The following is a 72,089-nucleotide window of genomic DNA, read 5'->3' as shown; positions in this document are numbered from 1 at the left end:
GTCAGTCTGAGCTTATACTTCAAAGTGTAAAATAAAGTGTCCCAATTCATGGACATGGTCATCAGCCCTTTAGGAAGGGCCTGGGTTAGGAGGGTAGGGCTGAAAATGCTTAACCAGTGGCCAATAGTGACCTCTAGGCACAAGTAGGCATGTCTTTGCCTCAGTCTACCTTACAAATGGAATTATCATTTTCTACTGGATATGGAACAACAGACTGGTTTCAAATAGGAAAAGGAGTACGTCAAGGCTGTATATTGTTACCCTGCTTATTTAACTTCTATGCAGAGTACATCATGAGAAATGCTGGACTGGAAGAAGCACCAGGTGGAATTAAGATTGCCGGGAGAAATATCAATAACCTCAGATATGCAGATAACACCACCCTTATGATAGAAATTGAAGAGGAACTAAAAAGCCTCTTGATGAAAGTGAAAGAGGAGAGTGAAAAAGTTGGCTTAAAGCTCAACATTCAGAAAACGAAGATCATGGCATCCAGTCCCATCACTCCATGGGAAATAGATGGAGAAACAGTGGAAACAGTCTCAGACTTTATTTTTTGGGGCTCCAAAATCACTGCAGATGGTGATTGCAGCCATGAAATTAAAAAACGCTTACTCCTTGGAAGAAAAGTTATGACCAACCTAGATAGCATATTGAAAAGCAGAGACATTCCTTTGCCGACTAAGGTCCGTCTAGTCAAGGCTATGGTTTCCCCAGTGGTCATGTATGGATGTGAGAGTTGGACTGTGAAGAAGGCTGAGCGCCGAAGAATTGATGCTTTTGAACTGTGGTGTTGGAGAAGACTCTTGAGAGTCCCTTGGACTGCAAGGAGAACCAACCAGTCCATTCTGAAGGAGATCAGCCCTGGGATTTCTTTGGAAGGAATGATGCTAAAGCTGAAGCTCCAGTACTTTGGCCACCTCATGTGAAGAGTTGACTCATTGGAAAAGACTCTGAAGCTGGGAGGGATTGGGGGCAGGAGGAGAAGGGGACGACAGAGGATGGGATGGCTGGATGGCATCACCGACTTGATGGACGTGAGTCCGAGTGAACTCTGGGAGTTGGTGATGGACAGGGAGGCCTGGCGTGCTGCGATTCATGGGGTCACAAAGAGTCAGACACGACTGAGCAACTGAACTGAACTGATTGTCCCATGCCATGAAATCAGTGGAAGAACTATCTTAACAGGTTTTTGTAATATCTAGAAAGTCTCAATAAAGTCTAAGCATGAAAAAGGTTAATTTTTCTCCCCAGCCACTGCCTTCTCCCTTCTCTGCCAAATCACCCCATGATGACAGTTGAGATTGAGCCAAAAACTTTCTAGGCACCTTTATTTACAAAAGAACTAGTGCTATTCTAGAATTGACTCCTCTTTTAAATTAAAAAAAAGTAAGTACAGTTCAGTATAAATTCAAACTTGAATCCCACATGCAATTTAAAGCTTCCAACCTGCTCTTTGCTCAGTTCCAAGCCTTGGGTAAAGATCAGACTTTTTCTCTTCCTCCATCTCTTCTCTCCTTTTCTGACTCTTACTGGGCATGGTGACTAGAAGAAAAGTAATAAGGACTTTATATATAACCATGCCATTGTTCTGATCTATGGGCAGACTACCAATGCCCCCAAGGGGCTCTGCTGGCTCTGCTATGGATTGAAAGAGTGATTTCTTTGGGGACCTTTTCCTAGTTCCCTCACAAGATGACACACTCTCTGGCTGACCTCTTTAACATTTTCCTCCACTCCTATCCCAGATGGTACACCTGTAGTATCTTATCCTGCTCCCATAGTCTGGCAGGAACTGTGTGAAGGTCTAATCCAGTACTTTCTGCAATAAGCAGAGAAAACTCACTCATCCTTAGAGTCAAATGTGGCATGCAGGCCACCCCAATATTGCCCCCTCTCATCCTCTTGCCATTATGACTGCTCCAGACAACATCTGGACTTCAGGACTCTCCAGGCAGTAGGGAGAAATGGTTCAGCTCTCACATGCCCTCTAGGATACATGCCAAGTGGCAGAGACCTTTATCACTCTACCACACTCTTCCCCGAAGGCAGCCAAGAGTAGACCCATGGATTCTCCACGTGAACCCAACTAGATGGGGATGGGAGTGCTAGTCTCCTCTTCTTGTGGGCACTCCATAATCTCAACAAACAGCACTCTCATTTGACTTGGGAGAAAAGCTCCTTCAAAGAGTAGAGAGTATATAACCCACAACCTACAACCCCAAAGTCTATAACCCACAACTCATATCTTTCCCACTGTCCAGGCTGCTTCCTACACAGGATAAGGAAGCACCATGGTTTCTGTCAACTTTCTGTGTTGTCTTTTAGGGTCAGGGGGCCATGTCCATTGCTCTCTTTGGAATACAGTGTTATTTATTGCCTGTTATTCTAAATGTTGAAGTTTTATATAAAATTTATATAAAATTGTGACATAAACATAATGCCAATGAGCAGAAATTTCACACAGAATTTACAAATACATAAAAGGGGACTTGCCCTCTAAAAGTTACCATTAAAGTAAAACAAAAATATATAAAGAGAAATGATAAGAATCAGATAAAACAGATAATATTCTTGGTCAAACGCAGCTATCCAGAAAAAGGTTTACCAGTGGTTCATGGACCCAAACAGAAGCATGGACCTGCTTGGTCTGATCTTCACCCTGACCATGTCCCTTCACCTTTCTTGCTCCAGTTGCCAGGCATCTGTAAGCACCACGTCCACCAGTATTTGATTCAAGTGCTGCAGACTTTAATTTTCACCTTGAACATGCTTCTGCAGCTCAAACTTGGCAACTTTCCACCATTATCTGTCCTCTGCTTCTGGGCACTAATCCCTGCCCCAGCCCCAGTCCCATGGTCAGCTCAGACTTCACTCCCACATCTCACCACAAGACCCTCCTGGTCTCTACAAGACAGTTGATTCTTGCTTTTCTCTATAGATCAGCTCCAGAATTAGAGTTCAGGAAAAAAAGGGACAGACAGACCAGAGTTACAATAGCCAACAAAGCAGCTTCTGTCTGAAACACTCTGGGTGAAAAAAGAAGAAATTTCCTGACTGATATCAACCCACAAAATCTAATGGCTCCAAATATTCACCATATTCACACGACTATAGAACACAGTTAAGCACTTGCCACTGATCTTGTGAATCAATTTTAAAAGCTGGTTGTCTGAGTCAATTTGACTTCTTGGTTGCTTATCTATTCTCAGTCATCATGTGCTCTGGCCTCTAACACATGGAAATAAAGGTGAAGCAGCTGCTTTGTGATCTTATTTTGTGCCCGGGCCTGGAGCCGGCACTGTGCATGTCCTTTCAAAGGGACTGGAGGATGAGTCCTCTTTTTCATCCCCCTCAACTTAAAGCCATTTTCACCTTTCAAGTATCTTAGATGTTTTATACTAATGTTCAGGCCTCATCAGAAACACAATGCCAACTTTAATTTTGGGGCTGTTGAGCCCAGCACCAGGAGTTAAGACAAGAGGGTAGCTTTGAATCATGTTTTATTTATGCAGAGAAATAAAAATACACTCATGCGAGTGAAAGGTGAGATGCAGCGTGAGGCAGTGCATTTTTACAAGGCAACTGGAAGCCTTGATTTACTCCCCATTCACTAAAACTTTATAGCTTCCTCATCAAATGAGACAGGTTGCTCTCTGTCTCTTAGATGGTAAATATGGTTAATGTGCTGAGCCATGGTGCACCCACTCTTAGGCTGTTTATTAGAAATGGGAGTTATTTAGTGACTCTTTCTTTGTCGCAGAGATGAGTCCCTGAGAGATCACTGAGGCCCTGGAAATGCTCAGCCTGATACACAGTTGCTGGGAATCCTACTGGATAACAATGGATGTAAGAGGAAGTACAGAAGAAATTTCTCACTTCTGGAATCCTTCCCTATTCTGGACACAGAATATCCTTGAGCTTTCCGTGGCAAAGAACTAATTGTTTATTTTAGTTTCCTAATGTCTTTTGAGTCCACACAGGTGGGGCACAAGAGCAGTAGTGAGGAGAAAGAGGGAAGTGATTTTAGCTATTACCCACAGTGTGGCTTTGGGCAACTGGTTGTATTATTAGAAATGCCTGTGTCAACTTGAAGTTTAGAAAAAGGCCCACGGGACATACAGAACTATCAGAGTTTTAGGGATTCCATGATTCAGGGTGGTGCTGTCCAGTATAATGTGTGCCACAACAGAAGTTTTCAATTTTCTGGAGGCTATGTTAAAAAAAAAAACAAAGTAAAATAGATGGCCAGTGCAAGTTTGATGCATGAAGCAGGGTACTCAGTGCTTGTGCTCTGGGACAACCCACAGGGATGGAGCAGGGAGGGAGATGGAAGCGGGGTTCAAGATGGGGGCAAACGTGGACACATGCACACCCATGGCTGATTCCGTCGATGGATGGTAAAAACCACCGCCACACTGTAAAGTAATTAGCCTCCAATTAAAATAAATAACTTAATTTAAAAAAACAGTAAAAATAAAGTTGGAATTAACTTTAATAATTTATTTTCTTTAACCCAATATATTTTCATATTGACATGTAGTCAGTGTAAAAAGTTATTTAGGAAACATTTTACATTTTTTTCCATGCTGTTATGGACTGCCTGATTGTCTCCTCCCAAATTTACATCTTAAATGCTAACTTCCAGTGGGATGGTATTAAGGGTCAGGGCTTTTGAGAGGTGATTAAGCTTACATGGAGTCATGAGGGTGGAGCCTCCAAAATGGGATTGGTGTCTTTAAAAGAAGAGAAAAAGAGATCAGAGTTTCTTCTACCAGTCATGTGAAGATACAGCAAGAAGGAGGCTGTCCACAGGCAGGAAGCATGTTTTTATCAAACACCAGATCTGCCAGCACCCCAATCCTGGGCTTCACAACCTCCAGAACTGTGAAATATAAGTGCTTGTTGTTTAAGCCACTAAGTCTATGGTAATTGGTTATAGCAGCCTAAACAGAGTAAGACATTACTAAGTGTTCAAAATTGGGAGTGTACTGTACAACCTCCAGACCATCTCAATTTGGACTAGCCACACTTCAAGTAACCAGATGTGGCTAGTAGCTACCACAATGGGCAGGGTGGCTCCAGGGCAAGGCTGCTCAAACTTTAATGTCCAAAGAAGAACCGAAGTACCTTGTTAAAATGCTATTTCTAATTTCATAAGTCAGGCTAGATTCTGAGATTCTGACTTCTTGAAGCTTTCAGTTCAGTTCACTTCAGTCGCTCAGTCATGTCTGACTCTTTCCAACTCCATGAATCACAAAATGCCAGGCCTCCCTGTCCATCACCAACTCCCAGAGTTCACTCAAACTCATGTCCATCGAGTTGGTGATGTCATTCAGCCATTTCATCCTCTGTCGTCCCCTTCTCCTCCTGCCCCCTATCCCTCCCATCATCAGGGTCTTTTCCAATGAGTCAGCTCTTCACATGAGGTGGCCAAAGTATTGGAGTTTCAGCTTTAGCATCAGTGCTTCCAATGAACACCAAGGACTAATCTTTAGGATGGACTCCTTGCACTTTAGGTTGGATCTCCTTGCAGTCCAAGGGACTCTCAAGAGTCTTCTCCAACACCACAGTTCAAATGCATCAATTCTTCGGCTCTCAGCCTTCTTCACAGTCCAACTCTCACATCCATACATGATCACAGGAAAAACCATAGCCTTGAATAGATGGACCTTAGTCGGCAAAGTAATGTCTCTGCTTTTCAATATGCTATCTAGGTTGCTCATAACTTTTCACCATCTGCAGTGATTTTGGAGCCCAAAAAAATAAAGTCTGACACTGTTTCCACTGTGTCCTCATCTATTTCCCATGAAGTGATGGGACCAGATGCCATGATCTTAGTTTTCTGAATGTTGAGCTTTAAGCCAACTTTTTTGCTCTCCTCTTTCACTTTCATCAAGAGGCTTTTTAGTTCTTCTTCACTTTCTGCCATAAGAGTGGTGTCATCGGCATATCTGAGGTGATTGATATTTCTCCCGGTAATCTTGATTCCAGCTTGTGTTTCTTCCAGTCCAGCGTTTCTCATGATGTACTCTGCATAGAAGTTAAATAAGCAGGGTGACAATATACAGCCTTGACATACTCCTTTTCCTATTTGGAACTAGTCTGTTGTTCCATGTCTAGTTCTAACTGTTGCTTTCTGACCTGCATATAGGTTTCTCAAGAGGCAGGTCAGGTGGTCTGGTATTCCCATCTCTTTCAGAATTTTCCATAGTTTATTGTGATCCACACAGTCAAAGGCTTTGGCATAGTCAATAAAGGAGAAGTAGATGTGTTTCTGGAACTCTCTTGCTTTTTCCATGATCCAGCAGATGTTGGCAATTTGATCTCTGGTTCCTCTGCCTTTTCTAAAACCAGCTTGAACATCTGGAAGTTCATGGTTCACGTACTGCTGAAGCCTGGCATGGAGAATTTTGAGCATTACTTTACTAGCATGTGAAATGAGTGCAATTGTGCGGTAGTTTGAGCATTCTTTGGCATTGCCTTTCTTTGGAATTGGAGTGAAAACTGATCTTTTCCGGTCCTGTGGTCACTGCTGAGATTTCCAAATTTGCTGGCATATTTAGTGCAGCACTTTCACAGCATCATCTTCCAGGATTTGAAATAGCTCAGCTGGAATTCCATCACCTCCACTAGCTTTGTTCATAGTGATGCTTCCTAAGGCCCACTTGACTTCACATTCCAGGATGTCTGGCTCTAGGTGAGTGATCACACCATCGTGATTATCCGGGTCATGAAGATCTTTTTTGTACAGTTATTCTTCCAAATAGGAAAAGGTGTACATCAAGGCTGTATATTGTCACCCTACTTATTCAACTTATATGCAGAGTACATCATGAGAAATGCTGGACTGGAAGAAACACAAGCTGGAATCAAGATTACCGGGAGAAATATCAATCACCTCAGATATGCCGATGACACCACTCTTATGGCAGAAAGTGAAGAAGAACTAAAAAGCCTCTTGATGAAAGTGAAAGAGGAGAGTGAAAAAGTTGGCTTAAAGCTCAATATTCAGAAAACTAAGATCATGGCATCCTGTCCCATCACTTCATGGGAAATGGACGGGGAAACAGTGGAAACAGTGTCAGACTTTATTTTGGGGGACTCCAAAATCACTGCAGATGGTGACTGCAGCCATGAAATTAAAAGACGCTTACTGCTTGGAAGAAAAGTTATGACCAACCTAGATAGCATATTCAAAAGCAGGGACATTACTTTGCCGACTAAGGTCCATCTAGTCAAGTCTATGGTTTTCCCAGTGGTCATGTATGGATGTGAGAGTTGGACTGTGAAGAAGGCTGAGTGCCGAAGAATTGATGCTTTTGAGCTGTGGTGTTGGAGAAGACTCTTGAGAGTCCCTTGGACTGCAAGGAGATCCAACCAGTCCATTCTGAAGGAGATCAACCCTGGGATTTCTTTGGAGGGAATGATGCTGAAGCTGAAACTCCAGTACTTTGGCCACCTTATGCGAAGAGTTGACTCATTGGAAAAGACTCTGATGCTGGGAGGGATTGGGGGTGGTAGGAGAAGGGGACGACCGAGGATGGGATGGCTGGATGGCATCACGGACTCGATGGACATGAGTCTGGGTGAACTCCGGGAGATGGTGATGGACAGGGAGGCCTGGCGTGCTGCAATTCGTGGGGTCGCAAAGAGTTGGACACGACTGAGCGACTGAACTGAACTGAACTGAATTCTGTGTATTCTTGCCTCCTCTTCTTAATATCTTTTGCTTCTGTTAGGTCCCTATGATTTCTGTACTTTATCGAGCACATCTTTGCATGAAATGTTCCCTTGGTATCTCTAAGTTTCTTGAAGAGATCCTTAGTCTTTCCCATTCTGTTGTTTTCCTCTATTTGCATTGATCGCTTAGGAAGGCTTTCTTATCTCTCCTTGCTATTCTTTGGAACTCTGCATTCAGATGCTTATATCTTTCCTTTTCTCCTTTGCTTTTTGCTTCCCTTCTTTTCAGAGCTATTTATAAGGCCTTCTCAGACAGCCATTGTGCATTTTTGCATTTCTTTTTCTCGAGGATGGTCTTGATTCCTGTCTCCTGTATAATGTCATGAACGCCCGTCCATAGTTCATCAGGTACTCTGTCTATCAGGTCTAGTCCCTAAAATCTATTTCTCACTTCCACTGTATAATCATAAGGAATTTGATTTAGGTCATACCTGAATGGTCTAATGGTTTTCCCTACTTTCTTCAATTTAAGTCTGAATTTGGCAAAAAGGAGTTCATGATCTGAGCCACAGGCAGCTCCCGGTCTTGTTTTTGCTGACTGTGTAGAGCTTCTCCATCTTTGGCTGCAAAGAATATAATCAATCTGATTTGGTGTTCACCATCTGGTGATGTCCATGTGTAGAGTCTTCTCTTGTATTGTTGGAAGCGGGTGTTTACTATGACCAATGTGTTCTCTCAGCAAAACTCTATTAGTCTTTGGCCTGCTTCATTCCATATTCCAAGGCCAAATTTGCCTGTTACTCCAGGTGTTTCTTGACTTCCTACTTTTGCATTCCAGTCTCCTATAATGAAAAGGACATCCTTTTTTGGTGTTAGTTCTAAAAGGTCTTGTAGGTCTTCATAGAACTGTTCAACTTCAGCTTCTTCAGCATTACTGGTCGGGACATAGACTTGGATTACCGTGATCCTGAATGGTTTGCCTTGGAAATGAACAGAGATTATTCTGTCATTTTTGAGACTGAATCCCAGTACTGAATTTTGGACTCTTTTTTTGACTATTACGGCTACTCCATTTCTTCTAAGGGATTCCTGCCCACAGTAGTAGATATAATGGGCATCGGCGTTAAATTCACCCATTCCAGTCCATTTTAGTTTGCGGATTCCTAGAATGTTGACTTTCACTCTTACCATCTCCTGTTTGACCACTTCCAATTTGCCTTGATTCATGGACTTAACATTCCAGGTTCCTATGCAATATTGCTGTTTACAGCATTGGGCCTTGCTTCTGTCACCAATCACATCCACAACTGGGTATTGTTTTTGCTTTGGCTCCATCTCTTCATTCTTTCTGGAGTTATTTCTCCACTGATCTCCAGTAGCATATTGGGCACCTACTGACCTGGGGAGTTCCTCTTTCAGTATCCTATCATTTTGCCTTTTCATACTGTTCATGGGGTTCTCAAGGCAAGAATATTGAGGTGGTTTGCCATTCACTTCTCCAGTGGACCACATTCTGTCAGACCTCTCCACCATGACCCATCTATCTTGGGTGGCCCCACACTCATGGCTTAGTTTCACTGAGTTAGACAATGCTGTGGTCGTGTGATCAGATTGACTAGTTTTCTGTGATTATGGTTTCAGTGTGTCTGCCCTCTGATGCCTTCTCACAACACCTACCATCTCTCTTGGCTTTCTCTTACCTTGGACATGGTGTATCTCTTCATGGCTGCTCCAGCAAAGTGCAACTGCTGCTTCTTACCTTGGTCAAGGGGTATCTCTTCATGGCCGCCCCTCCTGACCTTGAATGTGGAGTAGCTCCTCTTGGCCCTCCTGCGCCAGATGACCATTATATCTACTACTGTGGGCAGGAATCCCTTAGAAGAAATGGAGTAGCCATCATAGAAAATACTCACAAATTAGAAATTTAATAAAGTTTCCATAACCGGAATGTATAAAGGATTCCTAAACTGAACAGCAAAAATAACATTTAAAAAATAGAAAACAATGTGACCAGACATTTCTCCTAAGATATGCACATGGCCAACAGGCACATGACAAGATTCTAATCTCACTAATTGTTCAGAAAATACAAATCAAAACCACAGTCACAACCATTAGAATGACTATTTAAGAAACCCAGAAAATAACAAGTGTTTGTGAGAATATATATATATACACACACATATATATAACACATACATATTTAGTGAGTATAGTAAAAAAGAAACACTAGATTTTACTCTTTAAAAAGATGAAGTTTTGTGAAGCAAATTTTCTCTCAATTAAAAAAAAGGAAAAGAAAATGTGATTACAATAATTTCTCTGATCATATTTCATCCATTCTGCAAACAGCATCAAAACTAGGGGCTGAATTATTGTGCTGGGCACTAAGCATAAGGTGCCAAGTACAACTAATACAGTCCTTGCCCACAGGGATCTTACTATCTATCTGTTCTGTCTATCCATCTACCTATGCCCCAAGATCAGCCCAGCCTACTATTATGAACAAGTTAACTCCACACTGCCATTTCCAGGTTTTTACTGGCTCAAGACATACTGGAGTCTTCCCTGGTGGTTCAGTGGTAAAGAATCTGCCTGCAATGCGGAAGGCATGGGTTCAATCCCTGGGTCAGGAAGACCCCCAGCACAAGGAAATGGCAATCCAACTCCAGTATATTCTTGCCTGGGAAAGCCCATGGACAGAGGAGCCTGGTGGGCTATGGGGTCACAAAGAGTACAACATGACTTAGCAACTAAATAATAACAAGATGTACTAGAGGTTGCTGATGAAGCTTAAACATCTCAAGTCATTTTGTGTGTGTGTGTGTTTATGTATTTATACATACATATTGCATTAGTTTTCTAGGACTGTCATAACAAAGTACTGCAAACTGAGTAGTAAACAGAAACTTGTCTCATAGTACTAAAGCCTAGAAGTTCAAGATCAAGGTGTTAGCAGTACCATGCTCCCTTTCAGAGTGCTAAGAAAGAACTGAACTCAGGCCTCTCTCCTAGTTTTTTTTTGTTTGTTTGTTTTTTTTTTTTTAGTTACTAGCTTTGTGGCGACATAACTTCAATCTACACATCAAGGTTTCCCTTTGTGCATGGCTGTGCCCCAGTGTCCCCTTTTAAAGACACCAGTCATATTGAATTAGAGGGTCTACATTACTCTAGTATAATCTTGTTTCAACTAAATAATAGTATCTGCAACAACTCTTTGTGCAAATAAGGTCACATTCTGAGGGAACTGGGAGTTAGTACTTTAATATGTGAACTTTGGAGGAACATAATTCAACCTGTTAAGAAACACACACCTGTGTGGGTGTACATGTGTGTGCATGCATGCAGATTGGCTTCAGTAGCATCTCCAAGCAATGGAAAAGGCAATTTACTTTAGTCCCTATGCTCTAGAGAATTCTACTAAGGCTCAGAGAAGTTAAGGGATTAGGGGAATCCAGGTCTCTAGACTGTCAGTCGAGGACATTTTCTACTCTTTGGAATAGTGTATGTCTTCTGATGACATCACTTTTGCTGTCGCAACCACTGCCAAACAGTCAGATTCCTAAGGGTTCTGATTTGGCCAACGTGGGTGTCAAGCTGGTGGGCAGTCTCTAAAGCATTTCTCAGACTGTGCTGGAAGCATCCTTGCAGAAGAGTGGGCACTGGAATAAACGCTTATTCTACAACATGGCATTCCTCTAAGGCTGCTTAATATGCCTATTTCTTAAGCAGCTAAGAGTTGTTGGCAGCTCTGTGTTCAGAAAACCAGCAAGTCAAATCCATAGGGACCAGAGTGCAGCACATTTCCAACCAAAGGGGCAAGCTGTCTGTCAACTCAATCCCATCTAAAGCTTGCTAGTTATCACATATTGCTGTGTCTTCAAAATCATCACCAGCTCAATATCTAATTTACTGAAACAGCATCTCATATTTGATATAATCAAATATGGGGTGTAGTAAAACACCAAAAAAATTTTCTCTAATCTATTCCCAAGCCAAAATCCTCCTCTTTAAAACAATGCATGTCCACTGATAGAGGAATGGATAAAGAGGATGTGGTACATGCACACAGTGGAATATTACTTAGCCATGAAAAAGAATGAAATAAAGCTATTTGCAGTGGCATGGGTGGACCCTATGGCCCTAGAGATTGTCATACTGAGTGAGGTAAGTCAGATAGAGGAAGACAAATATCAAATGATATCACTTATCAGTTCAGTTCAGTTTAGTTGCTCAGTCGTGTCTGACTCTTTGCAACCCCATGAACCACAGCACGCCAGGCCTCCTGTCCATCACCATCTCCCAGAGTTCACTCAAACTCACGTCCATTGAGTCGGTGATGCCATCCATCCATCTCATCCTCTGTCGTCCCCTTCTCCTCCTGCCCCCAATCCCTCCCACCATCAGAGTCTTTCCCAATGAGTCAACTCTTCACATGAGGTGGCCAAAGTACTGGAGTTTCAGCTTTAGCACCATTCCCTCCAATGAAATCCCAGGACTGATCTCCTTTAGAATGGACTGGTTTGATCTCCTTGCAGTCCAAGGGACTCTCAAGAGTCTTCTCCAACACCACAGTTCAACAACAGCCTTGTTCTTCTATTATACATACTGTTTTTCAATTATACATATATATGTACATGTATAATTGATTCACTTTGCTGTATAGCAGAAACTAAGACAACACTGTAATCAACTATACTCCAGCAAGAATTAATTTTTAAAAATGCCTGAATAGAAGAACAATGCTGTTGTTTTAAAAGACTTAAGGTAGGAGGGGGTTAATTGGCTTGGCAAAAACTCAAATTAACACCCACGCCTAAGAGCTGCCTCCCAGAGATGTATCATAGAAATGTGAGCAACCAGACAAACCACATGAAAGGTAGAAAACTAAAAAGAGGATTTCTTTGAAAGTGACCCAATAGAGGCTATGGTCAAGACACCCTGGAAAGGGAGGCTGGGAGGGCTGCTGAAGCTTGGCATAGCTGTGGTTGTTTAGTCACTTAGTCATGTTCGACTCTTTGTGAACCCCTGGACTTCAGCATGCTATGCTTTCCTATTATTCACCATCTCCTGGACTTTGCTCAAACTCATGTGCATTGAGTCAGTGATACCACCCAACAATCTCATCCTCTGTTGCCCTCTTCTCCTCCTGCCTTAAATCTTTCCTAGCATCAGGGTCTTATTCAATGAGTCACCTCTTTGCATCAAGTGGCCAAAGTCTTGGAGTCTCAGCATTAGTACTTCCAGTGAAGTTGATTTCCTTTAGGACTGACTGGTTTGATCTCCTTGCTGTCCAAGGGACTCTCAAGAGTCTTCTCCAACACCACAGTTTGAAAGCATCAATTCTTTGGTGCTCAGCCTTCTTTATGATCCAATTCTCACATCCATACATGGCTACTGGAAAAATCATAGCTTTGACTATATGGATTTTGACATAGATGTGGAACCTCTGCTAAGTCACTTCCCTTCTCCCTTGCTTTCCCCAAGTGTAAAATGAAAGCATTACACTGAGAGATTGCCAACATCCCTTCTGATTTTAAAATTTTATCTGGAAGGAAACCCAGGTAAATAAATTAGCCATATGCTCTCTAAATGAACAACAGATTCCAAAGAGGTGTGCAGCTCCTAAGCTGCTGAAAGCCACCAATCCCAGTAAATACTCCCTCCCACAGAGCCACTCCAGGCACCGTGGAGAGAGAAGAAGTCCAAGGCATCAAACAGCACTGACCTTGCTTCTGCTGAGAACACATAAGTCAATGGCCCTGAAGCACCTGGGTAGCTCAGATAAGCATTTGGAACTTGGAGAAAATATAGGCAACGGGAGTCTGAGGTCTCTCTGAAATAAGATGGGAACCTAGTAGGAGGAAGTGTCACTGCACACCAGGTGGGTCAAAGGTCAATGCTCACTGGCAAAAAGCTGTACAAGATCCTCACCACTAGTGACTAGTCAAAGGACTGAAAGCCCAAAAAGACAGGAATTTCAACCAGTGATAGACACCTATTTCAGATATTGTAGACTGGCCACCAGTGAGCCAGATTTGGGCAGGAGACTAGTTTTACTTATCCTGTACAGTATATTTCAAAAAATTAGTTTCCAATCTTAAAATGTCGAAACTTTTTTAAACATAAAATACAGATTTCCAGTTTCTCTTGAATATTATATATTTGGTGATGGGTGAGTGCTCATTCAATCACATCCAGTGCTTTGCAACCCTATGGACTATTGCCCATCAGACTTTTCTGTCCATGGGATTATCCTGGCAAGAATACTGAAGTGGGTTGCCATTTCCTCCTCCAGGGCATCTTACTAACCCAGGGATCAAACCCAAGTCTCTTACTTAACCTAGGGATCAAACCTGAGTCTCTTACATCTCCTGCGTTGGCAGGCAGATTCTTTACCACTGAGCCACCTGGGAAGCCCATATTTGGTGATACTGAACCTTTATTCCCACCTGACTGCCATAATCTGGGACTGAAGACCGCTTGCCCATGACCGATGGGACATGGCTTCCCAGTGCGTCACAAGCCAGTCATCAGCTTTGCTCATTTACAGGTGTTTTCTGGGCTCACTCAGGAATAAAGTGAATGAGATCATCCAATGCTGTCTGCAAAGGCAGAGGCATGGGGTTTGCCTCAGCAAGCCTTTCAGTCTTCTGAATGATAACCATGGACCAAAGGCAGCACCATCTAAATCATAAATTTAATAGGCAAAAAAGATATTGAGAATAAATCGATGAGCACCAAGAAAGGAATGATTTCATAAAAAGTGGCACATCCATACTATGAAACATTATCTAGCTATTGAAAAGAATCCAGATCAGTGGCTCTCAACCAGGGACAATTTTTGTTCTTCAGGGACATCTGGGGGTGGGGGGTGTAGATAGAGCTTAGGCACTGCTGGATCTGGTATGTAGTGGATAGCAATGCTGTTAAACATCCTATAACACACAGGACAGCCCCTCCAAAACAAAAAATGTCAGTAGTACCGAGGATCAAAAAACATCTAGATTCAATCTTATTAATATGATACTGAGAAAAGCAAGATGCAGTATATTTACCATTTTAATACAATGACAGAAAAAATTATGCTCTCAAATTTAATAAATAGTATTATGATAGTATCTGCATGAAATCAGCTATTTATGAATCAATATGCTTAAAAAGGTTCGTGAAACACTAGATCACCAAATGTTAACAGGAGCCAACTCAGAATGATGGCATGCCAGCTGATTTCTACTTTCATCCTTTTATTTCTTGGCTTTGTGTGAACATTTTTTAAAGAATCTGTATTATTTACATGATCAGCAAAACACAGTAAAGATGTTTTTCATTGAAAAAAATTTATACACATGATCTTTGATAATAGATTTATTAGTCACCCTATAAAATCTTACCCCTTTTGCCATGAACAAAGACAATTATAATTGATCAACATCTTTCTGGTCTCTCTTCCCTTGCCTGACATTGAAAGGGCTAGAAAAAAGGTCATGTGGTTCTTAGCAAGAGAAGCCCAGGCAGCTAATCTGTTAGCGTCAGCACTGGACAGCAAGAGTCAGTTGGCAATCAATGACTGACCAACTTACAGGACCACATCTCCTCTCCCCTTTCCTGATCAAGTTTGTCCTGAGTGCAGAGAGTTCCCAGACAGAGAACAGAGCCAGAAGACATGGGCCCTACCCTTAACAAGCTTACTCACTATTTAGGAGATGTTCACAGCATGGAGCCGAACTTGGTGTAGGTACCAGTTACAAATCCAAGTTCACCAAAACCAGCTCTGCCTGGCATCAGGTCAGCCTACACTTTCATATCCTGCTAACCACTTTGCAGAGGTTGTTTGCAGTGTCAGAGGCTCCAAAGGACTGGAGCTCAGTCAGGCTATATCTGTATCTGCCGAAGACAACAGTACAGGACCAAACACTGTTCCTGGGGCACCTGTCAGCTGCCCTTGCTTGGGTATCACAGCATCATCACCAATGGGCTGAGTGGAAAGTGGTGTTTGGCCTCTCTGTCCCATCTTGCATCTCTCCTTGTACACCATGTCTGAAAACAGATTCAGTCTTCTCCCCAAAGGGGTGGGTTACTGGGTAGTTGTACATAAGTATCTGAATGTGTGGTTCTGATTTTTGTGAAAGCAGGGTATACGCACACACTTTTATCAATAAGTAGTTATCACGATGCACATCAATAGACAAGAGTTTCAGGACACATGAGATAATGCTTTGGGATCAACGTAAGCATGTGTATTTAACAATGAATATATTATGCACAAGGGTTTCCCTGGTAGCTCAGTTGGTAAAGAATCCACCTACAATGTAGGAGAGCCCAGTTCGATTCCTGGGTCAGGAAGATTCCCTGGAGAAGGGATAGGGTACCCACTCCAGTATTCTTCGGCTTCCATTGTGGCTCAGCTAGTAAAGAATCCGTCTGCAGTGTGGGAGACCTGGGTTTGATCCCTGGTTGGAATGATCCCCTGGAGAAGGGAAAGGCTACCCACTCCAGTATTCTGGCCTGGAGAATTCCATGGGACTCTTTAGTCTGTGGGGTTATAAAGAGTCGGACATGACTGAGCAACTTTCACTTTCACTTTTCATATTATGCATATTATTCAACAAGTTAAACTTCAATATTAGCTAAAGAATTCAGTCAACATACTTAGTGATAAAACTGAGCTTCTGTACTGTCCTACATATCAGGTATTTTGCTAGGTGCTTTCCAAGTATGTCTTCAAAACTCACAAAATCCCTGCAGAGAGAGTCCTATTAGCCTTATGTAATAGATGAGGAAGCTGAAGCTCAAAGCAAGTTAGATACATCACCCAAGTCTACTATCAAATGTCAGAGCCAAGATTCATAGCCATATCTGTTTGAATCCAATATGGTTTCATTCTATGATGCTTTCTCCCCATTTATTCCTCATAACCCAAGATATCTTGTATAAAGAGAAGCTCATGATGTCTATCAGAAGAGCTACAATCAAAACCTAATGTCCTGGAGTTTACGCTTATACCAGGGCTTCCCATGTGGCTCAGTGGTAAAGAACCCACCTACCAGTGCAGGAGATTCAGCTTTGGTCCCTGGGTCAGGAAGATCCCCTGGAGGAGGAAACGGCAACCCACTCCAGTATTCTAGATTGGAAAATCCCACAGAGGAGCCTGACAGGCTACAGTTCACGGGGTCACAAACAGTCAGACACGACTGAGCACACACACAGCACACACTTACACCAAATACTTGTCTGCCCTTTAACGAATAATAGTCAAATAATTATATGTTATTGGGTAAGTAGGATATAATAGCAAAGCTGAATATATAAAGTATCAATATCTAGGAAATTCGCTTTGGTGAAATGAGAGATTTGTATAGCTTTGAGTACAACTAGTAGTGTTTCATTTTTCCTGAAGTATGATAAAATAGCCAATGACATTGGGGTAAATGGAAAAACCCAAAGGAGGTTATCATCAATTTCCTATCTCCAGTTCATGCAGGGATCATTAATTCTACTTTCTGAAGTATAAAGTGGTGCGCTTTATGGTTGAGACCTCCTGTGAATTTTCTGTGATAAGCAGGTTAACATCAAATTAAAATCCCCCAAACAAATACAAGGGCCTGTCAGTCTCAGACAGTTTCTTTTAGATTAGCTTCTCATTAAACATAGGAATGGGTCTCCTAGGAGCTTCCCAGTCAGGCTGTCTTGCTTGGGATGTGATGGCCATTTTTGCTAACTCTATAAACAAACAATGTTTCACAGCAGTTTTTGTACTTTTTTTTTTTAAGCATATCCCCTATTTGGTGAATATAATATTCTCATGTAGCTTCCTCCTCAAAAATAAATAAATAAATAAATAACTGAACAGTAAAGCCTCCTCTTGATAATTTCTATCATTTCAAGAAAGAAAGAAAGTGAAAATTGTTCAGTTGTGTCCAACTATTTGTGACATCATGGACATAGTCCATGGAATTCTCTAGGCCAGAATACTGCAGTGGGTAGGCTTTCCCTTCATTCCGAAGATAAACCCTAATAACTGAACACTAAAGCCTCCTCTTGATAGTGTCTATCATTCCAAAGACAAAGCCTATCATATCAGCACAAAGCAAGGCTGGTAAGTCTCGCTTATTTCCTGCAGTTTTATTTAAGAAAGTGACAGTGTTTGGTGGGTTGTTTTTTGTTTTTTTGTTTTTGCTTTAACTTCCCATTATAATATGGGCTTCTCTGATAGCTCAACTGGTAAAGAATCTGCCTGAAATGCAGGAGACTCCAGTTCGATTCCTGGGTTGGGAAGACCCACTGGAGAAGGGAAAGTCTACCCACTCCAGTACTCTGGCCTGAAGAATTCCATGGAATGGATAGTCCGTGGGGTCACAAAGAATCAGACACGACTGAGTGATTTTCTTTTTTTTTCCATCATAATAGTGAATATACTTCTCAAACTACCCCTTCCTCAGAAAAATCCTAAGTTTTCCCTGTGGTAGGTGCTGACACCCTGGCTCGGAATTACAGTCCTGAAGTTAAATTAACTCCAAAGATAGGACAGGAAACTAATTTCACTGGAGCTGGTTTGTTTTTCTTACACTGATGGGAAAAGTAAATGCTTAAGGAGAGAGGAGCTGACACTGGAAAACGAGGGAGCATGTGCACCTTCCTCCCATCACAGGAGCAGGGCAGGAGGTGGCACAGCAGGCAGGAGAGGCCTCAGACTTGGCCCTGCTCACCAAGGAAACTGAGTGAGTGTCCAGCTTAGCACTCAAGTGGTGACGCCCGAGGGGATTCCACAGACCTGCTCATCCTCACTCCCTCCGTGTGCCACGGAAGCAGACCCAGTCTTCATTCACGAGAGAGAAAAGATTCACAAGAGGCAACCATGGAATAAAGAGAGAGAAATGATGACAGGGAGGAGAATGAAGACTTACAGAGGGATAAGAAAGGCGTCAGAGGAAAAGGAGAAAAGCAGAGGAGAGCAACCGATGAAGGCATCCCAGAAGTTTAGGCCATGGAGAACAGGAGCGAGCATCACAATGACAGTTTCACATTGGTGACAGTGCACCCTCACTCAGTCATGTCTGACTCTTTGCAACACCGTAAACTACAGCCCGCCAGGCTCTTCTGTCCATGGGGTTTCCCAGGCAAGAATACTGGAGTGGGTTGCCATTTCCTTCTCTGGGGGCTCTTCTTGACCCAGGGATTGAACCTGTGTCTCTTGCTTTGGCAGATGGATTCTTTACCAATGAGCCACCAGGGAAGCCCACACAAACATACATACATGGATTCAACTTAGTTTAGCTGCATTTCAGGATAAACTTAACCCTGAAAAACACCTATCCCTCTCCTCCTTTTACCTTGAGGAATCTAAGACTCTCATTGCCAGATAGCAGCACTAGAATTTAAACCCAGTTTGTCTAGCTCCACATCCCAAGCTGTTAATTACTAGGTCACTTATCTGCAATGAATCCAAAAGAATGTGTATACTTAGTTGCCTATTTTCTGGTTCAAATTAGTCATCTTGATGCTTTTCCACTGGTGTATCTGTTAATAAAAATCACTTGGGGACCCACCTTAGAAACTTCCATTGCAGCCTCAAGCACACTCTTTGGACTATCTTTGTGATGATATAGCCTCATGCTTTGAGAGTGGAGAGTATTTGGGGGATAGCCAAAAGCTGGTCATCTTGATGCAGATTGATTATATTCTATGCAGCCAAAGATGGAGAAGCTCTATACAGTCAACAAAAACAAGACCAGGAGCTGACTGTGGCTCAGGTCATGAACTCCTTATTACCAAAATCAGACTTAAATTGAAGAAAGTAGGGAAAACCGCTAGACCATTCAGGTATGACCTAAATCAAATCCCTTATGATTATACAGTGGAAGTGAGAAATAGATTTAAGGGCCTAGATCTGATAGATAGAGTGCCTGATGAACTATAGAATGAGGTTCGTGACATTGTGCAGCAGACAGGGATCAAGACCATCCCCATGGAAAAGAAATGCAAAAAAGCAAAATGGCTGTCTGAGGAGGCCTTACAAATAGCTATGAAGAGAAGAGAGGTGAAAAGCAAAGGAGAAAAGGAAAGATATAGGCATCTAAATGCAGAGTTCCAAAGAATAGCAAGAAGAGATAAGAAAGCCTTCTTCAGTGATCAATGCAAAGAAATAGAGGAAAACAACAGATTGGGAAAGACTAGAGATCTCTTCAAGAAAATTAGAGATACCAAGGGAACATTTCATGCAAAGATGGGCTCGATAAAGGACAGAAATGGTATGGACCTAACAGAAGCAGAAGATATTAAGAAGAGGTGGCAAGAATACACAGAAGAACTGTACAAAAAAGATCTTCACGACCCAGATAGTCATGATGATGTGATCACTAATCTAGAACCAGACATCTTGGAATGTGAAGTCAAGTGGGCCTTAGAAAGCATCACTACGAACAAAGCTAGTGGAGGTGATGGAATTCCAGTTGAGCTGTTTCAAATCCTGAAAGATGATGCTGTGAAAGTGTTGCACTCAATATGCCAGCAAATTTGGAAAACTCAGAAGTGGCCACAGGACTGGAAAAGGTCAGTTTTCATTCCAATTCCAAAGAAAGGCAATGCCAAAGAATGCTCAAACTACCACACAATTGCACTCTTCTCACATGCTAGTAAAGTAATGCTCAAAATTCTCCAAGCCAGGCTTCAGCAATATGTGAACTGTGAACTCCCTGATGTTCAAGATTGTTTTATAAAAGGCAGAGGATCCAGAAATCAAATTGCCAACATCTGCTGGATCATGGAAAAAGCAAGAGAGTTCCAGAAAAACATCTATTTCTGCTTTATTGACTATGCCAAAGCCTTTGACTGTGTGGATCACAAGAAACTGTGGAAAATTCTGAGAGAGGTAGGAATACCAGACCACCTGACCTGCCTCTTGAGAAATCTGTATGCAGGTCAGGAAGCAACAGTTAGAACTGGACATGGAACAACAGACTGGTTCCAAATAGGAAAAGGAATATGTCAAGGCTGTATATTGTCACCCTGCTTGTTTAGCTTCTATGCAGATTACATCATGAGAAACGCTGGGCTGGAAGAAACACAAGCTGGAATCAAGATTGCCGGGAGAAATCTCAATCACCTCAGATATGCAGATGATACCACCCTTATGGCAGAAAGTGAAGAGGAGCTAAAAAGCCTCTTGATGAAAGTGAAAGAGGAGAGTGAAAAAGTTGGCTTAAAGCTCAACATTCAGAAAACGAAGATCATGGCATCCAGTCCCATCACTTCATGGGAAATAGATGGAGAAACAGTGGAAACAGTGTCAGACTTTATTTTGGGGTGCTCCAGAATCACTGCAGATGGTGACTGCAGCCATGAAATTAAAAGATGCTTACTCCTTGGAAGAAAAGTTATGAGCAACCTAGATAGTATATTCAAAAGCAGAGACATTACTTGCCGACTAAGGTCCGTCTAGTCAAGGCTATGGTTTTTCCTGTGGTCAAGTATGGATGTGAGAGTTGGACTGTGAAGAAGGGTGAGTGCCGAAGAATTGATGCTTTTGAACTGTGGTGTTGGAGAAGACTCTTGAAAGTCCCTTTGACTGCAAGGAGATCCAACCAGTCCATTCTGAAGGAGATCAGCCCTGGGATTTCTTTGGAAGGAATGATGCTAAAGCTGAAACTCCAGTACTTTGGCCACCTCATGCGAAGAGTCGACTCATTGGAAAAAACTCTGATGCTGGGAGGGATTGGGGGCAGGAGGAGAAGGGGATGACAGAGGATGAGATGGCTGGATGGCATCATGGACTCGATGGACGTGAGTCTGAGTGAACTCCGGAAGATGGTGATGAACAGGGAGGCCTGGCGTGCTGCGATTCATCGGGTCACAAAGAGTCGAACACAACTGAGCGACTGAACTGAACTGAACTGAAAAGCCAGTCAGAGCAAAACTGGTGAAAATCTGTGGCAGACACTGCTACTATTTGAGGTTTAAGCACAAAGTATTCTGTGTGTCTCAGAGAAACAGAACACTGTCTCAGAGAAATTACTGAGAAATACTCTTTACTGTCTCAGAGAAATTCCTAAAGAAGAGCTGTTAGCAAATTCTGATCAATGGCCTCGTCACTGCAATAAACAGAGACCTAAGATAAACCCTTCAAAGCTCAACATTAAATTGGTATGTTTGTCAAAACACGATTCCTGTGACAATAAAATCATACCTTAGTCATTCTTCATACAGAAGCAATCTTACCTTGCTTTAACTACTGGTAAATAAATGTTCCAGGGACTTCCCTGTCGGTCCAGTGGTTAGGGTGCCAAACCTTCACTGTAGGGGTCATGGGTTCCATCTGTGGTTGGGGAACTAAGATCCTACATGCTGTAGAGCATAAATGAATGAATGAGTGAATAGAAAATAAATGTTCCATGAAAAAAGAAAAACAGGTAAGTGTCTAATAGTCTTTGATGTTGACACTGTTAAAGCATCTTGTGCCCTAATGGATAAAAGTCCAAAGAGAAAGGATAATGCTCTTGAGGTATTATGGCCTTTAAACTTCAAACTTCTGATCATGGGAGCAGCATCATGGATAACAAAACATTTGGGATGGGATGGCCTGACTATCTCCTGCTCTGAGACTGACTAATCTTTGAACAGGGCTAACAGGGCTACCTCTCAAAATTTGAGAAATGACATCATATTTGGGCCAGAGAGCTTCCTCTTCTGTTCATGGTCCACAGAGCAGGTGCTCTCTTCTGAATGGTTACTGCTTTTCTCAAGAGCTGCCAATTTTCATTACAGCAATGGACTGGAGGAGTGCTGGAATGTCACATGAAAAGAAAATTAGTGAGCAGCCCCCTTTTTTCTCCATTAGAATTTCAGCAAAGTGAGTAAAGCAAGGGCAGACAAGATAATGAAGGGGTTGCATGGGCATTTATTTCACTTTCATTTTTCCTTTGAGAAAGTGTTAATAAAATTAGCAGTGTTACAATAACAGCAAGGATTATAAAAGATACATTAATCAACAATGTACAATTTCCCTACCAGAATATATAATAAAACTTTTCAAACGCAAATCTCCCATCAGTGAACATATAAAGAGGCAAGATAAGGGAGAAATGACATTAAGCTAATTCTCAGTCATCTCTGAAAACTAGAAGGATTAAAACTTTTGAAGTTAGCTGACAAATCTCCCCAAACTTAATTTCAAACATTCGTTCAGTTTTTGCTCTGTCAAGGCTTTAGCCAAAGCTCCTTACAGGGAATCATGCTAATTCTTTTCAGTTTTAGGGACTGGGTTAAAATCATCAATGTCTTCCCATAGCCTACCACACAAAGCCCTAAATCCTCTTACACATCTCTCTAAAGTCAGGTCCTCATCAACAATAAAGCCCTTGTAATAACCTCAGATATGCAGATGACACCACTCTTATGGCAGAAAATGAAGAGGAACTAAAAAGCCTCTTGATGAAAGTAAAAGAGGAGAGTGAAAAAGTTGGCTTAAAGCTCAATATTCAGAAAACGAAGATCATGGCATCCGGTCCCATCACTCCAAGGGAAATAGATGGAGAAACAGTGGAAACAATGTCAGACTTTATTTTGGGGGCTTCAAAATCACTGCAGATGGTGATTGCAGCCATGAAACTAAAAGACGCTTACTCCTTGGAAGAAAAGATATGACCAACCTAGATAGTATATTCAAAAGCAGAGACATTCCTTTGCCAACTGAGGTCCATCTAGTCAAGGCTATGATTTTTCCTGTGGTCATGTATGGATGTGAGAGTTGGACTGTGAAGAAGGCTGAGCGCCGAAGAATTGATGCTTTTGAACTGTGGTGTTGGAGAAGACTCTTGAGAGTCCCTGGGACTGCAAGGAGATCCAACCAGTCCATTCTGAAGGAGATCAGCCCTGGGATTTCTTTGGAAGGAATGATGCTAAAGCTGAAACTCCAGTACTCTGGCCACCTCATGCGAAGAGTTGACTCATTGGAAAAGACTCTGATGCTGGGAGGGATTGGGAACAGGAGGAGAAGGGGACGACCGATGCTGGGATGGCTGGATGGCATCACTGACTCTATGGATGTGAGTCTGAGTGAACTCCGGGAGTGTGTGATGGAGAGGGAGGCCTGGTGTGCTGTGATTCATGGGGTGGCAAAGAGTTGGACACGACTGAGTGACTGAACTGAACTGAACCGGCCCCAAAGTCATTTCTGTTATTTGCCCACCACAAATTCTCAGCTAAAAACTGGGTCCCTTGAAGGTCTACAATGCTCTACTCCTCTGTATCTTATTTCTGTTCAATTTCTTCATCCTCTGAGGCCTTTACAACTCAGATGCTGCCTCTTCTCAGCCTCGCCCTTCCCTTCTAGGTCTCATCACCTTCCACCTCTCATGTAGTCTGAACCAAATCACACCTTGATAATAAGCCATTTGAATGGATCACAATTTATCATGGATACCACCTCTGCAGGAGGACAGCAAGCTTCCATGAAGCAGAGACAGCAAGCACTGGGCATATATACATGATAAGCATCTATTGACTGTATGATATATTCTCTGTTCCTATGCCTCCTTCTGTGGAGATGCAAACAGGCCAAAAGGCATAGAAAAAGAAAACAGAAGGAGAGACAAGGGAATCTCAATACTCCAGAAACTGAACAACAAACTGAACAATGGTCTAAATAACCCTAATTTTACTGTATACGTAAAGGAAAAATACGCAGATGATGAATGCAATTTACACTAAAGTTGTTTTGAGAACTATGGTGATTTATTAAATGTTGATTCAGCAAATCTAGTATAAAGGGGTTTCCCAGGTGGTGCAGTGGTAAAGAATTTGCCTGCCAATGTAGGAGACAAAAGAGACGTGGGTTGGATCCCTGGGTCAAGGAAGATCCCCTGGAGAGGGAAATGGCAATCCACTCCAGCATTCTTGGCTGAAAAATTCCACGGACAGGGGAGCCTGGTGGGTTACAGCCCATGGGGTCACAGAGTCAGACACTACTGGGTAACTGGGCACACACACATAATACTTCCAAGAAGAGCAGATATGTAGACATAAAATATTTCCTAAAATCAAATGGTACAACCATAAATATACTAAAGCAAATTTCTCCCCCAAATCATTCTCAACTCAAAATGGTAAATTAAATTCATTATTGAGATATTCAGACATGCTAATGATGCTGAATGTACATGCCGGTAATAAATGTAAACACTGAAATCTTCCAGGAACATGATGAGAGCTGTTTTCACACAACCGTTTGAAGTCTCCATCTGTCATTCAGAAAGCTAGAGCTGCATTGAATCCTTTGTGTAAAACCCAAGGAGATGCTGCTCATGGCAAGAATGAGGCTAATGTTTCTATCAAAGCAAAACAACAACTGCTTGAAAATGCCAAGAATCACAACAGAAAGATGAACTGGTGCTAATCTTGAGATGCCAAGATCCATGGCATTTCATCTGATGAAATGGTGTCCACCTCACTGAAGCAAACCCCATGATAACAGAAACAGCATCATTTCTCCCCTAGTTCTTTTTATGGTAACAAAGTTTCATGACTGCAGAGGCTGAGATTCAGCCCTAGGCAAGTCACCAAGAGCACTTCTATAGCTGGAATCACCATTCCAGGCCAACAAATTTTTCATCTTTTAAAACAAAACTTTTTTATTTGACAATATTTTTGAAATAGATTATGGTTTGGGATGGTTGTAAATTTCAGTGTGTTAAAAGATAGGTTTTTAGGAGATTAAGTACCAAAATAGTATGAGGTGTATGACTCTAACCCATTTCCATAGCACAAAAATATCCTTCTATGTTTTTGTTTGAAAGAAAATAGAGAAGAAAGACACAGACCTTGAAAAATACTCTTTTAAAAAGAGAGAGAGAGAGACTAATGGTACTTTATTTTATTGCACCTGGGGAATTTACTTTGGGAGTCAAGTTAGCATGGATCAAAGCTATTTTCATATCCCCATGAACTGATCTATATTGACTAGATAATGCCTCTGCCTTGCTTTGTTGACTTGGGCTTCTTCTATAGGAAAGACACATTTAAGGGATGGTGACCAATCATTTCTATGATCCTTCATGCATGCAGTAAGTATTTATTGAGCATCTGATGTGTTTCAGGTTCTGTGAACAAGACAGACCCCACCCCTGCCCCCACACAGCCAACAACCCAATAGGCATGTATCTATATTAGATTCATGGTACTACACAAATGTTAGATTTATGGTACTACAAGGTGCAGTATTTTGTAAAGGCTTAAAGCAAGTGATCCCAAGTAGCTAGAGTGATGGAGGAAGTGAAGGACTTCATGGAGGAAATCAAGTCTAAGCTGAATTTTTCAGTTGAATAGGAGTTTAATAGGCAAAGAGGTGCTGGGAAAGGGCAAGAGGAAAAGGAGGTGACAGAGGATGAGATGGTTGAATGGCATCACTGACTCAATGGACAGGAATTTGAGCAAACTCAGGGAGACCGTGAAGGACAGGGAAGCCTGGCATGCTGCAGTCCATGAGGTCACAAAGAGTCAGACAAGACTTAGTGACAGAACAACAACAAGCCAAAGAGGAGGAGGGAACATGAGAAAGTGTCCCTAGTAGAGAAAAGCACATTGGCCAAGGGCCAAAAGCAAGAAAGAACTTGGCATGTTGCTGAAGGAGAGCCAGCCTGGCTAGAAAGGAGAGACTAAACAGGACAAGGTTGGGGAAGCACGGAGGAGTAGGATCACACAGATACTTGAAAGCCAGGTTGAGGATGTAAGACTTTAAACCACAACATGTTTTAGGACATGGACTGACAGCTACAGTCTGCACTGTTAATGAGCACACAGGCTGCTTTAGGGAGCCTGGGTTAAGGGTAGCTGGGGAGCAAAATTAGCAGCAAGGACACTAAGAGGCTTTTGCAGTAGTCCAAGAAAGTTGGCAGTAGGCTGATGAGAAGAAAACAGATTCAAGAGATATTCAGGGAGAAGGAGCAAGATGTATGGAGAGAGAGGACTCAGGTTACTGGCTCAAGGAACTAGGTTGGTGGCAGGGGCACATATTGAAGGATGGATTAATAGAGGTTATAAAACTGAACGTCAGACTTGTTGGCTTACAAACAAGACATGTTCTTAGCTCAGTTAGACTTCAAAATGCATTGATAAACTTATAAACTTCTTCATCGATTATGGAACTACAATAGCTTCAGAGCAGTAAAGAATTACATAGATCTTCAAACTAAAATAGCAAATATATGGCAACAGCCATCCCCAACTTCAAGGTAGAATTTTAGTCCTGGTAATTTCTGAATTATTCCTGGCATCATTAATACTTTTATAAACAAGGGATTTTTCCACTTGTGTCCTAGGCATTTGTCCCAAGGTCTTTTTAAATGTTGAATTCACACTGAATGCCAGTGTTCTGAAGAAAACAAATCCATCAGTGGCTACAGAATTTATGTTATGGGTTTCAGAAAGCTTGTGGGAAGGCTAGAGGTCTTTTGAATTTTTTCATTGAACAGAGACACCCCTGGAGCTTGTATTGATTGAACGAGATCAAGCAGAAAGTTTTCATTACCCCCAAGTGTTTTCTTTGTCATACTTCTCAAAAGATAATTCACTTAATTTTTTTCTTAGTCCTAGTGAAAAGTAAGGGACAATAACAATTTTAACCTGTTTATTCTTAAACAATTCTTTCACATGAAAGTCATCAGTCCCTGAAGATCTTGGGTCATGTATTTAACAGTGGCCCAGGCCTATCATCAAACCAGGGGACTTCCCACCTTCTGCGGCCACCCTTGATCAGCACTTTTTATTTTTTTAATGTTTCCACTCCCAAACAGCACTGCCAAATCTCTCTCTTCTCTGACATAATCGCTATGTGATTTGAACGAACCTATTCTCCTGGGCCTATTATAAATAACACAAGGGAGCAGCTGGGGAAGAGAAATGGGCACTTTATAGCAGGTGATTTGGAAATTCAGAGAAACATGAAAATTCTGGACAGAGAGAGGTGCAAACACAGAGGGAGGTTAGAAATATAGGACAGGACTCACTATATATGGCTTCAATGTCTGTGTGATACATAATTTTCTAGTAAAGGAGTTTAATAAATCCAAGCCAAATTGATAGGGGTTGGGATCTCAGCCAGGAGGTATATCTCACCAGCCCAAAGACCCCACACTTTGGAGGAAAGAAAGGGGGTAGCTGTCACTGCATTCCTGTAGAGCGATGCAGATTGATAGGGAAGCTGACACCAAAAAATTCTGTTCAGTGGAATAAATACAAGGGTATTCTCCTTGTTTACTAAGTCACTTCAGTTGTGGCCAACTCTTTGCAGACCCATGGACTGTAGCCCACCAGGCCCCTCGGTCCATGGGATTCTCCAGGCAAGAATACTGGAGTGGGGTGCTGTGTCCTCCGCCAGGGGATCTTCCCACCGCCAAGGATGGAACACGCATCTCTTGTTTCTTTTGCATTGGCAGTCGGGTTCCTTACCACTAGTGCCACCTGGGAAGTCCTAGTTCAATGGAATAAATACGAGGATATCCCCCCTGCCATGAGCAAGTATGACTGCTTATGTGCCTGACATTAATTCTTTGGAGGTTGCATCCTCTCTTCTTCCAGTTTTCTCTCTTAAGACTAGGGTTAGGAATCAAGCACTTGGTTTCCAGAGGCAATCAAAAAGGATATTGAGGTGATTTAAATTTTTTTTCAAAATTTAAAATGCAATTATTTGTCTACAATTCAGCTATTTAGCAATGAAACCATTCCTCAGCCCCACAAAGACCAAAGGTGCCTGATTCCAATTAACTCAGAAGTATCACATTGCCCCAAAGAGTTGAGGACATGGAACAGACTGGTTTCCAAATTGGGAAATGAGTACATCAAGGCTCTATTTGTCACCCTGCTTATTTAACTTATATGCAGAGTACATCATGAGAAATGCTGGGCTGGATGAAACACAAGCTGGAGTCAAAATTTCCAGGAGATATATCAATAACCTCAGATATGTAGATGACACCACCCTCATGACAGAAAGTGAAGAAGAACTAAAGAGCCTCTTGCTGAAAGTGAAAGAGGAGAGTGAAAAAGTTGGCTTAAAACTCAGCATTCAGAAAACTAAGATCAGGGCATCTGCTCCCATCACTTCATTGCAAATAGATGGGGAAACAATGGAAACAGTGACAGACTTCATTTGGGGGGGCTCCAAAATCACTGCAGATGGTGACTGCAGCCATGAAGTTAAAAGATGCTTGCTCCTTGAAAGAAAAGTTATGATCAAACTAGACAGCATATTAAAAAGCAGAGACATTACTTTGCCAACAAAAGTCTGTCTAGTCAAAGCTATGGTTTTTCCAGTAGTCATGTATGGATGTGAGAGTTGGACTATGAAGAAAGCTGAGTGTCAAAGAATTGATGCTTTTGAACTGTGGTGCTGGAAAAGACTCTTGAGAGTCCCTTGGACTGCAAGGAGATCCAACCAGTCCATCCCAAAGGAAATCAGTCCTGAATATTCTTTGGAAGGACTGCTGTTGAAGCTGAAACTCTAATACTTTGGCCACCTGATGTGAAGAACTGACTCATTTGAAAAGACCCTGATGCTGGGAAACATCAAAGGCAGGAGGAGAAGGGGATGGTAGAGGATGAGATGGTCGGATGGCATCACCGATTCAATGGACATGAGTTTGAGTAAACTCCAGGAGTTGGTGATGGATCGGGAGGCCTGGCGTGCTGCAGTCCATGGGGTTGCAGAGTCAGACACAACTGAGTGACTGAACAACAACAAAGAGTTGAGGAGATAAAACTCTACTGTACTTTGCCTTTATTTCTGTTCCTCAGCACTCAACTTTTCTTACTTTGGGGTCAGTGGCTCTAATATGGAGATTGGGACCCACCCAGAATTTAACCTTAGTCTGGGGAAATTTAGAGTTTAAACCCATAGTCTTGACTCTGGTAACAGAATCCTTGCTGACCTACCTCCATAACCTGTCCAAGTCCCAGATCCTGCAGCACCAGGGCCCTGTGTTACCATCATCAGATAGTTCATTTAACCCTTTCCCCACCAGTGAATGGCACCTTGACTGTTGTCCAATGTGTGGTTGACACAGGGAACAGTGGGTCAGTGGGAATATACTAGTATGCACAAAAGGAGAAATGTTGTCACTCTATAGGTACTTACTGTGCAGACTCTGTTCTAGACAGTATATACATTTCTAGGAAAGTTATGGGCTTGTATTCTCATAGGGAAGACAGGAAGCAAACAGACATAGAAGCCTTTACTGGCAAAGAGGGAAACTCAGAGATGGCACATAAAAGGAAGCAGTACAGCAGACTCCTACATGGAAATGTGACCCCCAAGTCTGCACAGGACTGTACAGTACTGGTGATCCCACACACAAGAAATGAGGACTCCAGCAGGTAGCAAATGGACCCCTTTGCATTTACACACCATCCAGATGGTTCCATAGGCTACCAGCCTACCTCCTTAACAGGGGCTGATAGAACTACCTGTGTGAACTGTGGAACAAAGGAAATCAAAGTTCAATTTTCCAGACCTGGTATTCTTCAGTAGAACCTAATCTCAGGCCTGATTGGAATTACTCCTAACAGAGGAATTTCTTCATATTCTTTTTGCAGTCACATTCAGGAGAGACTCAGGCAGAGAAAACCAAGAGTCACCTTGTGTGAAAGCATTTTCCACTGAATTTTGCTATGATTACTTCACCTAGAAATAATATCATTCTGTTTAGAGTTAGATATTGAGTTTTTTATTTGGTTTAAGACATAAAAGGAATCAGAGAAAGTATAAATGAATCAATGAGAACCAGCTAGAAAGAGGTTTTGATTTCTAGTTTTGCCCAAAGGCTTTATTCAATAAGGTAAACTAGTGAAGAAGATAATATTTAATTGGATAACCATTCTTCTGTCTTAGGAAAAGATGAGCTTGAAAAAGAGTTAATTTTTGCTTCTGAAGAATAGTCCTGTTTGGAAGGACAGGAGTTATGGATCAGTCATTATGGAACGAGGCTATGAGGATGATACACACCATCCATCCGTTCCAGACTACACTCTGAGATTAAGACAGCTCTTCTAAGCTCTTCCCTGAACAAGAGACTTGTCAGAAGCCCAGAGCAGACAAACACTGACCCAGAAAAACTCACATCTTCCACTGGTCACATGCATTCTCAAGGGGAAAGGCTCAAACTATAAACGTTCTCTTTCTTAGAACCAGAGCAGGAGACAGAGACAAGTGGAAGGTTTGGGCCACTTTCTAGTTCCAAGACAATTCAGACTCCCTTCCTTGGTAAAATGTCCAATGCCAAGAGCATTCAGTTTGGTCCACTTGTGGGGCTAAGTTACCTTTTGGCCACAGACCCCATGGACCCCTCACTGTGACCTGAGCCCTGTCTTCTCAGACAATCTCACCTACCTGCCCCAATACCTTAGCCTGGCCCCCAGAAGCCCTGTGACAGGACAGTGTGTTTGTAAGTGTCTCTGGCCTGATGTAACTTTCAGTCCATCTGAATTTCCATAGCCCTTATTATCTTTCCAATTCATTTGGTAACTTATATATATTATACATATTATTATCTTTCCATATGTGTGCACCTAGGCACACATAAGTATCCTTCTTCTCCAGCTAGGTTCCATGCTTCTCAAGAGCAGAGACCACAATTCATGTTCTGCATTCTTACCATGTTACACAATACCTCCCAGTCGTAAGTATAATGAAATATTTATCACCAAGGATGACAATGATAAAGATTTGTCCAAGAGAGTTTTAGTCATCTCAGTGCAGTGAGACAGCTGTACCTGCCCTACACAGGTGAGGGGAAGAAAACCAAACCCTGAGTGTGCTCAATGAAAAGGGTGAGCAGAAGACAAAAATCAGCTTTGTCCATGTAGAACAGGACCTGCAACAAGATCAAGAATACCTCTGGCTTTTGGCTGAAGAGACACTTCAAAGGTACAGCCTATGCTCTTGTGAGGGATCTCCTTTAACCAATCACCAGATGAACCAACACAGTCCAGTCACTCTCCAAAACACAATAGCTATTGCCTGTGGCACAATCCAGGCACAGGACTAAGAGGCCACTTGCAGAAGCCCTCATACTTTTGTGCTTACCTGTCATATCCTGTGCCAGCCAAGAGCATGCTGAATGTGTCTGAATCTGTTAGCAGCTTTAAATGCTAGTTAAAATATACAAAAGTTTGAAGTGAAAGTATTAGTTCCTCGGTCGTGTCCAATTCTGAAAACCCATGGACTGTAGCCTCTGTCCTTGGAATTCTCCAGGCAAGAATACTGGAGTGGGGTACCACTCTCTTCTCCAGGGGATCTTCCTCACAGAGATAGAATTCAGGTCTCCTGCAGTGTAGGCAGATTCTTTACTGTCTGAACCACCAGGGAAGCCTAAAAAAGAGCCAGAACACTCGACTGAGGCACTGCTGGGATTCAAACCCAGGATCTCCTGCTTACTAGACAGGCACTTTAACCAACTAAGCCACAGTAATATTATAAACATTGATGTAATATGAGTGACAAAAGAAAATTAAAATTAGGTTTAAAACTATAGAAAGATTCTCAAGTTGTGTTTAATTAGGTGAAAGTAGACACCCTTTAAAAGCCCAGGAAAATTACTATAAGTATCTAGGATTCTGTGCTCAGATTGCTTTAGATTTCTCCTCCACCTTGAGAAACTGGGCATGTTTAGTAACACATATAGAATAGTAAGGCCTGGATCCCAAGTCAAAAGATTGAGAAAGACACATGCATTCATAGGCTTTTAGACTGAAATAAAATGTCTGAGCTGTGTGTGCCTCATTCTTTTCAGATTCCCATTTCAAACCAGTCCTTACATTAAAGCAACTACCAGTCCTGTTACATCAGATAAGAAGGCTCTTACCATCCACCCACCTCTACATTGTTCCCAGAACCCAATTGAGAAATTGCTCAGAATTCAGGAAGCCAGAAGCAGCAGGAGTTGTCGCCCAAATTGTGATTAAAAATGTAACAGAGAATCACTGCTGGGGATTTTCTTCTCTTCTGCTGGTTTTTAATTTTTATCTTAAATATCGATGTCTATATATATCCCTTGTGCTTTTGGAAGTTTCTCTGTTATCTAGACTACTTAGAGAAATACAATACATAATTAAAATCAAGAGCAACAAAAAGGAATCATGAATTACCTGCCAACCTGTGCAGCCACCGGCAGCCAAGCCGCCACCTTCAACAGGTCACCATACAGATTTCACACAGTCAAGCAGTCAAACAATCAGTTAAGCAAACAGGCTGAGAAGTGCATGTTGGATCCAGAACCATTGTTCTAGGTTGATACACAGAGGAGATTAGACACAGTCCTTTTCCCTGCAGAGCTTTCAGTTCAACAATCAAGCTAGGGGCATCAAGTTGCATTTAGTTCTTTATCATGACAGCAGCGCAGGATTAAGATGGAGGGGAAGGAGGCAAAAAAACTGATTTTGAGCTTTACTCCTTCAGTAATTCCATGTTCACTGCCAAACGAATATTGGAAAGTAGCAAGCATGAGGTAGAAAGATTTTGTACAGTATGACTGTAGAAATGTTTTTCATAGATTCCTAAAGCGTTACAATAGGAAAGGCAATCTTAGACTCATCTTGTCTAACACCTTATATTATAGATGTGGAACTGAGACACAGAAAAGCAGTTATGTAAGGCACTGCCACTAATTAGGAGCTGACTTGGGGCCAGACATCGGATATCCTGACTCAAAGTCCAGTGCTTTTCAGAACACTGCACAGCAACGCTTGATTCTTTTTAATTAACACTCTTTTTCCTTTTAATTTCATGACCTCAGGTCTAGCCAGAACTCTGCGGTGGACTGGAACCCCTGAATGCTCACGTCTCAACAAAACCAAAACTGCTAGATAAAGCAGTCGAAAAACTTTAACAAATTGAATGAAACAAGAAGTTGAACAAAATTTCATGCTTTCATGTAGACAAAATATTTAAAGTACTGAAACAATAGTTGATATGGCTATTTAACTGGAGAACACAGACTCATTCACCTGGAAGAAAATCCAATCAGAAACTCTATCTCCATTTCACTTATTCAGGATATAGTCCCTCCTCTCAAAAAACTAAAACACACACACACACACACACAAACATATATCTCACCAGAATTATTATAAGAATTTATACTGCTTATGCTGGTCTCTAAATAACTCAATTCAGCAAATATTTCACGAGTGCTTACTGTGTACAAAGCACTTCATGAGCACCCACTGTATTCAAGGCTGGGTATTATGGGTGACACTGAGAAGAGGGTCTCTCACCTCAAGGAGCTGAAATCTAGTCCTAGTAGCTGCAATCAGTCAACAAACACAAACCAGATGGTGGTCATGGTAACAATGGCAGTGGAAAGGACCAGATGTAGGGGGAAATTTCACAGATAAGACTGCTTTTGAGCTGGGCCTTGAAGGTGGGAGGAGACACCACAGAGAGAAGAATGAAGACATTCTTACCCTAAAAGAGTAGCCCTCCCTTTTTTCTCTGCTCCTTACCTCCTGCTCATGTCTCAACCCAGTAAAACCTACATTCCACCTCTCATCTCCAAATTAAAACTGTTCTCACCAGTTTCTCCAGCAAATTCCTACATTGCCAGGTTCAATTGTCATGTTTAGTCTTGATCCCAAACTATCCCTTTGCAAGCCCTGTTGGCCTTGACCTTGATACTGTTCTCTGGTTTTCATCATCTGCTCTCTCCCACAGTGCCCTTGCCTCTCTAACAGCTTCCTCTCAATCTTCCTTTTTTTTTTTATACTCATACATTTTCTATTTTGGCCCCTGAACATCCCACCCATTCATTTTACAACCTCCATGGCTCCACACCCTACCTGCACTGATGACATAAATTTAAATTTCTAATTCTCTATTTCTTTTTTTTTCTTTCAATATTTGCTCACACTTTTATTTTTTAATTAATTAATTTATTTTAATTGGAAGATCATCACTTTACAATATTGTGATGGTTTTTGTCATACATCAACATGAATCAGCCACAGGTATACATATGTCCCCCCGTTCTGAAACTCCCACCCACATCCCTTCCCACCCTATCCCTTACAGGCCATCCCAGAATACTGGCTTTGAGTGCCCTGCCTCATGCATCGAACTTGTGCTGGTCATCTATTTTACATATGGTAATGTAAATGTTTTAATGCCATTCTCTCAAATCATCCCACCCTTGCCTTCTCCCACTGAGTCCAAAAGTCAGTTCTTTACATCTGTGTTTCCTTTGCTGGCCTGTATGTAGGATAGTCATAACTGTCTTTCTAAATTCCATATATATGTGTTAATATCTCTTTCTTAAACTCCAAACTCATCTTTCCTACCATTCACTGACCCACCAGTGTGGATAGCCTATAAACACCCCAACTCAACATGTCTAAAAGCTGACATGTCATCTTTCTCCCTAAACTTCCTCCTCCACTTACTTATTTTTTAAATTTTATAATTTTACATACACATAAGTCTATTCATTTTCAGATTTTTTTCCCATGTAGGTCATTACAGAATATTGAGTGGAGTTCCCTCTGCTATATACTAGGTCCTTGTGGTTTATCACATATACATATAGTAGTGTGTATATGTTAATCTCAGCCTCCTAACTTATCCCTCTCCTTCTATCTTTCCCCTTTGGTAACCATGGTTTGTTTTCCAGGTCTGTGTGTCTGTTTCTATTTTGTAAATAAGTTCATTTGTATTGCTTTTTAGATTGCACATATAAGTGATATCATATGATATTTGTCTTTCTCTGTCAGACTTTACTTAGTATGGTCATCTCTAGGTCCATTCATGTTGCTGACTTCCTCTCCCACTTATGTTCCTTATTTCTACTTAGAACTCTCAGGCACATACTTTGAACCTCTGTGCCTATTTATATTCCTTTCTCTTATGCTAGGAATTCTTTTCTACATATGAACTACTGAGAAAAGTTCATCTGTAAATGGTTACAAGTTCATTTAGTCACCTCCTCTGTGACAGCTCAGAGAACAATATTGTCTTGAAAAACATAAAAGATCTAATTTTGAATCATGGTTCCAGCACTTATTATATAATCATAAAACCTTGACCCCACAGAACTTATATTTCCTTGGCTGTAACAGCTACCTCACAGGGCCATAAACTTCAACTGAGATGCTCTATATGAGTATGGCACAGGAAATGGCACCTGGGAGGTCCCCCATGGATATGTGCCAGCTTCCTCACCCTCCTGTATCTGGCTTAGCAGAGTACATCAGCCTGCTGACTGCAGCCATGGTTATATGGTGTCCTCACACCCAGCCTCCAGACCCTGAGTTCTTCAATGGGAAAGCTTACAACCCCGCACCATCAGCAGGCACTTACTCCAGGAAGACTGAAGACAGGTCAGCATCCAACTTTAGGACTCAGGATCTTGAGGTAGCTTCACTGAGGGAATGATGGGACTCTCAAGAAAAAGAGAAAACAAGAATAAATTCCTTTTGGGTATAATGTGAAGAATTCCATATGGGGCATATTGAGGTTTTTTTTTTTTTTTTTTTTTTTTTTAGGGATCTTGTCCATGGTCACACCATTACTTAAAAAAAATTTTTTTTTTTTACTGGCATAAGGTTGATTTACAGTGTGTCAGCTTCTTCTGTACAACAAAGGAACCAGTTATACATGTATCCATTCTTTTTTAGATTCTTTTCACATATAGGTCATTACAGGGTACTGAGTAGACTTCCCTGCGCTATACAGTAGGTTCTCATTGCACCCCAATGTTCATAACAGCACTATTTATAATAGCCTGGACGTGGAGGCAATCTAAATGTCCATCAACAGATGGATATATAAAGGTGGTGGTGTACATATATATCATAGAATATTACTCAGCCAAGAAAGGAAAGGAATAATGCCATTTGCAGAAACACGGATGGACCTAGAGATTGTCATACTGAGTAAAGGAAGTCAAGACAGAGAAAGACAAATATCATAAGATATTATTTATAAGTAGAATCTAAAAAAAAAGGTATAAACATTGACTTTTAAAGAGCAGAAGGAAGACACTCTGAGGGTAGTTGGGGATGTGCCTGAGGGAAGCCCACATTTAAGAAACAGCAGGGGAGTAAACCAGAAACAGCAGCAAAGCAAAGGGGCAGGGGACATCAGAAAAATCGGTGACAGAGAAACAAAAAATATAGGAATTTCAGGAAGAAAGCAGAGGGTCCCTGGTGCTAAATACAAAACAGAGATTTCTAGAATAAGGACCAAAAAAAAACAGCTCTGGAGTTTTTATTGAGGAGGAGAAAGTTTCAACAGAAGAGTAAAGCCAAGAATTGCAAGGGGTTAAACAGTGAGGGAAAATCTCCAAGGTAACTAAATCATATCTAACATCTATATATGGGCAAATGCACAGAATTTTCAGTCTCTGATATCTGATGAATCAGCAGAAGCCAAGGCTTGAACCCAACTTTCCTACCACCCACTGCCATGACTCCACCATGCCAGGCTGAAAGGTACACATGTCTCTTCTTTGTTCACTTAGTCCCCACCTCCACCCTGTCACAGCCTCATGACTCATCTAGTCATCAGCCAGACGTCTCATTCAACTAAAGGCTGAGATTCTGATGGATTCCTGCCTTGCATCATTGACAATTCCATCACTCAGAAGACTGAGAGAGAAACTAGAGGAACAGCTTTTCCTCAATTAGTTTTAATCAACTGTCAGCCTTGAATGATGGAGTATATGTGATAAGAACTTTGGGGGGAAACACGAAATTCTCTTATAACAGTTCGGGAACAGAAAGCTGGTTATATAATCAGACACAGCTTATAGGATTCTGGAGATTGGATTTCATGTTTGACTCCTCACCTCTCCATTCCCAAGGCATGGAATTCCTAAATGGGAAATGTAGGGCCCTGAACCCAGCTCTGACTGCTTAAGTTCTTTGTTAATGACTTTGATAAACTCATGATATTAAAATTGAAGGTGACACAAAACAGAAAGAGGACTTAGAGGACAGGATTGGGACTTCACAGGCACTCAGCAGCCTAGCAGAATGAGTTGAAACTAATAAGATTATTGTTAATTAGAAAAATATAAAGCTCTGCCCTGGGGTTAAAGAAAGAACAGAAGAAATGAAGAATAGGAATGGGATAAAGATATTAAATAAATGTAGGCTTTAAAAATTAAGAAATGTTAACATTATTGAGGATAAGCACTTAGAACCTAAAAGTGTAATTTATAATTTTCAAACAGGAGAAAAAAGAGTGGGAACTTCTAAAATAAAGCAAAAAAGAAAGTAGAAAGTAAGAAATGACAAAAGCCCAGAATAGATGACTTAAAAGAGTCCAATTATATGTTTTTTCAGTAAATATAAATTAATAAGCCTTCCTGTTAAAATTCAGAGTATCAAAGAGCATTTTTTTAAAAATAGCAATATACTAAATGCAAGAATAATCCACAAATAATACTGGGAAATCTGAAAATAAAGTAAAAGCAAAAGAAATGCAGGAAAATTTTTAGTGGAAAATATATATTACAATAATATTTTTATAAGACAAAATAGAATTTAAAATGAAAAGCATTAACATGAATAAATAGTGCCCCTATACATTAATCAAAAGAGCTATCCCAGGAACAGATAATGATCATTAAATTACATGCAGAAGTGTAGGATGGAAGAGTTCAATTTAATAGTGGGCTCATGAGAAAATGATGAGGTTTTGCTTTTATAAGTTTAATAATGACTGGGGGGTTAATGCAGTTGGAAAGTCACTGGAAACTTGGCTAATACTGATGGTGTGCAGAACAGTTCAGGTTAAGACCCACTTTTTTTGCGCTTTTTGTCAAAATTTATCTGAAGTGGAATGCTCAGATCTGGGTATGGCATCTTGAGACAGACATTGTCAAACTGGAGTACTTTCAGCAGAGATTGGCCAGGATGAAAACAGAATGGAAAAAAAAATCACCTAAGTAGCAGCTGAAGGACAGGAGCTATCATTCAAGAAAAGAGAAAAGTGTGGAGGACCACATCAACCAAAGTGGATGCTATAGCAAGTGGTGAAACCAGGACTGGAATAGAACAAATCTCACCACAGAGAGCATTCCAACCATTATTCAAATCGACAAACACTGGAAACAATCCAGATGTCCTTCAGTGGGTGACTACTTAAACAAATTATGCTGCATTCAGACCACAGAACATTAGTCAGCAATAAAAAGAAACGAACTCTGGATACACTCAACAGCTTGGATGAATTTCCAGGAAATTACACTGAGTGAAAAAAGCCAGTCGCAAAAGGTTAATTAGTGTGTGAGTCCATTCAAAAAGGATCACACACTGTATGAGTCTATCTATATGACATGTCCAGAATAGGCAAATCCATAGACCTGGAGAGAGGGATGGGGAGTGACTGCCAATGGGTAGAGTTTCTTTTGGAATTGTTTAAAATGTTCTAGAATTAGAAAGGAGTGAAGAATGCAAAACTTCCTGAATATACTAAAACCACTGAATTGTATATTCTAAATTTTAATAAATTGTGTAGAATTAAATGGGCTTCCCAGATGTCTCAGTGGTAAAGAATCCCCCTCTCAATGTAGGAGAAGTGGGTTGGATCCCTGGATGTGGGGAAGATCCCCTGGAGAAAAGGAAATAGCAATCTATCCCAGCATTCTTGCCTGAGAAATCCTATGGACAGAGGTGCCTGGCAGGTTATAGGCCATGGGGTCACAAAAGAGTTGGACACAACTTAACAACTAAACAACAAAAATATAGAATTAAATACATATGAATTAGTGCAAGTAGAACTGGGGGATGTTGAATAGCACTGGGCGGTTTTGTTAATGTCAATATCTTAGTTGTGATATTACACTATCATCTTGCAAAACATTACCATTGGGGGAAATGGTAAAATATATGCAAGATTTCTCTGTATTATTTCTTGCAGCTGCATGTGATTCTATAGAAGCTGCTATGAAACTTCACAATCACCATATGATGCAGAACTTCACATTCACCTATACACCCTTGCTCATCGGCATTAGAGGAGCAATACTACCTTCTGCTTCTCCCTGTTTTCCGGTCATGTGTGAGTCCTCTCATTGACAGAGTCTAAACCAGAACCTAGGGAGTGAAGGATTCTGGGACATGCCCCTCTAATACAGGGAGATCATAGAAGACAGCAGGGATGAAGGAATACATATATATATATACACATACACATAAAACTTAGACATATATACATATGTGCATATTTATACACCATAATTAACATAGATATAAATTATATATATATCTTCATCTTAAACTCATGACATAATGTTTAAATAAAATCTCTGTTTGATACCACACATACACTGCCTTAGCCTGTGTTCCCTCAAAAGCAACACTGACAACAAAGTTTGATGTGTGGGCGGTTTATTCAGGAATATGATCCCAGAAAGCAGGAATGAAGGAGTAGGAGGACTGAACGGCAGAGAAGGGAAAGAGAAAATGAAGGTGAAATATCCCATTGGCCACTGCAAGAGGAATCTAATTGTTCTATCTCCTTCTGAGAAGCCCAAGGAACAAGGGTCATGCCTCTTTGGTCAAAAGTTCAGGTTGCACACATCCAGTAGTTTCCTTAGATAGACCACACGCCGCCAGCACCACGTCAGACAAGCAAGACATACAAAAGGCCACCTGTGTGCCTCAGGTGCACATTGTGGGAAACTGGCTGAAGCCTACAGAGCCAGGGCTGATAATGATGAAGTGATGAGAAAGTGCATAAGAGGTAGTTGATAAATACAGGATGAGTGCAATTATACATGTTGCATGTATCAGACTGAAAAAATGTTTGGAAGGAATTTTAGTAATATGCTAACAGTGTGTATCTCTGGGCTACAGAGTTATGGATAATCTTTGGTTTCTTTTTTTAGTATCTTCTTGAACTTCAAACTTTCTGTAGTACCCATATACCATTTCTGCTATCACAAAATGCAATGGAAATTAATTTTAAGGAAGCTGAGCTGAATGGTTTGAGGATAGATGTTTACACAAAGACCAGATGACCTAGATACAAAATTTTTCTGCTGGATAGGAAGTCAGACCATTTGGCGTCTCAGATTATAGGCTTGAACTCTGTAATAATCAGCCTGCAACACCTAGGGAAATACCAGGCACTAAATAGGCACTCAACACAGCAAACATTTGCCAAAGGAATGAATGTTTGCAGCAGCATAGATAAAGAGAATTAGAAGACTCCTACTCTCAGGAGCTCATAATTTCTTAGAGAAAATTTTAAAAAAAGCAGAGACTTGAAAAGCTAGAGTTACCAGATGACTCAGTAATTCCACTCCTATGTATATATTAAAAAATCAGACCATATGTCCACACACAAACTCACACACCAGTGTTCACAATAGGCAAAAGGTGGAAACAACTCAACTGTCCATCAACAGATGAGTGGATAAACAAAATGTAGTATATCTATACAATGAAATATTATTCAATTCTAAGAAGGAGTGAAATACTAATATATACTGCATCATGGAAGAATCTTGACAACATTAAGCTACGGGAAAGAAGCTAGATACAAAGGCCACAAATTCTATGGTTCCTTTTATGGGAAATATCCAGAATAAGCAAATCTATAAATGAAAAGCAAAGTAGATCAGCAGTTTCCAAGCGCTGGGGGTAAGGAGGAGTGGGGAGTGATTACTTAATGGTATGAGGTTTATCTGGGAGCAATGGAAACACTCTGGAAGTAGACAATGTGATGGCTGCACAACATTGTAAACACTAAAAATCACTGAGTTGTCCACCTAAAGAGGCTAAAATGGTAGATTTTATGTTATATGAATTTTATTTCAATTAAAAATGATAGTAAACAGTTTTGGATAACATATACTATATGTATGGTATTAGAGTCTAGGGGAGAAAGAAACAGCTCACATGAGCTGAGGTCATCAGGAGTAGCTTCAGGAAGGAGGTAGGAGTTTGGGACTTCAGAAGAGCAGGATAACAGATATCTCAAAGATGCGCAATAAATGCTTGTGGGATTGAATTCAACTACAAAACATTCCAGGAAGAGGCATCAGCAAGGACATCAAGACAGTAAGATGCAGGATGAGTCCCAGGGATGACTGCTCAACATCCCTGGTTACGGAAGATTTGAACAGTGGGGAAGTTGTAGCAGACAGGGCATAAGGAAAAAAAACAAACAAACTTTTTTATATCAATATAAACATTTTACACTGAAAAATCCTTCCCAGATAATGCATTCTCCCAGTTCTACTGTTTTTATTTCTAAGTATAGAAATAATATAAAAGAAGTTACTCTGCTCTGCTGTAATGGTTTAAAGCTCCTGTGTGAGTCACAAGGTCATGCCACAAAGCAAATGACCCCACAATTTCCGCAGCTTCCAACAGCAATAAACTCACTCTCCATGCCCACTATGGATGAGCAGTGGCCATGTCTCTGTCACCTTCACTCTGGAGCCCAGGCTTACTGAGCAGCCTCTGTCTGGAACTGTCCTCGTGGCAGAGAACAAACAGCATAATGATCTTAAAGTTCCTGCTCAGAAGGCACATCTCTTTCACTCCCGTCTCACTGGTCAAAGTTCGTCACAGGGCCTTGCTTGAGGTCAAAAGATGGGGAAAGGACACCAAATATAGATGATGAGAAATATAAGCTAGCCTAAGTTCCAACCCTGGCCCTGCTACTTCATGGCTTTCAGCAAAGTTGCTCATCTTCTCTAAGCTTTGGAGTCTTCATCTTTTAATGAGGCTCATTATTTCTACACCATGCAATTCTTGTGAGGATTAAATGATCATGTAAGTAAAATGCTTGGTGCAATGCCTGGCATGTAGCAATCACTAACTAAAATGAAATCCCCTAATAGAGGAAAAAAACAAACAAACAAACAAAAACAAGAAACGAATTGCTCTACTGATGAAAAGATCCTTCAGGAAAGGAATTTCTTTTGACTTATTGTTTCCTCAATATCCAGCACATGCCTATAACTCTTTAAGGACTTCAGTAGGTGCTTAGTAAAGGGGAGAGTGAATGAATATATGCTCACTGAAGAAAATGAGAAAGCACAGAAAAATATTCAGAAGAAAATAAACTTATTCTTTTCAACTGATGGTGAAAGTACAAGGAATGAAATAATGAATATGTGGTGGGTCCTTTTTAATTTACATCCTGTCTTGCTCTGGCTCATGCCTGAGGCCAAAATCAAAGCTTAAATGCATAGGCTCTGCCTATCTTTTGGAGGGCATGACACCATTTCTGAGTACCTTTCTAGCTCAGCAGAGGCCTGGAGATAAACAGGCGTTATGGAACTCAATGTCCAGACAAAGCACTGGATTATACTGGGAGCCTCTGGAAGGTGAAGACAAAAAGAGGCAAGAAAAGGAAATTAAAGCCCAATTTAGTAAGATGAGATGAGACCTCTGTCAGGATTCCATATACTGATTCATCAACTCAGGACAAGAGAAAAGTTCTTGAGATTTAAAAAAATTTTTATCTAAAGACCTTTGGCCTAAATGGGAAGGAAATCCAAAAAAAGAGGGGATATATGTTTACATATAGTTGATTCACTTTGATGCACAGCAAAAACTAACACAATGTTGTAAACCAACTATACTCTAATAAAAATTAATTTTAAAAAGACCTATGATTTAAATTTATACCAGTAGATATGGAAAAGAAGAAATGCAAATAAAAATTACAACAAAACCCTTCCATGACTAAAGGCTAATTCATATCTTCTTTTTTACTTTCTTCTTTTAAATATATGAAGTATATATTAAATTTGCTTTTATATTGTAAAATTTTTTATTGCTTATGAACCCTTTGATTGCCATGGCCCATTATTACAATGGTTTAGTACAGATAAGATAATGTTCCCACCATTCACACAACACATACACACACACCCACACTTCATATATGAGACGAGACATAGTGTCTGTCTATTCTAAGGCCTCCTCTAAAGAACAGAAATCTTTGTCCTGTGTAGACTAATTGGTAAAAGCCACAGGGAGACATTTCTCAGTTAAATGAAAGACTTTTCAGACAGACAGCCTTTAAAGACCCTTAACCTCGAGATACAATGACACCTGAAATGTGTGATTTAATCTGACTAGCCCATCGGGAAAGTGTTCCATTGTATTTACGGTTCTTTCTAGTCCCTGAGAGTCTGACAACAAACACTTGTCATTACCTGAGCTCTGCTAGGAGTTACAAGGGGCACCAGACTCAGGACCACTGTCTGTTTTTCTGAGGGGTTTATCCTCTACTTGGGCAAATAAGAGAGATCCATGGGAAATTCAATAATGGAGTCAACAATGACACAAGAACTCACAATAAACATGGAAAAATGAGGTTGATTGCCAAGAAAGTGCTACAGATAATGAGGGTAGAGGGATGGATAAATATACCAAAATTCACTGTGGCCACTGCCTAGTCTAAACATTTAGATTAAACATGTAATCAGCAAAACAGACTTTTCAGTTTCCCTCAGGCAGATGTTTCAGAAAAACCTCCATCCTACAATTCAGCCATAAAAAAAGAATGAAATAATACCATTTGCAACAACGTGGATGGACATAGAGATGCTCATATGAACTGAAGTTAGTCACTTAGTGAAAAAGAAAGATAAGTAAATAGAAAGACAAATACCATATGATATCACTTACATGTAGAATCTAACACATGACACAAATGAACTTAACTATGAGAAAGATACAGACTCACAGACAGAGAGAACAGAGGAAGAGGTGTGGCAGGGGTGTGGACTAGAACTTTGGGATTAGCAGATGCAAACTATTATATACAAGATGGATAAACAACAAGATCCTATTGTATAGCACAGGGGACTGTATTCACTATTCTGTAATAAACCATAATGGAAAAGAATATAAAAAAAGAATGTGTGTGTATGTATGTAACTGAATCACTTTGCTGTACAGCAGAAATTAACACATGACTTGAAGTATACTTCCTCCCCGCCCCCAACATATACTCAGTCAGTCAGTCAGTCAGTTCAGTTGCTCAGTCGTGTCTGAATGCGACCCCATGAATCACAGCACGCCTACTCACAACTCTCCAACTCCACTCTACATAAGGACCTCCCCTTTCACATATACATTCTCTTTCTCTCTCTCTCATACATACACAATTACTCTGTAGGCTTTTCAATGGAATGGCTCCTACCTTGTGAACTATATCTCTTTGAATTTCTCCCTACTTTGTCCTCCTTGGGTTTGACCACCATTACTAAAATCCAAATGCTTCTTTACAGGGCTTCATAACTTGCTTGGACAATCAAATACCACATGTGATCTCTTGAAGAATACAGGCAAGATTTGAGATGGACTGAGAGTTTTACTCCTTGGAAGAAAAGTTATGACCAACCTAGATAGCATATTCAAAAGCAGAGTCATTACTTTGCCAACCAAGGTCCATCTAGTCAAGGCTATGGTTTTTCCAGTGGTCATGTATGGATGTGAGGGTTGGACTGTGAAGAAAGCTGAGTGCCAAAGAATTGATGCTTTTGAACTGCAGTGTTGGAGAAGACTCTTGAGAGTCCCTTGGACTGCAAGGAGATCCAACCAGTCCATTCTGAAGGAGATTGACCCTGGGATTTCTTTGGAAGGAATGATGCTAAAGCTGAAACTCCAGTACTTTGGCCACCGCATGCGAAGAGTTGACTCATTGGAAAAGACTCTGATGCTGGGAGGGATTGGGGACAGGAGGAGAAGGGGACGACAGAGGATGAGATGGCTGGATGGCATCACTGACTCAATGGACATGAATCTGAGTGAACTCTGGGAGTTGGTGATGGACAGGGAGGCCTAGTGTGCTGTGATTTACAGGGTCGCAAAGAGTCGGACACGACTGAGCGACTGAACTGAACTGAGAATTTTGCACATGGAGGATTCTGAGAAGATGGAGGACACGGCTGCTATTCATGCAATATTCAAAATGAAAAAGCAGACTTGTCCCGTTTGACCTCAAAAGGTAGACGTTGGGATAAGACTTGGCTCAACCTACAGCGGGACGTAGAGCAGGCAATGCTGTCCAATGGTGGCATGTGCCATCTTAGCAAGTGATGAGCTCTTTGTACCAGCAGAGTTCAAACCGAAGAGTGACACATACCCAGTGAGGACGATCTCAGAGCCTGACCTGAATCCTCAACCCAGAAAGTCTTCCCTATGTGATCTCCAAAGTGCCTTGTCAAGGAAGAGAGACTAGAGCTGGGTCATGGCCATCAACTAACAGATAAGAACAAATGGCCAAAAGTCCTGGAACAATGTGATGAGAAACAGCACAGGGGCCAAGACCATTTAGGAAAAATGCAGACATGTGTGTCTGAATGACAGGCTTCAGAAAGATGATAACCAGGAAATGACAAAAGTTAGTTGTGGATTCAGTTTTAGATGACTCCAAAGCCAAGATTTAAAAGTGTGGATTTTGTCTTCAAGGCCATTGGTTACAAACTGGTAGCCAAATGATGGCTTTTTACTTGAACTGCCCAGTTTTTGCAAAGGTATTTTGTCCCAACGCAAGCCGTTTAAAGCCTAGTATCATACATTCAACAGACTTTACACATTTATATTACCTGCCATCCACAGTGACAGTTGCAACAGATGATGATAAATCACTGGCGATTTTCAAGTGGAAAAGTGGAATGACTACAATCGGAGGGAAATCAGTATAGCAGGAATGTGCAGCTAAGATTTGAGGCAAGGGAGCCTCTAATCTTTTTCCACTGCAAGTCCAGACAAGAGACACTGGGCCTAAACCTGAATAGTGACAGTGGGAGAGGAAATGAAATAGAGATACAAGACAGGTCCAAAGGAATAGGTGATGAGAGAAGAGAAGCATTCATAAGGGGAAGCTTTTACTGTGTTCAGATCTCCATTCACCTGAGATAGGCTGTGTGACTTAGGGAAAGTTACCTAACATCAGTAAGCCTTGCTTTTCTAAGACATACAGTGGGGATACAATGGTCCATCCTGCAGTGTTGTTGTAAGGATTTGTAATAATTTATATAAATCCACATAAACTTCCTAATACAGACCCTGCCACACAGTAAGCATTCCCTAAATAATAGAACATTTTATTGCATATGATTATTAAAACAAGATGGTGTGATTATGTGTATACAGGCGTGTGGTACTTAACAGATTGAAAGTAAGAGAAGTCAAAAATTACTAATTTTAATACAAATTTGAGGGAAAGATGCATACGTAAGTTTTAGATATTTTGGACCTGAAAAATAATGGTTCACGGGATATACCCAAGTGAAATTATCTAGTTGGAAAATGACAACATGCACATGTATTTGAGGAAAAGCTGGCCCGAAGCTTCAGATTAATTGGGGAGGTTTGGGCTGCAAGTAACCCCAAACTCAAACTGAGTAGGCTTAAACAATAAGGGAAACAGATAAATTCCGTTCATGGGCAGTCCAGAGGTAGACAGCTCAGGACTGTTTATTTTGAGGATTCTGTGGTACCAAGATGGATCCATGTTCTTTTCATCTCTCTCCTAAGCAGCCAAAATGTTTCAGTTTACCTCCAGACCTGCTATCCTCATGGTCACAGCGTGGCTGCAGCCATTTCAGGGGTTACATCAAGACAAGACAAGGAAGCCACTCTTTTGCATGAGGGAAGAGATATCTTCCAATATATTTCCCCTCTCTTCTCTTTAACTAAATTTGGGATAAATTCTCTTCCCTAAACCAATCATTAGCAAGAAGACGTGGACTCCTACATTTGTCTGAGAAGTAATCTGGATTTACCTTCTGAGTCAGGGAGGGGAGGAGTGGACACTCAGATAAAAGACAAGGTTGGCTTCTGGGTATCAGGGTCTCACCAGCTTGTATCACTGCCCGAGTCTTGGGGTCCAAAGCCTAGGCAGGTGACTCTTCAACTTTTCTCACAGTCACATGACTCTTGCAGAAGACAGTTGCCTCTGGCTATGGACCCTTTCCACCTCCTTCCCAGCATCTGCATGTGTTAGTCCTTCTAAATAAGATAGCTGTGCCTCAGCTCCTCCAGGCATTCAGAGTGAAGCCGTGGAACTAGCTCAATGGAGCAAGAGGACAGCGGTGGCAGTTTCTCACTTCCCGACCACCACCTGCAGCAACCCCTGCTCTGGCACTGTCTTTGCAAAACCAGGATGGATTGGATCCGTTACATGGACTGTCTGAACCTCCCCACTGAGTCACACAACAAGCAGGAAGCCTAGACTGGCTGGTTGGCTGGCAGATGGTGGCAAGGGGTCGCTGCCAGATGGTGGAAGGTTGCCCAATTGCCAAGAGGAGCAATGAGCCAGGGTCCTACCAGAACATAAGCCCTTTGTCTCATTGATCCACATGACAAATTCACTTTCAATCACATAGGATTTCTCCCCTTATGTAAGGTCCTCCTTGTTAATGACTGACTGGGAGGGGGCAGCTGAGAATTGGACAATACGGATGGACACCTGCAGTCCTCCAGATGGAGGGAAAGGAAGGAGCCCAGAGGAACTTGGAACTCACACCTCTCTCTCACTGAATAGTAAACTCCAGACTAAAAAATGCACCTGAAAAAGGTCATTAACCCATCTCACTATGTCTTGCAAAGTATGAATCTAAGTCATCTTAGAATGACAGTGCTCTCTTAAAATGTTCATGAAAATACCACAAGCCTGCCACCAACTCCTCCTTCGGTAATGAACACACCATCAGTGAGACAGTTTACTTTGAAAGTTCAGCCCACTGGCCCCCAAGCTTTCACAAAAGGTCCCTGGAGAAAATCCATCCATCAGTTTTGCCCTGAGCTGGGCCTACATTTTAAAAAGTATTGCTTCCCAAACAATTTTTCCAAAAACAATTAATTTCCTCTTCCATCTTATCCACTGAAAAGTTATTTTTAATGGGGCACATAAGAAAAACCAGCAATAGCTATCAGGAAACTTGCATTAAGCATTTTTTTAATTGGATTAAAATTAAAAGCACACATATCAAAAGTGTATTGCTCAATTTATCTTTACAAACTGAACATAGTCACATAACAGCACCCAGATCAAGAAACAGAACAGCATCAGCAGCCTTGACCTCCCTTCCAGTCACCATGCTTCCCCTACTCAACCGTAATCCCTATCCTGACTTCCAGGGTAAACGGTTCTTACATGATGTATTCTTCCCTGGTGGCCACTTTCAGCCACTGTCTGATGAGATCCATGTTGCTGCTGCTGCTGCTGCTAAGTCTCTTCAGTCGTGTCCGACTCTGTGCGACCTGATAGACAGCAACCCACCAGGCTCCCCCGTCCCTGGGATTCTCCAGGCAAGAACACTGGACTGGGTTGCCATTTCCTTCTCCAATGCATGAAAGTGAAAAGTGAAAGTGAAGTCACAAAGATCGTTCATCCTCAGTGCCTAGTGCATAGTCTGTGCACAACAGCATCAACTAGTATGCTGTTGTTCTGTATCTAAGTTATGTCTGACTCTTTGTGACCCGTGAACTGCAGCATGCCAGGCTTCCTTGTCCTTCAGTATCTCCCAGAGTTTGCTCAAACTGATGTCCATTGAGTCCATGATGCCATCCAATCATTTCATCCTCTGTCATCCCCTTCTCCTCCTGCCCTCAATCTTTCTGAGCATCAGAGTCTTTTCCAGTGAATCAGTTCCTTGCCATCAGGTGGCCAAAGTATTGGAGCTTCAGCATCAGTCCTTCCAGGAAATATTCAGGATTGATTTCCTTTAGGATTGAAATCTAAGTAATTTACAGGTATTGGCTATTTTGAATAGTACTGCTCTGAATATTCTAGTACCTGTCTTTTGAAGAATATATATGAGAACCTTGCATCTGGTGCCCAGTATTCTGGCAGAGGGATTGCTTGACTTTGGTAGATAGATTCTGCTACACAGTAGACTCTGCTAAAGTGGTTCCATTAGACGTTAGAGATGTTTGAAATATAGAAAATAACTTGTGGACACCACAACCACTTCCATGCATCCCTTCAAAGTCTAAGGACAACAGTTAAGGACTTCTACTTAAAAGAAATGTATGTCTTGTTCTGTCCTCAGTGAAAACAGGTAACAATTACTATTCCTCATAAAATTATTCCTTACTTCAATTATTTTGACACTGTGATAAAATCCTCTCCTAGCCCTGTTACCCCCAAGACTATGAAAATTTCCTCACAAGTAACACCCAGTTGAAGGCTTTGTGCTCACCTAAGCCCTCTTCATGTGATGGGGACTGTGATGCTCAGAGCCTGACGCAACTCAGTGGGAATTTGGGGTGACCTCCATAAGCACATCCTCTATAACACACAACCCCTAGGGAGAAAGGGAGGCATGGGGGATGGGGCAGAAAGGCACACAATTTGGAGTCGACAGACCTAGGTCTGGACACAGATTTGGCCACTCTGGTATAAACCTGGGACATGCAACTAACAAGGATAGTTGTCCTATCCCATGCATGAGCCTACATTTAATATTACTTTTCTAAATCCAGCATTTCCCTTCCTCATGGAGGAAAGAGGCAATCATAGTGAAATCTATATCACTAGCTGTGCTCATAAGGCCCCACTTGAACTGAGTTTCTCCTGACTTTGTCTCCTCCACCCTCTCCTTTGCTCCTCAGTTGTGTGGGTCTCCTTTCTGCCCCCACCCCACACACACACAGCAAGTATGGTGCCTTTTCAGAGCCTTTGCTGGTGCTGGTCCTTCTGCTCCCAGTGCTCTTTCCTCTGATCTCCATGTGGCTGCCTCTTTCTCACGGGTCAGGTCTCAGCCTAAACATTACTGCCCTCCCTCTGCCCTCGCTTGGAGTACTCTTCACTGATCAACTCTCACAAAGCAGCCCTTCCCCAGCCATTCTTTATCCCATTAGCCTACTGAATGTTCTATAAGCAGATGGCATTATGTGACATCATTTGTTTACATATCTACTGCCCTCCACAACTAGAATGAAAGATCCATAAGGATAGTAATGATGTTTCTTAACCATGACTCTATTCCCCAGCACCTAGCATAGTCCTTGACACAAAGGCACTCAATAAATATTTGGAGAATGAATGATAGAGGTCCAAGTCAAAGAGGGTGCTGGTCCAGACCTAGCTACTATTGATCGCTTCCGGAGAAAAAGAGTGAAAGCTCAGGTCCCACTCATTATCATTAGATACCCTTTCCCTCCTGAGCCCAGAATGAGCAATTGATCATCGCTGACCCCTGAACTCAGCACTAAAATGCCTACTTGTCTGAGGACCCAGCAACTCTCTTACCTCATTTCAACAAATCAATGTCATGAACCTTCCATTCTGCACAAATTCATGATGATGCCTCACAGAGAAATACCAAGACACCAAGAAGATTGTTTCACTAGTCAAAATAAAAACTGTCAGCTGTGGTCAATGCAAACCTGGAGCCTGAAGACTCTGCAATGCCAGATGCTGTCCTTTCCAGCTCTGTGAATGAAATCTGGGCACCAAGACATGATCAAGGGGAAATCGGCTCAGGCAGACCAACCTTATGTGATCACAGGACACCATGTCTGCCCAACCTGGTGAGAAGCACAGCTGTGCTCCTTGTGCCAACTGGCCACAGGCCAGCAGCTTCAAATGACTCTGACAGCTTTACCAGTAAGAAGGAAGGACTTCATTGGTTGGAAAAATCCTCAGATTTAAAAAAACCGTAATATCAGTGGTTTTGTTTTTTTCTGAAAGTGTGAGCTTTCCAGGTATCCACTAACATGTTTTGGCTTTGCTAGCTTCAGTGCTGGTCAATACTTGCAAATGGTCCAGAGAGAATGTGAAATAAGGAAGATGTGGAGAAGCTTTGAGTCTTCATCAAACAGAACACTTCAATACTCAGGTTGCAAAATGATGCAATCAACTCTAACAGACCAGAGAACTTTAAAGTTGGCCTGGCCCAGGCCCTGACATTGACTAAAAAATGGGCCTTGAATACCCTCGATTATTCATACCTTTGATTCTAAAGCACCTGTTACAACCCATCACCGAACTGGAAGCCAAACGCCCAGATCCCATAGGCCTCAGAAAAGACCTCTCTCCCATCAGAATGTAACTCTGCCTTCCCCCTCAGCCAAATCCACTGCCTTAGGCTCTCATGTCAATGTTTATCCCAGTCCCAGGTGAGGAGCCCAGACAGATCAAGAATCATCCACACCCACATCCCATCACACCAGCTGTTCAGAGATCTATGGAGCTCACTGTAGTCAGGAGGTCTCGCTGCATCCAGTGATGACTCACTGGGAATACCCTGTGGGGCCCCAGAAACACCAGGTGAGATCTTGGCTCATGGTCCGTGTGCAACCTTGAGGCGGGGCAGAATGTGTGACCACGGTCTCTGTTTGACACGGTTAGCCTCTACTCCTGTTTCTACCTCAAACACTCCCAGTGGGGAGATGGTCAGGCTGGCCGGTTGGGCAGGAGGAGCCCAGATATCAGGAGTTGAGGCCCGGGGGGCTCAGGAAGCCCACCTGGGTTTTGAAAACCTCAGCTCTGCAGAGCTGCAGTGAGCTGATGCCTGCAACTGGGCTTGGCTGGTAGGCGATCAAGGCCAGAAGCAAGCACAGGAATGTTAAAGCCATAGAAACAAGAATGAGGAACCCAGGACAGGAGCCTGGAATGAGTCTGGAGGCCACAGCAATTAGTGTGGGCCTCTAGTGAGCCCTTTTAGATCCTAAGCTGCCTCTGTAAACGGCAATGACTTGACAATAGTTCTTAAGAGAACTCGGATGCTGAAACCTTTAGATTAGATCCACTTTCCCAGGATCACAGTTTATACTCTTATGATGGCATAGTGTTCATTCAGTGACCTAAAATGGCTCTAGGTCAGAGAATGTAAAAACAAATGGTATATAGCTCACAGATGAGGTTTTTTTTTTTAATGTGAATATTTTTGGCCAACATTTTACATTGAGAAATTGCACATAGAAATTCATATTTATAATCTCTCTTGAGAAAGGCAAAGATCGGACAAAAGTGAGCTTGCCATCCAGCTTGGCAACATCTGGCCAGAGCTCAGAGCAGCTGCCTCTTAGCTAAGACCATGGGCTCTAGGTTGGTCGCCATCTACCTGGCCTGCTTCCTCATTTAAGCTGCTGGCCCGGCAGGAATTTGAGTTTGAGACCTCTGAACTCAGCACGTACTGCCCCATACAGTGGGTGCCCGTGTAGTGGAGTAACATGAACTGTGGCAGTAGTCAATGTCATAGCCATTGTCCTGGATGTGTTTGTTGAGGTCTGTTGATTCTATGGGGTACAGCACCCACTGCAGGGAAACAAGATAAGGCATAGATCTTCATCGCATGAGGTTTAAACCAATGGAAAGGTGAGCACAGGTTGATTTTGAAAAACACTGCAAAAATTCAAAGTGACAGTGATTGATGGAGCATGGGACAGGAGGCTCCATGATGAAAGTGGGAGATCATAAATTGGAAGTTCATTGCTCACTGTCACTCACGGAATGAAAGATGCAACCTACAGCCACTGATAAGAGATGGACAGAGGCCGTCAGCCCCTTTCTGGGTTTTAGTTATAAAGTCCGGGAATAACCATACAGAGGAGAATCTCTGACCTCTTATCAACCCAGGATGGCCCTTGGAGGGGCAAGTTGTGAGCACCTGGTATGTGATGGCATTACATGAGGCACTTCACCTACTTTGGTCCATAGACAAGGCAAATAGCATTGACTTGGAGTGTGGGCTGGTAGTTGGCTGGTTGGGTTCAAATATTGGGCCCCACGCCTCCCAAGCTGTCTGCTCTTGGATATGCAAGCTCTTTAAAATTTCCCTTTCCCAACTTATAAAAAGAAAAATTGATGGAATCTACTGTATTTTTGTTAGGAGAATTAAAGTGCTTAGCAACTAGCTTATAGTAAATACACAGTAAGTATTAATAACTACTACTATTATTACTAAGCTTCTTTTTATAAAGTGAGGAAACAAACTCAAAAAGGGTAAGCAACTTGCCTCAGATGATCATAAGTCATAGAACTGGTACTCACACTTAGCTTCATCTTCATAAAGATGTCTGGTTCTGGTACCTTCTTTCCAATGACATCTTAGGGCATCTTGGGCAAAGAGTAGAGATCCTAAATGAAAAGAAAGAGTTTGGGTAATGCCTTCAAAGCACAGCACTAAACCATTTCTGGCTTCTGGAACTTTTTTCCCCTTCAGTCCCATTGTTCCACCCATCAGTGAAGCCATTTTCCATGCACAGGTTAAGCCCAATTCTCTATGGAAGGACAATGTCATCCATCCCAGACACAAGTCAAGCTTAATAGAAAACAGCAGGACAGGGTCATCTGCAAAGCTGCTTGGAGCTCAGCCAGTTCTCCCACATGGAAGGCGAGCTCACTGCCACTCAATCCCACATCCTGGACATTCTCCAGGAATGAGTGACAGGTCCTGCCATGTGGACAATTGAAGGCATGGGGTCGGTGGGAATGGTAAAGGAGATGGAAAAAAACATCAGGGATGAGCAAATGCCAGACAGATGGCATGGCCTCACTGCAGGTGGCTAAGAAACTATAGCAGCAAGCTGGCTAAATGGGCATACACACCGCTGAAAGGACCATGAGAAGGGCAATGAAGTTAAGTCCCAAAAGGCACCAGCCTGGCAAAGAACAACCACAGCCAGGAAACTAAAGGATTTGTTCCTGGACCAGTGAAGAATCAAACCCTAGTGGTATGAGCACCTTGGGATGATGGCAGGGGGAATATGGGGCAAAAGTGGAATAAAGAGGAATACAGACACAAGTTTATGAGTAGGAGCCAGAAGCCATCCTGGCCAGGTCTAGGAAAATCACGAATAAGAGACCACTAATACAGGAAGGACAGGCAAGTTTGTTGTTGTTTAGTCACTTAGCCATGTCCAGTTCTTCACAACCCCATGGACTGTAGCCCACCTGGCTGTTCTGTCCATGGGATTTCTCAGGCAAGAATACTGGAGTGGATTGCCATTTCTTTCTCCAGGCAGGCAAGGTTAGGTAGCCTAAATGAACTAATACCAAAGGATCTTCTGATGTCTTAACAAGGATGAGAGACCAGATGGGTTTCTACTGAAAGCAATCACCATCCCATTTCTCAGAGAAGTCATTGTAAATGGGCATATGCACATATATACAAACATATGTATGGGTACATCCACATACATATATATTCTCAGATATTTAAAATAGAATTGGACTTCATATATTGAAAACATTATCCAATATTTTTTGACTCAACTGAATTAAGGATATCTGTCACTGTCTGTGAGTTGATTGCTACAGGATCATTTTAGTGGCCTGTTGTATTCCATCATATATATGAACCATAACCGACTCAGCCACTCTCTACTGAAGGGCATGTGTCATGGGGATGTATGGTTTTTCACTGTTATAAGCCAAACTGTTATTATTTCCGTGGGATTAATTCCTGGATGTAGAATTGGTGAATCAAAGGGCAGAGAAAGTTTTAAATCTTTTACCACATAAGAAAAAAGGGGGTGTGGGGGAAAACTAAACTACTTTATGCTCTCACTGGCAGTATGAAAAGACAGTTTTCTATATACCCTCCCCATTGCTACATGTATTATCATTACTTTGCCAATTTCTAAGTAAAAAATGCCATGTCATTTTTCTATCTGCAGTCCTCTGCTTACTACAGAATAAACATTTTTATAAGTGTGTCCATAACTATATACAAGGTTATTCCCCCAGAGGAAGATGTTATTGAAATGGGTGGGTAAAACCAGTTGACTGGCTGCTCAGACCTGGCCTCAGAGAGATTCCTTCTTCATGCACACAGGTTCTATCATGGATTCAAGGGGCTGCACCTCAGCTTTAAAGATGTAAAACCTGACTTCTTGTTCACCCAAGTGTGTTCTCCCTCTGGGGGCAGATGTTTGCCAAGAAAATTTACAGGAGATGAGGTTGTTAAACCAGGATGCCAATTTATCAACTTACAATAAAGAAAGAAAATATTTGCAACAGTGGAATATTCACATCCGATAATTAGGGTACTCCCTTCTGGAAAACAAACTAAGAATCAGAAGATTGCTTGATGAATAAACACATATCCCCAGAAACAGAGAGGAGCAGTGAGACAGCAGTTCTAAAGACCAGAATACATCTGCAGACGGAATTCAATCCCTAGCTCCATATCTCTTGAGGACAGGTCCTCTCACCCAGTCCATCCAGAGACCCACGCCCCTCCCAGACATGACCAGGACAGGGTGATGATCCAACTAACAACTTCAGTCCCAGGCACCTCCAGCTCTAACCTACAAAGTTAATTAGTCACACAGGCCAATGGGCACAAAAACCAATAACTTCCATTGACACCCTGAGCTAACCTTCTGGGCCAATCAACCAACAATCAATATCCTCCCTCTGTCTCAATCCACCTCTTCCGCCTGTTCTCTCTAGCTCTCAGTCTTTATCTCAGTCTCTGTCTCTCTCTCCTTCTCTCTCTCTTTCTCTCATACACTTTATTTCTTTGTTTACTCATACTGTGGTCCAAATGGTTTCTATTTTGCTTTAGCCATCTTTTATCACAGGAATCCTTTGTCTTGCCACCTTGTATCTGCCTGAGACAACCCACTGGTTCGCAAATTAGGATGCATGTACCCTGGAGGATTCACCAAGGTTGTCAAATTATACTTGGAGCCAGAGGATAAACATGGCTTATCTGAGAAAACTCATTTTTCTAAATGTTACATAATTTAAAACATTTCTAAAGTAAATATGTGGCAGAATACAAAATGGATGAGTTTTTCATAGCAAATATAATTTTTTGGGAAAAAAAAAAGGAGATTCAAAGAAATTCCATATTGCCTTTGGTTTCTGATGAATCCTCTAACCAGTCCTCACCCTTGTACACCCACTCTCCATCACCCAATAGTTATGCAGCCATCCTCTGTACCTAACGAACACTGGTGTGAAAGTTTAGGAAGCACTAATAATCCATTAGGGTAAAGGATAAGAGCAAATATCAGACTGGAGGTCTGAGGTCAGGGAGACCTGGGATAAACAGACCTGAAATCAGATAGACCTGGGGTCAGACCTGGCTTAGAAAACAGCACCTGCTTTATTAGTTGGGTGCCTTCAAGTGAGTTATTTACTACCCTGAGCTTCAATTTCCTCATCTGCTGGGATAATAACAAATAATTGATGGAATGTTTGATCACCATGAGAGTCTATAAAATCAGCAAAACTGATATTTAAAAATTGAGTTGTAACCCATCTCAGCTTAGCTCTTGACATTCTGCTGATCATTTCTGCTGACTGTAGAAAATGTTTAATCCTTCGGCATAAGATAACTTGGTCCCTTCTAATTCAAGGCTTACTTTTGGGGGTAAAGACTGACTTAGACTCAAAGTTCACCCCTCAAACTTCTGGGAAGCATCTGGATACAAAGGGATTCTTCATGGTATTAAAACAGAGTAGTGTCCATCTAGTCAGCCCCCACCTCCTTCTGCTGGGGTTCATATCTACTCTGGTCTGTGTTGGAATGGTTCACACCAGCTATAGCCACAACCTGGACCAGCAAGAGGAAGACAGGCCTCCCTGTTCTATACCTGGGTTGATCTAATGTCTGTGGCCTCTGCTCCTGTGCCTTGTTCTAGGTGGTGTGCTGAATTTCCGGGCAGCAGTCAACTGTCTCCCAGCCTTCCAGCATGCTGACCCTCAGTGAGGCAGCCAAGGCTCCCTGTAGTTGCCTTGAGGGGCACATGACTTCCAGGGCATTCTCCTTGATATCTCAGTCAAGCATCTCTGGCAGCATACTAGCATGGTAGCATACTAGCATTCACTCCTGGGTTAATGCTCACACTTTCTCCACTCAAGGGGCTGTGTCTCTGTGAAGCCTAGTAGATGTTTCCCCAGGGATGGGAGCAGCTAGAACCCAGGACAACTCTGCCATTCATGAAGCAACTTCCTGCTTTATGCCCTGACAATGAAATCAGCCTCCAACTCCAAGAACAACCTCTAACTCCTGGCAGGATAGGACCTTTGAGATCAGCTCTGAGCCCCAAACTATTCAAACAGCTTTTGAGTATCAAACAAAGGCTGTCACATTTTTACCAGTTCAAGAAGAATGTGATAAACAAAATTAAATAGAAGTCTTGGTGCTCAAAAGTGAAATAGCTACTGACAAAAAAGGCAGACAGAAAACACTTATAAACTTGAAACATATACAGATCATGACTTGGATTTGACTCTTATCTCTAAGTATCATGAGAATTAACTAATGTTGCACTCCTGGAGAATATAAGTGATATATAAATGCTAAACAATTTATGTTAGCTGAATCACTTAGGATGCGTACCAAAATACTATGCAATACTGATCTGCTAGAAGATTAATCCTCCCAAAAGCAAATGACTTCCAAAGTGGCTTGATAAATGACAAGGAAATAGCAGTTTTATGACTCTCATACTGATGTTTTGTGCTACAATGGAACAAATATTAAAAGAGAAAAATCTGTCAATATCTCAGGATAATATTATAGAGTCTGGGTAGCAGCTCCTGGCTTTCTAAAGAAAGCCATACCAATCAAACAGCTTTCCCTAAAGACGCTGACACAGGAAGAAATGGGTTTCCTATTTGGGTAAATATTTTGTGAGCACTTAGATGCTGGTGCTATGCTAAATGTCGGGAATACAGTTAAATAAAGTGATTCCTGCCCTGGGGTTGCTTGCCCTCAGTTGATATGTTGCCTCTATCCTCTATCTTGACAGTTGGCTCCATCCCTGGGACTCTCCCAATCTCCCCCAACTCAACAACCTGGCAGTTAGCCTATCCCCATCCTCATCACTCAAATGCCAAATCCAGTGAGTCACCAAGACCCAAGGTTCCTCCCTTGTAGTTGAGAGTTGCCTCTGGGGTGATAACTCCCCTTTCCTTCCAGGCTACCTTGGCAGTGGAGAAGGCTCTGAGGCCCAGAAGCAAAGTGGACCCAAAGCTGTCCTCCAGAAGACATGGCTGAAATCTCAAGCAGACTCAAGGTGGTGACAAGGGGCACCCAAGTATCTTCTCTACCAGTTATGCTACTCAAGGAGGACCAGGGAGTAACAAAAAGATGAAGGGAACACTCAGGTAAGAGACAGTGAATATAAGGAGAGATGGAGAGAAAAACAGAAAGATGGTAGGAACAGGGACAAGGAGGTTGTGGAAAAGGGAAAGGAAGAAGTCCAGAAGTCAAGTGAGCAGGAGCTGTCAGGACCCCAGGAAAAGCTCAAACCTTCTGCTGATGAATGAAGAGCAGAGAGCAGATTTTTAGACAAATGAGACAATGCCACCTAATGAAATAGCCTCAGGAGCTCTTAGAGAACTCTAGTATATGTCCAAGCAGAGTTTTTAGTAATGAAGGTAGGAATCAGGAGGGTATTCGGAAACAAAGTTGAGAAAGTTAGGGGGAAAAAAATGACACTGGATTTCACTCCGAAATATGGTCATATTCTGAACAGAAGTATCAGAATCTTCAAAGTTGGCAAACCCAAGGAAGGATAAGCAAAGGCAATGACTTTTCTTGTATGTCCCGCAATGATTGGCAACTTCCACTGCTAGAGTCTGCTTCGTGCAATGGCTGGTCTGAGATGCCTAATGTAATATGACCTGGAGGTAAGTGGGGAAGGGAGCTGGCCCCTGGAAGTTCTCTCTTCTCCAAAATGGCCTTTCTCATCAGCTCACGGATGCCTGCAGCTCCAGTTTTGTTGGTAGAAGGAAAGAAGTGAGTGGCTAGATGTTGAGTGCTGATTCCATGCTAGCTCTATGCCAGGGGATTCACATACATAACACCCTTTGAGGTAAGGATGTCTAATCCCCATTTTACAGATGAGAAAAGGGAAGCTGAACATGGTTAAGAAACACTTTCTATATCACACAGCTAATAAGAGGCAGAGCTCCAAGCAAAGCTCTGTTTTTCTGCACCAATGTCCCCAGTCTTTCCCCTGTCCCATGCTGTGGCCATCAGGCTTAACACCTGATCTCCTAGGAACAATGCCATCACCCCTAAAAAGAGTCACAAGATTTCAGATGTCAGTAGCTTTGCTCATTCACTCAGTACACAGCTATATAGCACTTTGTTGGAGTCATTCCTTCACCAGGTATTTACAGAGTCTAACTAATGTGCCAGGCACTATGGTTTGGGGAAACCATAGTGAAAGACCCAGAAGTGATCCCTGTGCCCTGGTGGGGAAAAAGGACACAAAACAATTAAATAAAAGAATTAAAATTGAAATGTTCTATGACGGAAATGAGGGCTTCCCAAGTGGCACTAGTGGTAAAGAACTCTCCTGCCAATGCAAGAGACATAAGAGACACAGGTTTGATCTCTGAGTCAGGAAGATCCCTGTAGGAGGGCATGGCAACTCATTCAAGTATTCTTGCCTGGAGAATCCCATGGACAGAGCAGCCTGGCGGGCTACAGTCCATGGGCTTGCAAGGAGACATGGCTGAAGCAACTTAGCATGCGTGCAATGCATGAAGGAAATAAAGAGGAGACTGGAACAGAGAAAACTAGGGGAAGGGCAGCCCACATGGCCCACACTGGTACTCAGGACAAGCTCTGTTGAATGAGAGCACACACATGGAAGGTGGTAGAAAGGGATTACAAGTATCAGAAATAATTCATAAAAAGATACAGAGTAGGAAACAGGTTCATGTGACTGGATAGTGGTGAGTGCAGAAAGCAGAGGTGGACAGGCTGCTTGAGAAACAGGCGGAGCCCCATTCTGCAGAGTTTTGTGTGCTCTTCAGAGACTCTGGGTCTTGTGCTACGTGCAAAGGAAGCCATGCTGGATTACAATTAAAGGAATAATGTCTTTAAAAGATTTCTCTGGCTGCACATGTAAAATGGACTCTTGCAGGACAACAGTAGAGACAGGGAGAACAGTTAGGAGGCTGCTGTAGTATTCTAGAAAAGAGACCAAGATGGCCTGGATTAGAGTGGTGCCAACAGAGGTGGATGAAAGTGGCTGGCCCTGAGATTGTCTGGAGGCTGAAGCAAAAGGACTTGCTCACAGATCAAATAGGGCTAGTGAAGATGGACGGCACTATCCAGTTTCTGCTGGAGAAGTTACATGAATAACAGAGTCATCAGGGAGATGCTTTGGCAAGGGAAGATGAACAAGTTTTGATTTTGAGCTCTTGGTTTCTGAAACTGGACTTATCCAGGAGATATCCAGTGGGAAATATCTAGTAACAATCCTCCTCTGCGAGTCTGGAACTCAGAAGAGAGGCCAGTTCAGGAGATATCAATGTTGGGAGTTGAGAGAATGAATAAAGATGGAGAAGCCCAGGGAAGAAGCTGGTGTTTAGAGAGATAAAGTGCAGGAGGAAGAGGAAGCAAAGAAAACTGAGGAAGAGTGGCCAGTGATGTTTTAGGGGAAATAGGAGAAGAAGAGGTGAAGGAAGCATGGAGAGATGCCATCTTAAGGGCTCTGCTAAGATTGCTGAGAGGGGAAGAAAGACACGAGAGAGTAAAGTAACAAATAAGAATTCTCATCCCAGAAGAGTTCACAGTCTGATGAGAAAGGCCAATATGATTGATGAAGAAATAAAAAAGTTCATGTAACATTTATTGAGCACTTACTATGTGACAGGAACTAAGCTAACTGATTTATATGCATGATCATTAAAGCCTCCAGTGACATATTATAATCTTCATTTCATAGACATCATTATAATCTTCATTTCACAGATGAGAGAACTAAGGCTCAGAGAGAGTTCTTAGCTCACAAAGGTCACAGAGTCAAGTAAGGGGGAGAAGCAGGATTTAAAGGTAGGCAGTGTGGAGAAGGCAGTGGCACCCCACTCCAGTACTCTTGCCTGGAAAATCCTACGGATGGAGGAGCCTGGTAGGCTGCAGTCCATGGGGTCGCCAAGAGTTGGACACGACTGAGTGACTTCACTTTCACTTTTCACTTTCATGCATTGGAGAAGGAAATGGCAACCCACTCCAGTGTTCTTGCCTGGAGAATCCCAGGGACAGGGGAGCCTGGTGGGCTGCCGTCTATGGGGTCACACAGAGTTGGACACGACTGAAGTGACTTAGCAGCAGCAGCAGTGTGATCCTAAGGTACACTCCAAACCACAAAGGCATCTGCCTCTAGCTGGGAACATATACGGGTAGCCCATTCCCTTATTCCTCTCTGTGACTCTTTCCGGCCAAACTTACTGCTCTTGCTTTTCTCATAGACAACCTTGTTTGGGGCCTGGGATGGCTCTTTTCCCTGCAGTGACCTTGTCCAATGTGATGATGATGCTGAGAGTCAGCTCTCCTGGCACTGAGATTTCACACACCTCCACCCCCTCACAGCTACAGGGTTAACCTTCCCGGGACCCTAAACCTTGCCCCAAATCCCCATAGATGCCCCAACTCTAAAATCTGGCCCAGGAATACATAATTTTCATTTTAAACCAGACACAGTCTCAAGTACTTTGGATGTAGGTTGACATGGCAGAGCAGCAAAAGGAGTAATCATTGCCGATAAAACTGAGAAAATGGAAGAAAAAGCTCTTTTAGCTTAAATTGTTTCCTATAAAACAGTTTTGAAGGTAAAGGGTACTATCTTCTTGTCAGTGTCAACATTTCTCTCACTGGGTAAGTGAAATTATGTATTTGCCAATGACGAAATCTCTCCAAAAGAGAGATGACATTTTATTTGGTTTCTGGCAAGGAAAGATTGGGTCTGATGAAACTGGTAACTATACAGAGGCATAAAAGAACATTTGCATAGAAGGCAGGCAAACATCACACCACTTCTTCTGTGTCCAATGAGTATATGCCCAGAACTTTTAAACCTGGCTTATCCTAATTTGGCTCAATTGACTTGATGAGTATTTTTCACTGAATTTCTACCTGTTGTTTGGGTGAAAGATAGCACCAGAGACTGCATGCTACTGCTTTCTGTCACCTATATTCCAAACTCACTGCTTGATTGTCAGCAGCCAATATTCAGATACATGTCTTTACTCTCTGCCCCATAGCCTCGAGCAGTGCCACCTTGCTGATCCAACCAGAACCATGGTCTAAGACCCACTGATCTGAGCTCAGTTGTATCACAAAATCAAAACCAGATTAAGAGATGCCTGATCCAGTGTGAGAAAATATTCAAGGCTCCTGAGCTGGGGAGGCACTGGTTTTTTAGCTGCACTTTCTCCCTCTCTGTGTGACGAATGGCACATCCACTGTGCCCATGAGAGTTCATGCCCTCACCTCTAAGTGGGAATCCTCAGGACCTACAACTGCAGAAAGGAATCAAAGGAACTGCTTTGAAGGGTTGAAAGCAACTCCCTCCTATAGGAAATAATTAATGCCCCTTTATTTCATAGTTGCAGGGCTGAAGCCTTCAGTTGCTTAGCATCTAGTGTGAGCTTGTGCCCAGAAAGCTAGAAATGATAAACAGAAGCAGAAGCACAGCTTGTGCACATATCAATATATCTGGCCTTACTAGAACTCTCTAAGATATTAAGGACATTTTTGTCCCACCTTAGAGTACAGACCTGATACTCTCTTTAGATTTTTTCATGGTTGATTCTCCTCAAACTAACAGTTGATCTAAGCCATGGGCACATTTTAGAAAGATGTAAATGTGGACCTCGAACCAAGCTAAAATTATGCATGTATGAGAGGCAGAAAAGGCTGGGAGAAACAAGTTCAGAAGGAAGAGTTTAACAATTTTCATGGATTCATCCAAAGAATATAAGCAAATGCCATTTTTATCCCCAGTGATACAAATATTAGGAATTGACATAAAAAAGATTTTTTTCTAAATTAGGCCTTTATTACAAAGTAACATCACATTTTCTCCTACTTCTGTCCTTTCCCTTTTTCTCCACCCTACCCTGCCACTAAATAAATCAAATTCACAACATAAGATGTGGTCAATTATAATATGCAACGTTATTTTGTGAGCCATCAAGACAGAAAAGATGCTGCCAATTAAACTTTGACACACACCTTGGTTTCAAAGATGTTGAAATGTGAAAAAAGGGTTCATCATAAAATCCATGAAGCACAGAATACATACAGGCATACACACACATCACACTCGTCAATGAATTTTTCTTGCAAGAGAAGAAAACTGTCATGAAGAACCAATTTTCCAAACAGGCTAGATTTGTGCCACCCCTAAAAAAAAGGAGGGGGTGGGGAGTTTAAAGTTTATTTTATGGCATATATTTGCTGCCTGAAGACAACTCAGAACACCATTGACAGATAATGGGCCACATTTCATATCTGAGAAATGTGTCTTATTTTTAAAACTGAAAGCAGAGAAAGTCATTAGATTTGCTTTCACTCTTGCCACAGAATGGCAGGGCAATTTTCATCAGACCTGCTCCTTTTTGTTCTCTTCATTTTCCATTTTCCTCTTCTCTTTTACATTCGTCTTTATTCTTGCTATCGCTCTCTCTCTTTTTTTTTTTACTTGAAATCTAATTTAGGTGTCTCCATATCTCATTAATGTGGCCTGCCTCAAAGGTCCTTAATAATAACTTATTGTACATGTTTACTACACTTGATAGGCAGTAATTTTATTGAAGCCCCTTTTGTCTCCTCGTTTGCAGGTAATCTTGTGTCTCCACATGGGCAATACTGTCCCTAAGAAAGTAGTATTTTTAGCAGTATTCTTGCTCGTTATAACCAGGGAGATGATAATGAGAATTCATGAGGCTGCAAAGCAGGTACAGTGACTCCATCTCCAAAATAGCCCAGTGCCTAGCTATAATGAAGATGCTTTGTATTTATTTGGCATAATATTCCTGACACCTAATAGTGACCATTTTCTCTCCAACACTTAAGAATTTGTTTTAGAACAACTTACTCAGTGCATTGGTTGTTTGTTAAAGCCTTATCTAGGTCACTCATACAAAAGGGGGGTGCCAATCAATTGAAGTTTAATCGTCCATCAAGTCAATATTTATTAAGGTCCCAATCTTTTCCCAGATATTCTAGCAGGCACAAAGGATAGGCCAATAGCTGAGACAGTCCCTGGTCTCAAGTTTAGCAGGAAAATGAAACATATTTGAATTAAACATGGCCCAGTATATTTGTATCTTCTAGCTGCTATAACAAAATACCACAGACTAGGAACTTCTGTGATGGTTCAGTGGTTAAGAATCCACCTTCCAATGCAGGAGATGCAGAACCAACCCTGGTAGTGGAACAGGCCACGTGGTGAATAAGCCTGCATGCTGCAACTAGAGAAACCCCCGTGCTGCAACTACTGAGTCCGAGCACTCTATAGTCTATGCTCCGTAACAAGAGGAAAGCCCTTGTAAGGCAATGAAGAGCCTGCATGCCCCCAAAAGATCCAATGCAGCCAAAACAACAACATCAACAGCAAAAAACAGACTGGGTAGCTTATAAAGAATAAACACAGTTCTGGAGGCTAGCAGTCTGAGATCAGGATGCCAGTATGGTCAGATGAGGGCTTTCTTCTAGGTCACAGACTTCTTGCTGCATCTTCACATGGCAGGAGGGCCTAGGAAGCTCTATCCCATTAATTAAGCCTAATCCCATTCATGAATCTCCACCCTCATCATCTAATCACTTCCCAAAGGCCCCAACTTGTATTACCATCACATTGTGCATTAGAATTCAACATGTGAATTTGAGGGGAAAACAAACATTCACACCACAGCATCCAACAGGCTCCAGACAGTTAAACTAGTGCTGTCCTTTCTACATTTCCTCCAACAACCAGCAATTACCACCTTCTTCTCTGGATTCCTGTTCCCTTCAAATAAGACAGCTGTGTCTATAGCATTCCCATCTCCTCATCTCACAAACACCCACAAAATACATTCTTAGTGAAAAAAGAAAAGTGGATGCATCAGTTAGAGGCATAGTTTATTCCATTATTTATGTCCTCTGCTTCATTTCTCTGAGGCCTTCAAACAAATACTAGAACGTGTTTCAGTTTCAGTAACCATTCATTATGGAAATTTTCACATATATAAAGTAGAAAGACTAGACTATGAACTCCAAATACTTACTCTCATCTTCAGTAATTATCAACAATTCTGCCATTTTTATTTCATCTCTACCTTCCACCTTTTTTCGTATTGGTTTTCAAAACCCAGATTGCCTATCATTTTACCCATTTTACCCATAAACCCAGCATGGATTTATGAATGCTTGGGTCTTTTTTTTTTTTCTTTTTAACTTCACCACAATGCCATTATCTTATTTAACAAAACTAACAAGAATTTCTTATTATCTCCATATAACCTCCCTTGTATTTCTCTGATTGTCTCGAAAATGTATTTTTATAGTTAATTTGTTGAAATCAGGATCCAAACCAAGTTTACAAAGAGCATTTGCTTGATTAGTCTTGAAAGTCTCTTTTAATCTGAAACAGTTTTCTCTCCCGTTCTTCCCCATGCTATTTATGTCCAGAGATTGAATGCCTCCTGTGGTGTTACCCAACTTTCCTCTGTATTTTCTATAAATGGGTAGGTAGATACAGAGGTTTGATTACATTTAAGTTCAATATTTTTAGCAACACGATGCTATAAACAATGCTGTGATGACCTACTGCCTAACATGGGGAGGAAAAAAATATCTGATTGTTGCACTTTTTGTGATAATCAATGAGTTTAGATCATGTCAACTTGAATCACCCACTAAAAAGTCTCTGCATGAACTTTAACCTAGCGTCTGTATAGCCATTGATAATCATTGCCTAGAGCCACCATTCCATTAGAGATTTTTTCCAGTTAATCAATCACTTCATGTTACAACTACACCACAGAATGAGATCATTTACCCTGGTACTGATTAAGCCAAATCAGGAGAAAAAAATATTATAGTTAAAATATGTTTAAAGCGCTGCAACACACTTCAGACAGCTATTCAAAAATAAATAAAAGTGGCACAATTCAACCAATAGATGCCTCCATCTCTTTTGAGAATAAAATCTTTGTTTTAACTGAAAATTTCCTAGACCACCTACTTGATAGTACTTGCCTTTTAATACCTACTGGGAAAATGCAAATGAAAAGCTTCTATCAATTTGGTGACCCACTGAACAGATTTCTAGTATATTAATCATAGCAGTAGTCTACATACCCTTGAAATACAGCAAAGTATGTGTCATAAAGATAAAATATATTTTAAATTGTCCAAGTTGCAATCTTTCCCCTTTCTGTCTTACATCGCAAACCATGCCCTGTAAAGAGACGCTCGCTAGAGAGACAATCGCTAGAGAGACTAGTGGAAAGAAAACTTCTTCAGGTTGAGTGTCACAGGAAGCCTGTGGGAATTTACAGAGAGCAAAGAACAAAATTTTCTGGACAATTTGCAGCAACATGGGTGGACCTAGAGGTTACCATACTAAGTGAAATTAAGTCAGACAAAGAAAGGCAAATACCATATGACATCATGTATATGTGGACTCTAAAGTACGACACAAATGAACACACCTACAAAGCAGAAACAGATTCACAGACACAGAGGACAGAATTGTGGTTGTCAGTGGGTAGGAAAGGCCGGGAAGGGAAAGACTGTGAGTTTGGGATTAGCAGATGCAAACTACTATATAGAATGGACAGTCACCTATGGTATAGCACAGGAACTATAGTCAGTATCCTGTGATAAACATAATAGAAAGGAATAAATAAAGATAAAGAAAATCACTCAGTTGTGTCCAACTCTTTGTGACTCCATGGACTATAGCTTACCAGGTTCCTCCGTCCTTGGGATTTTCCAGGCAAGAGTACTAGAGTGGGTTGCCATTTCCTTCTCCCGAGGATCTTCCCGACACAGGGATAGAACCCGGGTCTCCTGCATTGTAGGCAGATGCTTTACCATCTGAGCCACCAGGGAAGTCCTAAGAGAAAGGAATATAAAATGAATATATGTGTGTATAACTGAATCAGTTTGCAGTTCAGCAGAAATTAATGTAACATTGATAATTAACTATGCTTCGATAACATTTTTAAAATTTTAAGAAAAAACAATTTTAAGATTTTCTGGCCAGATTTTCTCCCCTTGGATATTTTCAAAAGAGACTGCAGAAGTTTCATATACCTATTTTAATGATTCTGGATGCTGAGATTTTATGTAACTTACCTATGTATGTGTAAGATATGGTGTTTATTCAAATGGCAATGTTTTCTTACAGATCTGCAACTCGAGCCAGCTCTCTTTTCTGCCCCCCACTGGAGTCCAGCAACTGCCGTCTCTGCGTCTCTGGTTCCAAATATTTCAACCATAGGCTCTACCATCACCATTCTACAATAACATTAACAGTACTCTCCATAAATCTAGGAGGCAAACAAGTATATTCCCTCCTCATCCCCTAAGGGTACCTTTTAAGCTAGAAGCTGGTTCCCCAAGACCAACTTGATGGCCCACAGTAGCATTCGTTCTAGTGGTCATCAAAGTAAAGAGCCCTAATGGCCTACTCTCCTGCTGAGGCCAAAACACACAGGGTGCAATTGCCTAGTTAGACGGATTGCTCACAGATAAGATGCAAGGCTAATCTAGCCATTGATCTAAACTCTGATGTGTGCAGCACACACTCTTAGGGGCCCCCCAAATCACCCTCCTTCCCCTACATAATAGGCTGTTTGATATCTCTGTTGATATTCTACACTCAGAAGTATTTTATTCCAGAATTCATGAAGTGAAACTTGAAATTGTGAAGGAATGAAGTGATTTGTTGCAAGCAGAAATGGCTTTACAGAGAAGATGAGATGAGGAGTGGTTTCGATCTATCAATCAGAAAGAAAGTGCAAAATATCTTAGATGATAGTACAGAAAAAGGGGTGGGGAGGCAGAGTGGACCTGAGTAGAATGGTGAGGATGCCAGTTAAACAAGGACTCCTGCTCTAATCTGTGATCCAATTTTATTATAGAGCACCTTTTCCAATATTAAAAAACAAGGGGGAACAACTTGCCATGATCCAAAAGGCTAAATCTGCCTCTTCCTTAAACCTAGCCCAAGATTCCTCTTAACATGTTAGAACTGCTCAACCAGAACATACCCCTAACATGCAAATCAGGCAGAAAAAATATCTATATCTATATCATATTGACACTGATTCCTGCCTTGAGAAATGAAAGCTGACAGGAACAGCCATGTAACATCTCAGAGAACCACTGTGTCTTCCTACTTGACTCCTCCAAATGAAACTGGATGGTAATAAAGTCAGGCTTAGCATTTGTTCATTCATTCATTCAAAAATATTCATTGGGCAGCCGTGTGCTAGAAGGCAGAGAGATAAATAGGACAGATTGCTGCTCCACAATTTCCTGATCTAACTAGTGAAATTGAAAGCTATGTCACTAACCTTAGAGCCTCACAGTAGGATGATGCTACAGTAGAAGTGAGTCTCTCATGATAAGGATGCAAATTTCTAATTTGTCAATGGGTAGTGAGTGGAAAAGAGTCTTGCATAACTCAATGAAGCAATGAGCCATGCTGTGCAGGGCCACCCGAGATAGACGGGTCATTGTGAAGAGTTCTAACAAAACATGGTCCACTGAAGGAGGAAATGGAACCCATTCTAGTATTCTTGCCACAAGAACCCTATGAACAGTATAAAAAGGCAAAAAGATATGATACTGGAAAATGAGTTCCCAGGTCAAAAAGTAGGCAATATGCTACTGTTCAGTTCAGTTCAGTCGCTCAGTCGTGTCCGACTCTTTGCGACCCCATGAATCACAGCATGCCAGGCCTCCCTGTCCATCAAAACTCCCAGAGTTCACTCAAACTCATGTCCGAGTTGGTGATGCCATCCAGCCATCTCATCCTCTGTCGCCCCCTTCTCCTCCTGCCTCCAATCCCTCCCAGCATCAGAGTCTTTTCCAATGAGTCAAATCTTTCATTGAGGTGGCCAAAGTATTGGAGTTTCAGCTTCAGCAACAGTCCTTCCAGTGAACACCCAGGACTGATCTCCTTTAGAATGGACTGGTTGGATCTCCTTGCAGTCCAAGGGACTCTCAAGAATCTTCTCCAACACCACAGTTCAAAAGCACCAATTATTTGGCACTCAGCTTTCTTCACAGTCCAATTCACATCCATACACGACCATTGAAAAAACCATAGCCTTGACTAGACGGACCTTTGTTGGCAAAGTAATGTCTCTGCTTTTGAAAATGCTATCTAGATTGGTCATAACTTTCCTTCCAAGGAGTAAGCGTCTTTTAATTTCATGGCTGCAATCACCATCTGCAGTGATTTTGGAGCCCAAAAAATAAAGTCTGACACTGTTTCCACTGTTTCTCCATCTGTTTGCCATGAAGTGATGGGACCAGATACCATGATCTTAGATTTCTGAATGCTTAGTTTTAAGCCAACTTTTTCACTCTCCTCTTTCACTTTCATCAAGAGGCTTTTTAGTTCCTCTTCACTTTCTGCCATAAGGGTGGTGTCATCTGCATATCTGAAGTGATTGAGATTTCTCCCGGCAATCTTGATTCCAACGTGTGCTTCTTCCAGCCCAGCATTTCTCATGATGTACTCTGCATAGAAGTTAAATAAGCAGGGTGACAATATACAGCCTTGACGTACTCCTTTTCCTATTTGGAACTAGTCTGTTGTTCCATGTCCAGTTCTGACTGTTGCTTCCTGACCTGCATATAGGTTTCTCAAGAGGCAGGTCAGGTGGTCTGATATTCCCATTTCTTTCAAAATTTTCCACAGTTTATTGTGATCCACACAGTCAAAGGCTTTGGCATAGTCAATAAAGCAGAAATAGATGTTTTTCTGGAACTCTCTTGCTTTTTCCATGATCCAGCAGATGTTGGCAATTTGATCTCTGGTTCCTCTGCCTTTTTGAAAACCAGCTTGAACATCTGGAAGTTCACGGTTCACATATTGCTGAAGCCTGGCTTGGAGAATTTTGAGCATTACTTTACTAGCGTGTGAGATGAGTGCAATTGTGCGGTAGTTTGAGCATTCTTTGGCATTGCCTTTCTTTGGGATTGGAATGAAAACTGACCTTTTCCAGTCCTGTGGCCACTGCTGAGTTTTCCAAATTTGCTGGCATATTGAGTGTAGCACTTTCACAGCATCATCTTTCAGGATTTGAAATAGCTCAACTGGAATTCCACACCTCCACTAGCTTTGTTCGTAGTGATGCTTTCTAAGGCCCACTTGACTTCACATTCCAGGATGTCTAGCTCTAGGTGAGGTATCACACCATCATGATTATCTGGGTCATAAAGATCTTTTTTGTATAGTTCTTCTGTGTATTTTTGCCTCTCTTCTTAATATCTTCTGCTTCTGTTAGCTACTGGAGATCAGTGGAGAAATAACTCCAGAAAGAATGAAGGGATGGAGCCAAAGCAAAAACAATACCCAGTTGTGGATGTGACTGGTGATAGAAGCAAGGTCCGATGCTGTAAAGAGCAATATTGCATAGGAACCTGGAATGTTAGGTCCATGAATCAAGGCAAATTGGAAGTGATCGAACAGGAGATGGCAAGAGTGAATGTCGACGTTCTAGGAATCAGCAAACTAAAATGGACTGGAATGGGTGAATTTAACTCAGATGATCATTATATCTACTACTGTGGGCAGGAATCCCTCAGAAGAAATGGAGTAGCCATCATGGTCAACAAAAGAGTCCAAAATGCAGTACTTGGATGCAATCTCAAAAATGACAGAATGATCTCTGTTTGTTTCCAAGGCAAACCATTCAATATCGTAGTAATATGCTACTGAGTAAAAGGCAATTACTAGTAGTTCCAGAAAGAATGAAGTGGCTGAGCCAAAGTGGAAACAATGTTCAGTTGTGGATATGTCTGGTGGTGAAACTAAAGTCCAATGTTGTAAAGAATGATATTGCATAAAAACCTGGAATTTTAGGTCCATGAATCAAGGTAAATTGGATGTGGTCAAGTAGGAGATGGTGAGATTGAATATTGACATCTTAGAATCAGCGAACTAAAATGGAAAAGAATGGGTGAATTTAATTCAGATGACTATTATATCTACTATTATGGGCCAGAATCCCTTAGAAGAAATGGAGTAGCCCTCAGAGTCAACAAAAGAATCCAAAATGCAGTACTGGGATGCAACCTCAAAAACAACAGAATGATCTTGGTTTGTTTCCAAGGCAAACCATTCAACATTACAGTAATGCAAGTCTATGCCCCACCCATTGATGCTGAAGAAGCTGAAGTTGACCAGTTCTAGGAAGACCTACAACACCTTCTAGAACTAATCCCTGAAAAAAATGTCCTTTTCATCCCAGGGAACTGAAATGCAAAAGGAGCAAGTCAAGAGATACCTGGAGTAGCAGGCAAGTTTGGCCTTGGATAACAAAATGAAGCGGGGCACAGGCTAACAGAATTTTGTCGAGAAAACATGCTGGTCATAGCAAACACTCTTTTCCAGCAACTCAAGAGACGACTCTATCCATGGACATCATCAGATGGCCAATACCAAAATCAAACCTTTGCTGGTATACACTCAGCAAAAACAAGACCTGGAGCTGACTATAG

This window comes from Oryx dammah, unplaced genomic scaffold (assembly GCF_014754425.2).
Source record: "Oryx dammah isolate SB20612 unplaced genomic scaffold, SCBI_Odam_1.1 HiC_scaffold_27, whole genome shotgun sequence".
Classification (NCBI taxonomy): domain Eukaryota; kingdom Metazoa; phylum Chordata; class Mammalia; order Artiodactyla; family Bovidae; genus Oryx; species Oryx dammah.
The sequence above is the reverse complement of the archived record's forward strand: the minus strand, read 5'-3'. Positions refer to the sequence as shown.